This window comes from Chlorocebus sabaeus, chromosome 5 (assembly GCF_047675955.1).
Source record: "Chlorocebus sabaeus isolate Y175 chromosome 5, mChlSab1.0.hap1, whole genome shotgun sequence".
Classification (NCBI taxonomy): domain Eukaryota; kingdom Metazoa; phylum Chordata; class Mammalia; order Primates; family Cercopithecidae; genus Chlorocebus; species Chlorocebus sabaeus.
In genome coordinates this window covers 78,769,824-78,841,912 of record NC_132908.1, presented here as the reverse complement: position 1 = coordinate 78,841,912, position 72,089 = coordinate 78,769,824, and the positions used below count along the sequence as shown (strand labels likewise).

General features: G+C 40.4%; 1 protein-coding gene across 1 annotated transcript; it reads left to right on the top strand.

Annotated features, from left to right (window-relative positions):
- The first annotated feature begins 52,159 nt into the window (after nt 1-52,159).
- On the top strand, nt 52,160-71,022 carry MPHOSPH6 (M-phase phosphoprotein 6). Its single transcript, XM_007994190.3, has 5 exons — nt 52,160-52,266; nt 57,742-57,854; nt 67,684-67,774; nt 69,782-69,876; nt 70,321-71,022. The coding sequence occupies exons 1-5, from the start codon at nt 52,216-52,218 to the stop codon at nt 70,451-70,453; spliced, it is 483 nt and encodes a 160-aa protein (XP_007992381.2). The 5' UTR covers nt 52,160-52,215; the 3' UTR covers nt 70,454-71,022.
- Nucleotides 71,023-72,089: the final 1,067 nt, after the last annotated feature.

The following is a 72,089-nucleotide window of genomic DNA, read 5'->3' as shown; positions in this document are numbered from 1 at the left end:
TGCCTGATGATATTTTCCTCATCACTCTTTTCTGTAGTGTCATCCACACTCCACTGGAGTGTCTGTTCTATGAAAGTAGGGAGTTTGTATGTTTTGTTCACCCTGTATCTCTAATGCATGATACATAGTAGGTGCTCTGAAGAACGGAGTAATTAGTAGCTAATCCTTTTCATTATAGATTTTGGATCATCTGCATTTGGTTTAATCTAATTTTGCAAGAACTTTGCATTCCATCTTGTGCATATATGTAACAGCCGTGAGAGACTGTTCTTTAGACACAATTTAACTTACAAAAATGTAAGCCACACACAGAGTTGACATCTGTTACTGGCAGTATATTTTAGGTTGTGAACTTCACTAGTTGGCCTTCTACTTGAGGATAGAGATTCCATCCAATACCATGTTTAGAAAATAGCCTCTTCTTTTTAACAACATGAACTCAGTGGCATTCTCTTTCAATTGGGGGCAACATCCTCTTACACACAACACTGAAAGAGGAAAAGTAAACAGTTCGATATATTCATACAGTCATTATTTCATACTCTGCAGAGTAACATTTCTCATACATCAGAATTAAATACATCATCATAAGGTTTAACTGATCACTATGAATACATCTCAGTAACAACCAGGTTCCTGTATTGCTAATAAGATTATACTTCACCTATCGATCCATTTGAGCTTACCTCTAAGGAGCCTTAACAAGTCACATGTTCCTGAAATTACTGAAGAAACCAGTTCACTGTGCAGTGCCTCAGTCAGCCCTCCATTTGCAGACTTTGGAATAGCCACATGTCTGAGTCCACAGATAACTGTGTTTATCTGCTTCTCCTGCTACGTAAACCCTGTCGTAACCATTGCTACCTCTACCTCCTCCCCCTCCTAGGTAGTTCCCCCTGGTGGGCCTCCTGCCCACACCTGGCTCTCTGACCCCACCAGACTCTGAATCTCCTCTTCCCTGTGAGACAGATTTGTTTTCATCTCTTTAATGCTGAGACAGAAACTGTCCCTGCATAACAAGGGGCCAGAATCAAAGTCCAGGCTTGCAACCTACAAATCTAGCACTAAATTCACTCTAAAGTGGGCCACTGAGAGAAGCACCTGGGGAGGAAGGGGCATAGCCTTGCTAATTAAGCCAGATTCTAGGTGTCTGGAGTCTTGTGTAAGATGCTGTAGCTAAATGTCAAAGTCAAGGAGTCAGCTGGTAGAATGACAAACACTCCCTATCAGAATGCTGACAGGCAAAGGCAGCAGTGGCTGGGGAGATGCCAGCTCTCTGTGGCTCACCTGTATCACATCCATCCTTCCTGAACACTCATGACCAGTGACCACATTGAAGAAAGCAGATGGGCTTCCTCCGGCTACACTTGTAAGAGATCCTTAAAAATACTGACACAGATGACAGTGAGGGTCTCAAAGGAGCTCTCAACACAAACCAAGGGCTGAGACCTGAATCAAACACAATATCAATTCAATAAAGCCTATTTGAAGGCTTTGAAGATCCAGTTTTGCTGTGTACCTACATATCACAAAACACTGGCTCAATTCTGAACTGAAAGGCTTTACAATCAATGTTATTTTAAAACACACTGTTTCCATTTTCAACATAGAATAAAATATTTTGGTGCAGGAACTTACAAATGGCCATTAATTCTGGCTTTTGGCCCATAATTCCTTTCCTGTGTGGGACCCATTTGCTCATCTAAGAGAAGCATTTGACTATTTATCTTTGTCATTTTTTTTACAATGATAGTAATCCTATGACATAGAGCAGATTTCAATTATTTGTTCCCCCATTTTATGGTGAAAACCTCAGATTCAGAAAGATCAAGTGACTTGCATATATTCCAGCTATGAAGTGGTACAGCCAGGACCCCATTTATCAAGCAGTCCAGCTATTGGCCATCCGCAACATCTCAGACTGGTCTCTCCCGTTGGTTTCTTCAATCAGGCAGTGCTCTCTGACATCTTTACTCCTGGCCAGTGAGCCTGGGGTTGCTGCTTTCACACACAACTCACTGTCAGTGGCTACGACTCTTTTTGTTTACTTTCAGCTGCCAAAAAAGATTCTTCTTCCAACCTCAATGGTGTTGATAACTTCAGCTTCCACTAAAAATATTTTTTCTACTGAAAAAGCTGTGGTGGTTTGTGTAGGGGAAACAAAACCTTAGATCTTCATTGAATATCCTCTTTGCTGTATGTTCACTCATTTGTGATGAGATGAACTTTCTTTTTCTTCTCCCTAGCCCCATCCACCTTATCCTCCTTCTAGGGTATGGCACATACAAAGCTTGGGACCAGAAAGAGAATTTAGTAATAAAACTCAGAGTGGAAGAAAATGAGACTGAGACTCTATTAGCATCATAACAAACAGAAACTCTGCCATGGGATCAATGTCGGCAATATAAAAGGTCTAGTTGTCTGGATCTAAACCCACCACAACCACCACTCATTCTAGAGTGGAGCTAAATGAAACTGGATGGTTGAGAAGCTGCTGCAGAGGCCAAGAAGAACAAACAGGTCTGAAGCTAAAGACAAAAAAGGGCTACTCCAAAACCTTATTCTACCTACAGGCTCAGTTCAACTTGAGAATAAAGGATCATTTAGGGTATTCTCTTGAACTGCGTGTGCTTGATTCTCAAATGCTAATTGCTTAATAATGGACTGGATCACCATTGTCTCCTATAAACAGGGTCGTAGATTGGGTCATGCTACAAGTATTGGCTTATCATCAAGCAAGAACCAGGCAGTGACATGAATAATAATATATGGCCTTTCCTTAAGAAACTCACAGCCCCAGGGACTTTTTGAAGATAATGACTGTGATGGTTAAATTTATGTGTCAACATGACTGAGCTAATCCATGCCCAGAGAGTTAGTAAAATATTATTCCCGGGAGTGTCTAGGAGAGGTTAGCATTTGAATCAGTAGACGCAACAAAGAAGATCAATCCTCATCAATGTGGGAAGATACTATCCAATCCATTGAGGGCATGAATGAACAAAATGGTGGAGGAAGGGTGAATTCTCTTTCTCTTTTTTTGAACTGGAACATCCATCTTCTCCTGGCATTTGACAATGGAGGTCCTGGTTCTTGGGCCTTCAAACTCCAGGACTAACGTCAGCACCAACCACCCACTTCCCCGCCCTCCAGGTTCTCAGGCCTTTGGACTCGAACTGAATTACCCCACCAGCTACAAATGGCATATCAAGGGTCTTCTCTTGCCTCACCAAGTGAGCCACTTCCCATAATAAATCACTTCTCATATCTCTCTTTACATATTCTATTGGTTTTATTTCTCTGGAGAACTCTAACTAATACAATGACCATGGACATTTAAACTTTTAAATGAGCTTATTATTATTCTCTCATAAAATTTTCAATGAAGATATTAAGACTTCATCAAGACAATGGATACAGATGTCTGCTGCAGTCAAACCATAAATGAAAAGCAGAAATGAAACTTAGAGCAAAACCTTTGAGACCAATGACCTCTGTCCCCCGAGCACTGAATAATAACTAATATATACCATATCAATTTTTCATATGCCCAATTTCTCATTTTATGATAATATGAATACCTACAAGGTAAGTACTATTACTATTATGCCTATTTCAGAGAAAAAACTGAACATCAGAAAACTTAATAAACTTGAGCTCACACTGTTTTTGTTTTTTCCTAAACTACCAATCCCAGGCTAACACAACTCAGCAGGGGCCTGCCCTCTCTGGATAGAACAGCAGCAAACGCTAAGATACATTAAAGCCTATGTTTTCATTAGCTTAAGGATTCTTCTGATGTTCTGGCTTGGCATGTGGTTACTGAATCTGGTTACTGACTGTTTGGTAGTAGGCCATTTTGGTTGCCAATTCAAATTTATTCACACTGAATAGTTTTTATTTTAAAACAACAAAATCACAAACAAGGCACTAAAAATACACAGCCAAACTTTGCTAATTTAATGTCACAACCAAATTCAGATATTCCTTGAGGAAAAAATGTCTATTGAGAACAGGATGTATAAAGACTATTAAATGCTACATTTTCTAATACTGCTTTAAATTTCTTTGTGTTCAAGTAAATGAAGATCATTCTAACAAAAAATCATATTTTTAGAGTTGGAAGTATTTTTTTCTTTTTAAGAAATTTAATTGTTTTGATTCCTCATAATGATTCTTATGGACATATCTTACTAATTGTTCGATAGTGTTTCCTATCAGAGCTACTTGGGATATATTCCTTGAATGATTATGATTTGAAGCACTACAGAAAATTCATAAGTTTCTCTTCTGCAAAACATGTTTCCTAAAAACATAATGAAACACTGCTAAAAATCCTATAACCATGTATACAAAAAAGATAGGAGGGAAAATAAGAATAGTGAATGTGAAAAAGTGGGATAAATCCCCATCTTTCACCATATACAAAAGACAACTCCAAATGGATTAAGGACTTAAAGGTAAGACCTGATACTATGAAACTACCAGAGGGAAAAAAAACATTGATCTGGGCAAAGATTTTTGGGGGGTTAAACTTCAAAAGTATCAGTAACAAAAGCAAAAACAGACAAATGTGATTGTATTAAGCCAAAAAACTTCTGCACAGCAAAGAGAACAGTCAACAAAGTGAAAAGACCACCTACAGCACGGGAGAAAATATTTGCAAACTATCCATCTGTCTTAGTTTGTGTTGCTTTAAAGGAATACCTGAGACTAGGTAACTTACAAAGAAAAGAGGTTTATTTAGCTCACTGTTCTGCAGGCTGTACAAGAAGCCTGGCACCAGCTTCTGCTTCTGGTGAGGGCTTCAGGCTGCTTCCACTCATGGTGGAAGGTGAAGGGGAGCAGGTGTGTACAGAGACCACATAGTGTGGGGGCAGGGAAGAGAGAGGGGTGAAAGGTACCACTAGACTCTTTAAACAATCAGCTCTTGGGAACTAATAGAGGGAGAACTCACTCATTACCACAAGGATGGCACCAAGTCATTCATGAGGGATCTGTCCCCATGACCCAAACACCTCCCAGTAGGCCCCACCTCCATCATTGGGGATCAAATTTCAATAGAAGGTTTAGATCATCAAATATCCTAACTATAGCAGTGTCCAACAAGGAATTAACAACCAGAATATATAAAGAACTCAAACAACTCAAGAACAAAAAAACAAACAACAAATAATCTGATTTTAAAACGGACAGAGCCACGCACAGAAGCACAGGCCTATAGTCCCAGCTACTCAGGTGGCTGAGGCAAGAGGATTGAGCCCAGGAGTTTGAGGCTGGCCTGGGCAACACCCCAGCTGACCCCATTCCTAGAAAGACCCCATTCCTAATTTTGTTTATTGGGCAAAATACCTGAAGAGCCAGTTCTCAAAAGAAAACATACAAATGACCAAGAGTTATATATTAAAAAAAAAAAAACAACAACTCAACATCACTAATCTTCAGGGAAATGCAAATCAAAACCACAATGAGATATCATCTCACTCCAGGTAGATTGATTATTATCAAGAAGATACAAAATAACAAATCCCGGCGGGCACAGTGGCTCCTGCCTGTAATCCCAGAACTCTGGGAGGCCAAGGCGGGCCAATCACTTGAGGTCAGGAGTTCCAGACCAGCCTGCCCAATATGGCGAAACCCTATCTCTACTAAAAATACAAAAATTAGCTGGGTGTGATGGCGCACACCTGTAATCCCAGATACTCAGGAGGCTGAGGCATGAGAATCACTTGAACCTGGGAGGCAGAAGTTGTAGTGAGCCAAGACCATGCCATTGCACTCCAGCCTGGGCAACAGAATGAGACTCAAAAATTAAATAATAAAATCTCAAAAATAAAATAATATAAAATAAAATAAAATAAAACAAAACAAAACAAAATAAAATAAGTAAAATGAAATAAAACAAATCCTGGAAAGAATGCAGAGAAAGGGGAATTCTTGTATACTGTTGGTAGGAATGCAAAGTCATACAGCCATACGAAAAATATTATGGAGATCCTCAAAAAACTAAAAATAGAACTGCCATGTGATCCAAAAATACCACTGCTGGGTATACATCCAAAAGAAAGGAAATCAGTATATTGAAGATATACTGCACTCCCATGTTTATTAGAGCACTACTCACAATAGTCAAGATATGGACTCAACCTAAGTGTGCATCAATGGATAAAGAATATGTAGTATGTATACCCAATGGAATATTATTCAGCAATAAAAAGAGTGAAACCTTGTCATTTGCAGAAACATGGATGGAACTGGAGGTCATTATGTTAAGTGAAATAAGCCAGACTCACAAAAACAAACATCACATGTTCTCATGCCTATGTGGGAGCTAAAAACAAAAATAGATCTCATGGTGGTAGAGAGTAGAATAGTGCTTACCAGAGGCTGGGGAGGGAACGAGGAAAAGGGGAAAAGAGAAGTTGGTTAATGGGTACAAAAATACAGTTACATAGAATAAGTTTTAGTATTTGATAGTTCAGTAGGGAAATTATAGTTAACAATAATTTATTGTAGATTTAAAAATAGCTAGAGGAGAAAGAATTGTAATGTTTCCAACATAGGGAAAAGATAAATGTTTGAGGTGATGGGTAACCCAATTGCCATGATTTGATCATTACACATTGTATACAGGTATCAAAACATCATGTGTACGCCCCCCAACTGTGAACTATGATATATCAATTTTTTTAAGTTATGAAACATTTTTAAAGGGAGGTATAGAATAAAAGGGAGAATGAGGAAGAGAAGACTGAAGTAATCAGATGAGAGAAAAGAAAGGGGAAAAGGAAAGAAAAGAAAGGAAAGATGGAAAAAAAGGAGGTTCTCGCTTTGGCTTTTGGTGTAATCCTGCCCTTTGCCATGCTCATGTCACACATTCACACCACACACACACACATCATATACACACCACACACACTACACTGCACACTCACACACCACACACACCACACCACACACACATCATACACACACTGCACACACCACACCACACACACCACATACCACACACACCACATACCACACACACCACACAAACACACATCATACACACACACCACACACTCACACACCACACCACACACAATCACATACCCACACACAAACACTACGAACCATAGCACATACCACAAATCACACACACACTACACCATACACACAGCACACACACCACACCACACCACACACCCCACACACCACATCACACATACCACACACACACATCACACACACAAACCACACTCATACATCTCACACACCACACACTACTTCTTTACAGTTGTCTCAGCCGCACACATCTGGCACAAGTTGTAGAAGTTGGCAACATTTTGATGATCCAAGACACTCCTTTCAAGAACACAAATGAAGGCCATAAACACATCAATTATTTTCAATTGTTTTAAAATTAAAATGTAAAAGATTCTCAGAATCAAACCATTTACCGTCAAAAGTTTTATGAAAGATGAATACTTAAGTTGCTTTCTATATTTGGTAATCTGTTGTACTTCTTTCTGAGTTTTTCTTAACAAAGAAAATATACTTATTGTGTGGATGGATGGACGAATGGATGGTACACAGTTAGAATAGAAATTATAAATCGTTAAACAGCATAACCACAGCTAGAATTTGCTTTCCATCCCCCCTCCTGTATACCACCACCCTCTGGCCCCTTGGGAATGTGGCTTAGACATAAGAATTTTATCGCTGGGGAACATGTTGGTGGTAGACAAAGAAAACAGCATAAAATATTTTAAATTGGGACTGTCACATACGCACATCTGTACACATCTGAATGTGTGCATACACACACCAGTCCCAGGTACATGGAAACATTACCCATAACCCTCTCATCTACCAATATATAAAAGGAAATTCCGAGATTTGGATTATAGCTTCCACCCTCTCAGTGGAGCCTTATTATATTACTGGATGAGCTGTCAAACAGTCTGATAACGCTGTTTAAAATTCACAATTGGGCATATGTTTCCATTTAATCTGAGAAACAGCAAGGCCCACTCTAGCGGGTGATACGCTGTTTATCTGCTGCTTCCGCTGCGATTGTCAGTGTTTCTGAAATGCCAGTGCTATCGGCAAAGCACTCTGATTAGGACGTCAGTCTGCCTTTGAGCAAAGGCTGCCAACAGCCAGCCTGTGGGGCGAAACAGAAGGGCCCTCAGCTCTGGCGCAGGGTTGGGAAGCTGGTTAGAAAGTATCCCTCCCCCCCCCCCCCAAAAAATGGAAGAAATTGCTGCGGAGATTTGTGCTTCCAAAAGGTAGCTTGACCTATCTGGAAATGTGAGCCAGTATCGAGAGATGCCTTTTGTCAGGAGACATATTCAGGCGACCTCACACTAAATCCCCATTTTTCATTGTAAATACGTATTGTTCTATATTCTTAATAAAAGGGCAGTAACAGAAAATTGTTATTCCTTTTCTTGATTAAATTTGATTAGATAAATAGCATATAGATATATTCATGTTGTAAAAGATTCAAACATCCAAAATCACACAATATAAAACATGAGTAGGCCCTTTCCCTGTTCTTTGGTGGGTACCCTCCATTGCTGCATGGATTTATAGATGGATCTTTACATATATGAACACACTTTTTTAAAAAAAACACAAAAGGAATCTGGCTCTCCTATCAGTTCTATGACTTGCTTTCTCCACTTTACAGCGACACATCTCAGAGGTCATCCCACATCTGAACACACAGCTCTACCTCATTCTTTATAATGACTACATAGCATTGCACAGAAAAGGTATATGATAATGTATTCACTACACGCTCAATTATTGATGTGCATGCTGCCTCCAGTTTTTTGCTTTTATAACTAATGCTAACATGAACTTCCTTGTATGTAGATTTTTATAAAACAGGTGCTTGAGGGTTTTTGGTTTAAAAGTCTCCTAGAAATGGATTGTTAAGTCAAAAAGTATGTGAACCTTAAAATCTGATTTATATTAACCAAGTGCCTTCCCAACAGGCTTGAACAAGTCATGCTTCCACCAACAACATATGAAAATGTGTATTTTACTGCACTGTTGTAAAGATCTGGTATTATCAAGCTTTTTGATTTTTGACATTCTGAGGAATGATTATCTTATTTTTTATGTTACTAATTACAACTTCAGATGAGCTTATCTCCTTTAATATTTTGGACATCGTTTTTCCTTCCTTTGCGAATTACCCAATATTTCTTTTTCTGCACATTTTTATTTAGGTGTTTGCCATTTATAGCAACTAATTCATAGAAGTTTCATATTGGGTATTAATACGTTTTCTGTTACGTATATTGAAAATATTTATCCCAGTCTCTCCACTTAGAATGACCTTAATTTCAGCACAAACTTTGTTAATTGGTCTTCGATGTGCTTAATTTTTTTTTTTTTTTTACTTTAGGTCATCAAAATAACTTTGTCTTTTGGTTATGTAACATGTTAACATTAGGAGACCTGGGAGAAGGGTACACAAGAACTCTCTGCACTGTCTTTGCAACTTTAATGTAAATCAAAACTTATTCCAAAACGAAAATGATACACACATGTAAATATATGTGTGTGTTTATGTCTGCATTTGCTAAGCTGTCATTCCACAATTGCATTTTATGCCACTACTAGTTTTTCATCACTTTGTATGGAATACATATTTGTATGACAGTAACAGTGATTAAATAACTAAGTGGACCTTGTAGTAAATGAGTTATTTCTTTGCTGCCATTATGTCTAATTCTCCATAGGTTATTCCATCTGATGGCTTTTTAGAATCATAAGTAGCTAAGATCATTTTTCACCTCATCATCCCATTTTCCACAATAAGAAAATACTTCTAAATGTGAAGATTACTCTTTCCAAAGATCCCTAGCAAGCGCTCCTATAGGCATTAGTGAAATTTATTAACTGTACGTTTTTGAAGCTGCAGAAGCAGTAGAAAGAAAATACTAAAGGACACCCACACAGTCCTACTGGTGACTCCCCAGTATTAGGCTCCTTCCAGACTATACATGAGCCTGTCAAGATGATCTAACTGAACTGACCAACCTGCTACTCTTTATTCCCAAGATATTAATGGGCTTTGGATTCACACCCAAGGTTTTGGGGAAGAGAGAAAATCTTGATCTAGTGTGAAATTTCCCGGGGAATGTCAGTGGATCTAACCAGACTCAGTCTTATTGCATAGCTCTAATAACTTTTCCATGTGCGTTCTAGTTTACGAAGGCTTCCACACTCATTACCCCCATTTAATTCACTACAACCTGAATCGCAATCGTCTGCATTCTTCAGATGGGGGAAATGAGGTCCAGTGACAATCAGTGTGATTTACCCAAGATCACCAATACAGTGAACTTCAGAGCCAGAACCCATGCCCAATTCTTCTAAATTCAGATGCCAGCAGGAGAGAAGTTCAAGGAACAGCTTAGCAGAACAGACTCCAATCTCTGCTTGACCACTGACAATTTTGCAACTTGGAGTCACCATTCAAAATGTGTTGGACCAGATAATCACCGAGACTCTACACTACGTTAATACTCCAAATATAATTCCTAATCTATGTCTGTCAACCCTGGTCCTTGTCCTGGCTCTTTGACAGTGTTTCCAAAGTTTGGTAGTTTTCATAGGTTTCTGCCTGATTTTCTCCTAGTGTCCAACAGGACCAAAAAGTTCCATTCAGGTGAAAAAGTTCCAGTCTCACCTAAGAGTTCCTGAATCTTCATAGGAGGAAGTAGAGAAGCAGAGCATTTTCTCTGCTTGGGAATCCCAGATCTCTGTGGTTAAAAGGTAAAACCACATTCATCATCCCTCACTGTATAAGTTGTATTTGAAATAGATTAGAAGTTGTTTCAATAATAATCTTTATATTACTGATTTCATAAACTCCAAGTTTCCAAGAAAATATTTGCAGGGTGGGAAGTTCTTGACCTCTTTTCAAAAATAAGCTCAAGAATGTCACACTCTTAAGTCAGATGATACAGGAAGGGAACCTAAGTACATCCACTTGTGTTGAAAAATAAAAGCTCAAGTCAAGAGAGATGTCTATCCTTGGCCTATTTGAACATGACAAATTTATTTTTTATAGAGTTAAAAATGTATTTTTCTTGAATTGTTTCCACTATCTCTAACCAATAATTTATGGAATTTCTTCCATAAAGATTTCTTCCATGGAGATACTATGTCACCTTAGATACAAACTCATGAAAAATTTAGGTAGTAGACAAAAAACAGTTGCAATGTTCTCTCTCTCTCTCTCCTCTCTCTCTCCCTCTCTCTCTCTCTGTCTCTCAGAGCTGAAGAGAACTTTTAGTAGAAAGTTTTGAATGCAATATAAAAAAGAAACAAATTGCTTTGTAGTACTTATTTTCTATATCTGTTTGTTTTGTTGCTTTTTTTCTGTTGAACTGAAGAGGCAAGCAGAAATCCAAATGTGCTCAGGATTCTGAGTTGATTTTGGATACCACTCCAGGCACTACAATTAGCAATGGATAATTCTTTAATTGTATCCATAAGAAGAAATGTAATCCAGAACTTGAGGGGAAAATATTTTGAATAATCACTTGGTATGGTACGGTACAATATGGCATGGCATGGTATGGTATGGTATGGTATGGTATGGTATGGTATGGTATAATCACTCCAAGCAAAACTGAATTCAGAGAGGTTCATCTCTTCCTAAAAGAGGTGAGAGTGTCCCGTGTCCGTAGGGATGAAACATTGATATTATTGTGGCTTAATAATGCTAGGTCTGGAAAGTCAATAGGCTTATAAATGGATATAAAGCTTGCATTTATAAGACACAGATTCCAGGCCTGGGTACAACTTTACTTTCTGTATTGTCTTAGGAAAGTAATTCAGGCTGGGCGTGGTAGCTCACACCTGTAATCCTAGCACTTTGGGAGGCCGAGGTGGGCAGATCACTTGAGGCCAGGAGTTCGAGGCCAGCCTGGCCAACAAAATGACACCCCATCTCCATTAAAAATACAACAACAACAACAAAAAACTAGCTGGGCATGGTGGTGCATGCCTGTAATCCCAGATACTCAGAAGGCTGATGGAGGAGAATCACTTGAACCTGGGAGGCAGAGGGTGCAGGGAGCCAAGCTCAAGATCATGCCACTGCACTCCAGCCTGGGCAACAAAGTGAGATTCTGTCTCCAAAAAAAAAAAAAAGGGAAATAAAGAAAGAAAGGAATTTTAAGAAAGGAATTCAACCTCTCTGAGCCTCATTTTCTTCATCCATCAAAGAAAGCAAATGAACACATCCTAATGAATTAATAGGCATTGAACATCAATAGCTGATAACATCACACACAAAGAAATATCTACATCATGAATTATCAAAAAATGAACCTGATTCTGATAAAGTCTCAAGATCTAACTACCAATTTACAGGAAACACAGGGGACAGAGAACCATATTAAACCATACCACAGGGACACAGTCAGTAAAATTCAGACTGTGGTAAACTTTAAGATAGAAAATGCTGGTATCTCCAACAACAATACAGAAAAAAGAGGGTAGGGGACAAAAAGACAGAAAAAGAGGAAGAAACTGTCGATCAAAAGAGACTTAAAGGACATATCAACCGTTAGGTTGTATAAATCTAATTTGGATCTTATCTCAGACAAGCAATGGTGGAAAAAACAATTGCGGAGCCTCTATTTTCCACTTAGGGATATAAATACTTGGACAGAGCCTTGCCCTCTCCCTTAGAACAGCAACAAAACAACAAGGCAAGACAATTGCAAATTCATTACTTTTTTCAAACCCATTGGCGAACTGAGGTCTCAAGGCAATCAGTTGGTCCATAATAAAAGGACAGACAGATACCTTCAAGGAGAGAGGAGATGTAACTACTAGCTTACCTGGGGTAGATGGAACTGGATGGACACTGGGGAAAAGCAGTCATCTAGAATAGTCAACATAATACTAGCAAATCAAATCCGGTGCTATATAAAAAGAATCATATATCACTGTATTAGTCCCTTCTCACGCTGCTAATGAAGACATACTGAAGCCTGGGTAATTTATAAAGGAAAGAAGTTTAATTGACTCACAGCTCTGCATGGATGAGGAGGCCTCAAGAAACTTACAATCATAGCGGAAGTAGAAGCAATCATGTCCTTCTTCACATGGTGGCAGCAAGGAGAAATGCAGAGTGAAAGAAGGGGGAAAGTCCCTCAAAAAACCATCAGATCTCATGAGAATTCATTCACTGTCACAAGAACAGCGGTTTGGGGGTAACAACCCCCATGATTTAATTACCTCCCACCGGGTCCCTCCAAATGATGCATGGGGATTATGGGAAATACAATTCAAGATGAGATTTGGTTAGAGACACAGCCAAACCATACAAACCATATCAATCACAATCAAGTGGGATTTATCCCAGGGATGCTGATTCAGCATTTGAAAGTTAATCAATATAATTCACAACGTGAACATAAAAAAAAGCAGAAATATCATATGTAATGGCGAAAGACTGAATGCTATCCTATTAAGCTCAAGCCAAGGATGTCCTCTCTTATCAGTCCAGCTCAACATCATACTGGATGTACCATACTGGATGCATCCCAGTCAATGTAATAAACTGAAAAAAGGAAAGAAGAGCCTCACAGATTATTATTATATTATATGTATTAATAAAGAACTCCCCTATTTCCACCTATGTGAAGGGTACACATGAATTCTTTGTACTATTTTTACAACTTTTCTAAAAGTCTAAATTTATTCCAAAATAAAACGTTTTGGTTTTAATTAACAAAATAGAAGTAATGATAACATCTTGAGTCCCTGGCCTCCCCTATTACCACCTAGCTTCTGTCTATCCCAGAAGCTAACCTACTCCATGAGTCTATCATTTATTAGACCATCTTGGCCACTGTTTAGTTTCCTGTTGCTGCTGTACTGTGTTACCACAAACTTAGTGGCTTAAAACTACGTAAGTGTATTGTCTTGTGATTCTGAAGGTAAGAAGTCCAAAATGGGTCTTACTGGGCTAAAATCCAGGTGTCAGCAGAGCCGAGCCTCCCTTTCTGGGGGCACAAGGGGAGAACCTGCTTCCTTGCCTTTTCCACCTTCTAGGGGCTGCCTGCATTCTTTGGCTCATGGCCCTTTCCTCCATCTTCCAAGCCAGCAGTGTAGCATCTTCAAATCTTTCTCTGACTCTGACTTTCTCTTCTGCCTCCCTCTTCTACTTTAAAAAGCACTTATGATTAAATTAGCCCCACAAGGAAAATCCCCATCTAAGGTCAGCTGACAGGCAACCTTAATTCCATCTGCAACCTAATTCTTCTTTGTCATACAACCTAACATACTCACAGCTTCCCAGGATTAGGATGTGGACAACTTTGGGAACCATTATTCTCCCTATCACAGCTACCCTTTGCCAGGAATGCCTGGAATGTGTGCGTCTACCCAAGCTCTCTGTCAAATCAGGTCCCTAAGTCATAAATTCCAGAAACTTGTTCCTAGCTGGTTGGAAATGTTATGGTAATTGCCTCAGATGTGACTTCCTCAACTCACCCATTCCCAATAAGCTTATTGACTTTATTTATTTCTGTTTGTGTTTGTTTGCTTATTTACTGTATAACCTTTCTGTCTTTGACTGCTATTACCATTGCCTGTCTAAGCCTATAAATTAGAAGGCTGATACAGACAAGTAAAATAAATGTTGCTGATAAGAAAACTCCTCTTAATGTTTATCTTAAAAAAATCTTTGTTGAAACGTAGTCATATTTCTTCTTGTCTTCCTTTTGGCAGTAACAGAAAATAACTAGTCAATATTCACTGTATAGAAACCTTTTAAATTTACTCTATCTTTCTAATGCCAAAAATGCCCATCAATATTTCAGCCAACCAGCCAATCCAGGATAAACACAAATCCAGGATAAAACAGCAACTTCAAGATGGCTTTTTTGTTTGTTTGTTTTTGTTTTGTTTTCTTTTTGTTTTGAGACAGAGTCTGACGTGATCTCAGCTCACTGCAACCTCCGCCTCCCAGGTTCAAGTGATTCCCCTGCCTCAGCCTCCAGGTAGCTGGGATTACAGATGCCCACCACCATGCCCGGCTAATTTTTGTACTGTTAGTAGAGACGGGGTTTCGCCATGTTGGCCAGGCTGGTCTTGAACTCCTGACCTCAGGTGATCCACCCACTTCGGCCTCCCAAAGTGCTGGGATTATAGACATGAGCCACTGTGCCTGGTCTCAAGATGGCTTTTGAAATGATGGAGTGACATAGTCAAGCCCTAAGATAAACAGCCATCCACAAAGGTGACCTATGTGGTAACTCCAACTTTTCCCCCTTAGCCAACATTCATCCTGGCCTGTTTCCTAAAGTTCTCATAGATCTGACTCAAATCCTTCATGAGTCTCCTATATAAGTTCAACTTGGATCTGCAGCTTTTTCTTCTGCAACTGACAAAATTTCAGTCATCTTTCAAGACTTCCCACACGATGCTTTTCTCTCCCCCAGGAACAATTAGTCAGCCTCTTCTCTGTGCTCCTGTGGGATGCTCTGGGAGTTCATACCTCTAACACAACCTTAACTTATGATGTTATAATTGTTTATATTACTGTTTTTTTATTTCAAGTCTGCTTATTAGTCTATAAATTCCAAGAAGGCAGCTACTGTGTCTGTTAAATGAGTCCTCCTGGATTTCTTCCTACCTCTCTGGCTACCTGAAAATTCAAGTAATGGAGAATTCAATTTCAATTCAATATTGGAATTCCTCAACACTTTTTCCTTAGTTCTTTCATCTTCTCAGTGTATATTCCTCTCCCTAGTTGATTTCCTTCATTCCATCGGTTTCAACTACTACCTTTATGCAAATCACACCCAAAGTGTATTTCCAGCCCAGAACTCACCAGTGAGATTAAACACAAGTGTCCATCATCTTTTGAATATCTTAAAGGTACCTCAAATACATCATGTTCAAAACACAACTAAGGAACTTTCTTGCTAGTAATGAGAACTTGGGGTTACCTTCCGATAGGGTTTAGATCTGTGTCCCTGCCTAAATCCCATGTCAAGTTGTAATCCCCAATGTGGCAGGTGGGGCCAGGTGGGAGGTGATTGGATCATGGGGACAGATTTCTGTACTGGTGCTGTTTTCTTGATAGTAAATGAGTTGTCACAAGACCTGGTTGTTCAAAAGTGGGTGGAACCTCCCCTCACCTCTTGCTCCCGCTCTGGCTGTGTAAGACGTCCCTACTTCCCCTTCACCTTGCACCATGATTGTAAATTTCCTGAGGCCTCCGCCGAAGCAGAAAGTGTTCACTTCCTGTACAGCCTGCAGAACCATGAGCCAATTAAACCTATTTTCTTTAGAAAGTACCCAGTCTTAGGAATTTCTTCATAGCCATGTGAGAAAAGACTAATACACCTTCCCAGCATCAATTTCCCTGTTTCTTACAGCAGCAGTATCCTAATTTCCTTTAAGGACTTTATTCCTCCAACTCTTGGCCAAGCCGGTCCCTATGAGGTTCCTCCACTCTCATTTACTACTCTGGCCAGGGTGACTCTTTGACTGTAAGTATATAATCCAATCAAACCAAGCAAGTCACAGTGATGCCTTAGCTGGGGCTCCTAGAAAGAGAAGACCTTGCCCTTTCTCTGTACTTGGTGGACTGAGTAGAGTATATGATCATCTTGTTTCCGTAAGTGGCCAAAAGTACCCAAGGGAAGCAGAGCCAAGAGACTGATTCTTGCCATATTGTTCGACCCCACGCCATACCTAATGCCAATATAACCTTTTTTCCAGTTTAGTCAACTAATTTCCTTTCTGTGCAAGCTAATTCATGTTAGGTTTTCTATCACTTGGATCATAAAGAACTTTAACTGATACCCTCTGCTCTATACCTAATCTTCCAGAGTCTCCAATTCAGTAAACTATGTCATCATCCATCCTCTTAAGGATAGCAGACACTTAGGAGTCATTTCAAATTCCTCCTTCTCCTTTGCCTTCCATATCCAATCAGTCACCAGGTCCTGTCAATTAGATGCCCTAAATATGCTCAGATCTGTCTATTTCTTTCCACCTTTATTGTCCCCACTCCATCCCAACTACCTTAATGTTTGCCTGGACTAGTAAAGCCCAGTAATTACTCTACCCTCACCTACTCTTGTTTTCCTCCAATTAATTCTCCACACTACAACCAAAATGATCTGTTCGAAGCACTAAAGTATTAACTTCAGGCCGGGCATTGTGGCTTATGCCTGTAATCCCAGCACTTTGGGAAGTCAAAGTGAGCAGATCACCTAAGGTCAAAAGTTCGAGACCAGCCTGGCCAACACAGCAAAACCCCGTCTCTACTAAAAATACCAAGGAAAAACTAGCTGGGTGTGGAGGCACACATCTGTAGTCTCAGCTACTCTGGAGGCTGAGGCATGAGAATGGCTTGAACCAAGGAGGTACAGGTTGCAGGGAGCAGAGATCATGCCACTGCACTCCAGCATGAGTGACAGAGTGAGACTCTGTCAAGAAAGAAAGAAAGAAAGAAAGAAAGAAAGAAAGAAAGAAAGAAAGAAAGAAAGAAAGAAAGAAAGAAAGAAAGAAAGAAAGAAAGAAAGGAGAGAGAGAGAGGGAGGGAGGGAGGGAGGGAGGAAGGAAGGAAGGGAGGAAGGAGAGAGGGAGGGAGGGAAAGAAGGAAGAGAGAGAAAGAAAGAGAGAGGAAGGAAGGAAGGAAGGAAGGAAGGAAGGAAGGAAGGAAGGAAGGAAGGAAGGAAGGAAGGAAGGAACTTCACCTGTGGAAATATGCAATCATTTTCCATTGCTTTTAAGACAAACACAAAACTCTTTAACATTGTATCTCTGTCTGGCTTCCCCCAAAACAGCAGGTCACAAAAGTGTGCCTGCATAGTTTAATTTGGGACATGACTCCAGGGAGCAGGAGTTCATGGATCAGGGAAAGTCGGTAAAACAGAGAAGGAGGGAATGAATGAATGAGTAAGTTGATCACCCCTGTGAGGAACTATGACCAATTCTGTGAGGAATTTCTGAGGGACCATGGGGAATGTGTCTCCGAAACGTCCACCAGAGACAAAGGGTAGAAGCATTCACCCATTGCCTTTCATCCACCAATGGCTGAGAGTTGCTCCATGGACACCAACTCCCTGGTATGTGTGAGTTGCTCACATATGGCTGCCAGGTCTGCAAAGGCCTAGGCCTGGAACCAGAGAAGCTCCAGGCACACCTAGGACGAGGTCAGCACAGAGTTGATGGGAGCTGGTGAGGCTGTTCACTGTAGCCTTGGCTGGAATTAGAGTGGGAGTGATGTGGTGTAGCACAGGTGCCTGATGTCGTGCATGGTCTGGCTTCTGCCCAGTTCTCCAGCTTCCTCTCACCCTCTAACTTCATTCAAACCATGCTAGTCTTATAGCTCCTGGACTCCACACGTTCTCACCCACCACCAGGTCTTTGAAGGTGTTTCCTCTGTCTGGAACACTTTTTCCTTCCCTCTTCTTCTGGTTCCCCCTGCTTATTCATCAGAACTCAGCTTGAGCAACATTTCCTCTGGGAAGCCTTCCCTGATCGTGTCAAATCCACCCACCAGGGGTACTCACAGCTCTGTGTGCTTCTCCTGTGAGATGCATATGAAGGCTGCAATTGCCCACTTGTGTGATCAGGTGAGGGCATCCAACTTCTACTGGACTGTGCGCAACATGAGGAAAATCACAGCATCCCCAGCATTAACATGGTATATCAAAGTTTAAAGAATAAACAGATTTATCTTTTTACTCCTGTTAGTGTCTGGAACATCCAGGTGTGCAAATATTTTTAACATAATTCATCAATTAATAAGTGAAGCTAATACTTTAAGAAGCAGATATGTTACTTTCTGAAGAACTGTATTTAATTTTCACTGAATTTCATTCCATTTCTTAAAATTGTTACAATGAAGCTCTTCTCTTGGAAGCCCTAGGACAGACACTATATCAATTTCCCCTTTTTAAAATGTATAATAACTATAAACAGCAACTGTAGTCCCCAAGAAACAATAGTTGAGATAAAGAAAAAAAGAGAAATCATCAATGCAGCTAAGAAAGTTTCATTGTGAATTAAGACAGGGATGCTATCTAAAGCAAATTAATATAGGTTATTGACCACAGAAGTATAAAATTTATTGATATGTGAAAACAAACTCCCCAGAACCACTCTGAACTCTCCCTGTTAGCCAACACCATCAATTATTATTATTAAGTGCCTGCTCAGCTGCTGTGCGGTGGAAGAGGCAGGGAGGTTTGGTAGCTAGGCAACGGGCTGGAAACTCAAAGGGTAGGAGCTATGATTCTGGCTCCTCCATAAAAGTGATAAGTGGCCTTGAGTAAACTCCCCCTGTCTTGTTTTCTTCATCTGAAAAATAGCATCACCAGTCTGGCTTTCTGCACTGAGGGAAGAAAAACAGAGAATTCCACCCTTCAATTACAGAAAAGTGAGCTTATGGGGGCTGGGAAATAAAGAACACGTAAGGGAATCAACTTTTCACTCAAATCACCACTTTGTTACTAAAGGTTTGAGCTTGAGTCTTCTGTGCCTCAGTTTATCCATCTGGAATGATTCACAGATAATGGTCATGTCCTGGCTTAAAATACAAGGTAAAGGTATGACTTTATTTCTGTAGGATCTAGGAGAAAACTTGGGTAGAAAAACTTCTCCCCCAAAGTGCCCTTGGAATTTCTCAAATACCCCTAGCCCACCTGCTTTGTCCAAGCTCCAACAATACCTTGTTTGTATCCCTATTAAAAGTCTGTATTGTCTTGTGGCTTATTTGTTTAGACATCTGACTCACTTGTGAGCTCTGAAAGAGCCAGGCCATGCGTCCGTGTCTGAAGCTTTAGCACCAGTTTCTTATCTAGAGTGAGTGCTCAATAAATCTTCACTGGAAGAATAAATAAAACAATGAATGAATGAATAAACAGGAAAGAATGAACCAACTGACCTCCTTGCACATCAACAGCCCTCTCCTCACTTCCTCATGCTGTTCCCACCTTCCTCGAATGATGACACTGTGCTGACTTTGAAGAAAAGAAATAATGAAGAACAAGGGCATCTGGAAAGCCAGGAATGGGGGTGGCGTTTCCAGGTGTGGGTGACGGGAAGAGTAGTGAGAAGACAGGAAGCAAAAGCAGAGGTGTGGTGTTTCTTGCAGAGACCACAGAAATCCCACTGAGAGAACAGAAGAACTAGCATGGAGAATAGAAGTGCAGCAGGCAACAGGAGAGAACTGTGAGAGCCTGAGTGGAGTACGGCAGGACCCTGGAGCCTGTAGATGCACTTGAGTCAGGGTGATGGGGGTGGCGGTACTCAACTGAGGACAGAAGAATTCAATTCATCTTTTGTTTCCTCTCCTGTTGGTTTTTTACACATAACGTGAAAAAACCTACTTTTGGGAAAAAATAAGCTAGTGGATGCAAATGTTTACAACAGCACTGTTCACAACAGCCAAAAGGCAGAAACAGTACAAATGTCCATCAATGAATGAACGGATAAACAAAATATGGTCTATCTATACAATGGGATATTGTGCAGCCATAAAAAAGGATAAAATACCGATACGTGCTATAACACAGATGAACCACAAAAACATCATGCTGCATGAAAGAATCAAGTCACTAAGGGTTATATATTGCATAATTCCATTTACATGAAACCTCCAGAATATGTAAGTTCATGGACACAGAAAGCAGGCCAATGGGTTTCCAGGGGTTTGAAGGACAGGGAGTAGGAGTATGATGGAGCTTAATGGGTATGAGTTTTCCTTTCTGGGTGATGAAAATGTCTCGGAACTAGATAGATATGGTAGTTATACAATATCATGAATGCACTTAATACCACTGAATTGTACACTTTAAAGTGGTTAACAGTTAATATTATGTTGTGTGAATTTTACCTCAATTAAGAAAAATAAGCTGGACCAGGTGCAGTGGCTCACACCTGCAATCCCAGCACTTTGGGAGGCCAAGGTGATCGAATCACTTGAGGCCAGGAGTTCAAGAACAGCCTGGCCAACCTGGTGAAACCTTATCTCTCCAAAAATAAACAAAAGTGAACCAGGTGTAGTGGACATGCCTGTAATCCCAGCTACTCGGGAGGCTGAGGCAGGAGAATCGCTTGAACCTTGGAAAGTGTAAGTCGCAGTGAGCCAAGATTATGCCACTGCACTCCAGCCTGGGCGATGGAATAAGACTCTGTATCAAAAAAAGAAAAGGAAGCTGGTAGAAAATACCTCCGCCTTCCATTAACCCATTGTTAGAGGCTTCCTCCACTTTATGGAGAGAGACACTACAGTTAAAGCAGAACCAGGGCCTCTCCCAGCTTATAGCCAAAATGCCACTGACAGTCCCTGCCTGGCTCTGTCGTAGGAAAGCTATCCCTTGTGGCTCCTAGATTTGCCTTAGCTTTCTCCCTCCCTCCCAAAGAATGTAAACTCGGGGGGGTCAGGGACTGGGTCTATCCTGCTCAACTGCCATTTCCCAGCACCTAGCATGGTGTCTGACGTGGTGTATGACTACTGTGCCCTCTGATCCATTCTCCACACTGTAATAGGCGATCTGTTCAAAGTAAGAATTTTCATGGGTCCCCTTCCTTCCATTTTCAACCCTAATGGCTTCACTTGCTCTAGAATGAAGACCAATGTTTTGCCCTGAACCATAAGCTAAGCATAATCTGACTCCTGCCCAGCTCACCTTGAATCTGCCCACCTCTATGACCCAGGCCTGTGACCTACGTTCAGGAAGGTCACCACACTTTCTCCTGTCATGCGGACTTTCCATGTGCTATCCTCTGTCTCTCTTCACTTCAGCCTAATTAACTCTTACTTATCCTTCATTTCTGTGCCAAAGACTGTCCACTCCGCCTGCCAGCATCCATTCTCAACTTCCTTTTAAATAGAACTCCTATGCAACTAGCTAGCACCACTAACAACATCTTCTGGCCTACTTTATAGCTAGGTGTGGTCATGTGACTAAATGCTGGCCAAGCAACAATGATGTGTACAGCTGCCAAGTCACCTGTTGAAAGCCATTTCTTTCTCCCCTCCTTCTGGCTCAAAATGGTATCCACAGAGATAGGACTGGAAGCCAGAAGTTGAAGATAGCAGAGCTGCCCACCAACCTTGAACTGCTCACCTCTGTCATACAAAAGAGAAAGAAACTTACATCTTAGTGAAGCCATGACAATGTAGCATCTTTGTGAGAACAGTTTAGCTTGTATCATAACTAATCTATATCTTACCTCAACTGAATCATACCAAAGCCTTTCCCTGCCCAGGGTAATCACTCTGGTTAGTCTGACTCTTCCTATTATGTGTTCTCAAGTCACCATAGACCTCTTATTTCTATCACTGTGTGTGTGGGGTGCAGGCAGCGGGCAGTGGGGAGTGGCAGGGAGAAAGAGAGAGAGAGACAGAGAAATTTTTTAACTCCTGCCCCTCTCCTCTAGATTATAAATCCCCCAAAGACAGAGGTCACATCTACCTATTTGACCATGCAAATCCCAGCACACAAGTCCCAGGCCCTGTGTCTGGAACACAGTAGGTGTTCCATTATGCTTAATTCACTAATTATTTAAATAAGATCATCTCTGTAAATAAGAACAAGATGATATACATTCTTAAGTAAAGCATAACTAGTGCTGAAAGGAAAAAATTCCACTGAATAACTTTGGAGAAAGTGGCCTTCCTTCATCTGTGCTCTTGGGTGAAGACAAGTCCTTACTAGGTCATAAATACCCATCAAATGAGATTGCACTTTGACTGATTCCCATTTATTATTTTTACCATTATTTAGAACCATCCCAAATAATACAGTTAGAGCCCAGCAGCATTCTTCCCTTCAAATATAACTGTCATTCCTGTAGAGTAAGTTTCAGAAATGTTTATATATTATCAAAATTAAGTTTCAAAATGAGCTACAGTATCTGGGAAAGGGGGATAATAATATTTCACAGAAACTAATTGGAAACTTGTTTTGAAATAAAGTAGTTATTATTTCCATCATGGAGAGATGAAAGCAGAGAGATTTCCTTTTATCTTACCCAGGCTAGTATCTTACATTATTTATTCAAACTAAAATTAAAACCTGGACAAATCCTACTGCGGCGTTGCATATCAGTTAGAGATTATTCTTCTGGAAATGAACTTTTTTTTTCACAAATTTCATTATGCAGTTACAAATGACTATTATTAAAATGTAACATATAAAACTAAATTGTCTTTCCATTTTCTGGCCACGTGCAAGATTCACTTTCCTATGCAGTATGATTCTTTTCTTCTGAACTTGGCAGCATGTGGTCTACTGGCCATGGCCCAAGCATCCTGAGAATCGCACAAAACCTGCTCCACTGTCCTGCTGAACTCCCTGCCAACAAGCTTGCTGGGTTCTCCACCAAAGTCCTGGTGACCCCCTCAGTGCCGTTGTATTGCCCCACCCCTTGCATCCCAAGGAACAAATATCAAGAAATGTTCTCCACCTGGTGACCTTGTCAAGACTCAAATTTTTTTCTACAGACTCAAACTCATGCAAAGTCACTACCTGTAAAAAGTGCCTGGAGTGTGGTGTTAACCTACTTTCAGATTTCTGAATCCTTAACTCTGAAGCTCTTTCTCGCCTATCCCCCAGGCCTTCCCATATCCTACTCACTTGGCCTGGAATGTTCTTCCTTGTTCCTTGATTGCCTAACTCCAACTTGTCCTTCAGGTCTCAACTTAGACATAACTTCCTCCAGAAAGACTCCCCTAAACTCACTCCCAGCTACTGGGTCAGGTATGGCCTATGTGTTGCTATGACACCCTGTACCACTTAGCACTTGCAACTTTTTATTTATTTATTATTATTATTATTATTAATCTTAGAGATGGTCTCTCACTCTGTTGCCCAGACTGGAATTCAGTGATGTAATCATAGCTCACGGCAGCCTCAAATCCCTGGGCTTAAGCAATCTTCTGGCTTCAGCCTCCCAGGTGGCTGGGACTACAGGCCCTTGCTACCATACCCAGTTAAGTTTTTATTTTATGTATTTATTTTTTGTACAGATAATGTCTTGCTATGTTGCCTAGGCTGGTCTCAAATTCCTGGCCTCAGGTGACCTTCCTGCCTCGGCCTCCTAAGGCACTGAGATTACAAGCATGAGCCACTGCACCTGGCCTACAACTTTTTAATTTCCTCTTCCTCCTTCTGAATTGTAAGCCCCAGGAGGGCGGGAGTTAGGTTGTCTTGCCCCCCCGCCCCCATTCTATCTTCAATACCCAGCACAGTGATGGGCACATAGCAATTAACCAATACATGTTTCATTCATTTTTAATTTAGATTCAACTCTGATATCTGGCCCCTGGAAAAACCAATCCCTAATCTGCATCCCAAAGAATACTATCTTCAGGCTTTCCTGGCATTAACTTGGTGGCTCACCACCAGAACTCTCTCTGGTGCTTCATCTTGACAACTAATGTCTTCTCTGCTCATTTCCTTCTACCCTTGGAAGGTCCTGCCTAGTGCATCCAGGGTCTTCTCTTCTGGTCAATTTGTTTGAATTATGCTTATTAACTAGTTATTAAATCTGGCCCTATTTTTTGGGTTCTTTGCATCGCCATCCCATCTCCTGTACATCCAGGCCACCTTTTATCTTTCCACCATTCAGTCTACTCTAGTTCTCTCTGGCTCAACAAGGATTTAAGCTTGGTTTGTACTCATTAAGAGGAGACAAAGGATGTCTGTAGCTACTGGATAGTTGTCGAACAGACAAAACTTTAATAAATTTCCTACCTTCCTTTCTTTGCATCTCTATGACCTCTGCTCTTGATCCTGCTCAAACTTTCTCTTTTCCCCAAGACAATGAGATTCCTCCAATTTCCAACTAAAAAAAGCCTCACACTCCATCCCCAGAAAGAAAGTCACTTTCCAATCAGCTCTGTTTATTTTTGGCCTCTGCCTACATGTTGCCAACAACTCCTTTTTCATCACAACTTCCTAGATTTATGTTTTGTTTGTTTGTCTGTCTGTTTGCTTAACCATGATGAAAGGTGGAAAAAAGGGCAGGTTTTCCCAGAGGGAAGTCAATCAGATCATTTTCTCACAGGTAGCCTAAAGACTGTCAGATCAATTAAACAATTCATCTCTCAGATGTATTCAGCTGAAGAATTTGTCCCTGGGTATTTGTACTAGAACATATTAAAACCAAGTCAAAACATCATATTATTTAACAGGAAATGCTTCTGACATATATGGTAAAAGGGAATTGAAAGCACTGTTTCCAAATCAACCCCCAAGACATAAATTTGGCCAAAAGTTAGTCCAGCATATTGCAATGAACTCCTCTCATGATTTTACACTTTGCTTTACATTCTTTCCAGTAGAACTCTACGTGTTTTGGGTAAACACACCAAGAGCCAACATGAAACAGAAGTTGGGATCATTATGGTTAACCTGAGCATGTTGGAAACCAAGGATCGGCTGAATGTTATTATACATGACCCATAAATTGGAGTGAATGGTAGAACTAGAACAAGCACGAACTATGCATTGCAAAATAGGCAGCAAAGTCTGGACAAAGAACAGACACCAACAATTTCCAAATAACCAGTAGCTAACTGATGGTTAGTATCTATGATACTAAAAGTCCATATTTTCCACGCCAGAACATGGCCTCAGTGATATTCGATTTTGATTGACTCATAGGGATAAATTGTTCAACTGATCCAGACTGTCTTGGTTCACATCTTGGTTACATGTAAAGAAAGGAGCTAATGACTATTGCTTACCTTCACTCTTCTTTTTGGCATCATTTGAGGTATGAGGAGATCAATAAATAATAGCTCTCTCTTCCCTTCCCAAGTTAAGAACCTATCGAGAAATAAGACACAAAAACAGACACATAGAGCTCAAAATGTCAGCTTTATTATTATAACTGATAAGACTAAGAGAATTTCGCTGGAGAATTGAGAACAAATTGACTTGCTAATACTCCTTAATTAGTCAGATTTACCCACCAGTCCAAGGCATCCCTGCAATACTGTAGGACCCTCCCTACACAGGCTGTAGCTGCTTCTGTAAGTTTCTAACATATGTCAGTGTCCTGGAAATAGGAGAGCTCCAAGAAAGAGAGAAATTTCTGAGTTAAGTAGATTTACTTCCTTCTTCAATCAAAGAAGGCCAGGAGGGCCGGGCATGGTGACTCACGCCTGTAATCCCAACACTTTGGGAAGCCAAGGTGGGCAGATCACCTGAGGTCAAGAGTTCAAGACAAGCCTGGCCAACATGGCGAAACCCTGTCTCTACTAAAAATACAAAATTAGCCAGGCATGGTGGCCCGTGCCTGTAGTCCCATCTGGTGTGTGCCTGTAGACCCAGCTACTAGAGAAGCAGAGGCAGGAGAATGGCTTGAACCCAGGAGGCAGAGGTTGCATTGAGCTGAGATTGCGCCACTGCACTCCAGCTTGGGCGACAGAGCAAAATTCCGTCTCAAAAAAACAAACAAACAACACCAAAAAAAAAAAAAAAAAAAAAAAAAAAACCAAAGAAGGCCAGCAATGTGACGATGGCTGTTAAAACAAAGGCAATTCATTATGAAAACATAAGTACACAGGCACTCCATACAGTAACTGACTAAATTCTATCAAATGCCCCACCAAGAGCTTTCATATGGTCCAAAGGTCGATAAGCTGAGAATTCCCTTAGTGATTCCAAGTTTACCTCTTAATACACATATGAAACAATATTTTAGGATTCCCCTGAGGTTTTATAGATTTGTTTGGTCTTGTGTGGGATAAAGATAAGTTTTTCCTTCAGCATTTGAACTAAGCCAGAACGCTTGAAAGTGGGTACATTGCTTATTTGGGTTCTTTGATTAAGAAGACAATTCTTTCATCTATGCCTTCCAGAGCCCCTTCAGACAAGCTCAGAACTATCTATGGCTTCTACTAGTTAGAGTAAGAATATTATAAAGTCTCTGTTCCATTTCACACCAGACTCGGCTGAGAGCCTTTGTAAAATGCATCCATTCACTTTGCTCCTGCCATGAGTACATTAAATATAATTTCACATTTCTTTGATGATTTATGCTCTTTGAGAGCCTCACATCATCATCGCTTATTTCAATGCTCACTGTTTGGGCCTAAATACACAGAGACAGAATATACAAAGAATTGGATTAAATGTGTCCTAACCGTAAGACAAACTGTGGCTGACCAGGAAGATCTCTGAAACACAAATATGAAAGATGATGGAAATACATTTAAAAATGATGATGGTGGTGGTGAGTAGCACTTACTATGTTCCAGACACTCTTCTAAGCCCTTTATGTACATTCAATCATTTACTCTTAAATCTTTTTTTTTTTGGGGGGGGGAGTCAGAGTCTCCTTCTGTCACCCAGGCTGGAGTGCAGTGGCACGATCACAGCTCACTGCAACCTCTGCCTCCCAGGTTCAAGCGATTCTCATGTCTCAGCCTCCCGAGTAGCTGGGACTACAGGCATGCACCACTAAACCTGGCTAATTTTTGTATTTTTACTAGACACTGCATTTCGCCATGTTGGCCAGGCTGGCCTCCAACTACTGACCTCAGGTGATCCACCTGCCTCAGGCTCCCAAAGTGCTGGGATTATAGGTGTGAGCAATTGCACCTGGCCTTAAGTCCTTAAGGTCTTATTACCTCCATTTTATAGATAAGGCCAACTCAGGTTCATAGAAGTGAACTAAGTTGCCCATGGTCTCACTGCTATAGGAAGTGAAACCACCAGGATTTGACCCTGGGTGGTGTGATTCTAGAGCCTTCATGTAAAACCACACACTGAAGCAAGGAAAAATATGCATAGGAGTACTGAACTGAATGAACAAGATGAGAGAATTCATCCCTCAATAAGTTGAAGTGAAATATGCTTAAGCCTTCATCCACAAACATACGCATGCACACACACACATCCCTCTTATCAGCTACAATCAAAGTAAAAAGATAAACCTAAAAAACAGACTCACTGCTTGCGGCAGATGATATAACATTAACAAATAACAAAGAGAAAGTCATATATCTCCGCTCCTGTTGTAGTTCCATCTCCTTTATCAGGGATAATGATCTTTAAACTCAGGACAGTTAAATAAATGTAGTTTAGAAGGAACTGACGTATGAGATCGGTAAGGTGATAGCAGGAGACCATCTTGTTGTTTTAAATGAGTTTATGTCTCCAGGCCTAAACAAATTACATCCCGGAGTATGAAGAGATTTTGCAGATGAAATCTAAGAGTCACTGTCAGTAATCTTTACAGGGTCATAGAGAATTGAAAAAGTGCTGGGGCAAGGTACTAGAGACATGTACTAGAGACATGTAGAGCTAGGAAATTAGTATTCTAATTTTTCAAAATGAGGCGGAGGAAAGTGTATTCTGTGTCCTACAGATCTGCAGGCTTGATTTTGAAACAGGGTATGACTAGATGGTGTGTCAGCCCTTAAAAAGGAAGTGGTGATCACTAGAAACCAGGATGGATTCACCAAAGAGAAATAACAGATTCTACATGCCTTCTTGTGTGTGTAGCTCTAAGGACTGGTGACAGTGAGGATGTCATGTGTACAATAAGGGGTGGGAGAGCAACCTTGATGGGGCTCCTATCACCCCATAGGCCACAAGGGTTGATTCATTTGATCTGGCTGGGTGATGGGTCCCCTTCTTTGCTTTATGTTCCATAAAGTTGCACACTTGCTCAAGGAGAAATACCAGAGAGAGAAAGGCCTTCATATGGGCAAGGGAATACAAATCCTGTGCCTCCCCAGAATCCCCAGACAAGCTCAGATCCATGTGTGGTTTAGACTAGTTAGGGTAAGCATATTTACAAAGTCTCTTATTATTCTTGGAGATCTGATGGATAAGACAGTGCTTTTAAGAGAACAAATACCTGGTTGACCATTCATACCAAAAAAGCTTACATTTATGAATCAATGTCCTTCTTATTAGAACACTTTTCCTTCAGAGAGTTGCACAGCTCATGGCCTCCCTCCATTAGGAGTCTACCCGAGTTTCACCTCCGTAAAGAGGTCTTTAACCATATGATATAAGATAGCATTTGCCCTCTAAATACACTGAATACCTTGTTTTCTTTTTATGTATAGTTCATGTCATTATCTGACATCATATTATATATTCTAGCTCTTGTCAGTAGTTGACATTGTATTATATACAATATCATATACATTATGTATGTATGTACATATACACAAAATTTGTCTCTCTCCTCCTCTTGTAGAGCCAACAAATTCTATATGAATTATGTCCCTATGTTATGCAGTAGCTCTGGCCTTTTGAATGTCAACTCCATGAGGCCAGGGACTTTGCTGTCTTTTTTACCACTGAGTTCCTAGTCACTAGAAGAGTACTAAAACATAGATGTGTTCAATACACATTTATTGCTCAATAACATTTGTCAATTAGTGAATGTCAATCTGGAGAATGGTCTCTAGTGGCTACAGTGTTCAGTCCTTGGCCTTATCCAAAATATTAACTCTGACAGAAAAGAAGAAAGATAACAAGAAAATTGATTCTGATTCCCAGTCAAGAAAACATTTATCTTTATTATTGTTATTACTATCATCACCATTACCTACTATGTGATAGGCACTGTATTCTGCTCTTACACTATTAGAGATGCTCACAACAAAACTAAGAGGTAGAAATTATCATCTTCACTTTGAGATGAGCAAAACTGGGCTCAGGGAGTTTAAATAACTGGCTAACATCAGACAACAGTTACAGGATGAAGCTGGGATTAAAATCCGAGATCTGTCTCACTAAAAAGTGTGTCCTTTTTTACGAGATGATGATAACACTTATAAAAACATGGGAAACCTACTTTAAGTTGCAGCTGACTGAAAAAACTAGTACGTTCGATGAAAAAAAATCAAGATTTAATGAGAGTTTGAGATTTGAATGGCAGGTCAGAATTCAAATATATATATATGTTAGGTATGAAGATGAAGTTCCATATACCAATTATAAGCATCACATGCATGAATTGGGGGAAAGAGGGAGAAGAGGGTGGGGATAGTCATTTACTTGAAATAAACCAAGAGGCATCAACTGACCACAAGCTTAGTCTAAACCAATAGTAATATGTGGCTGTAAAATGAACTAAAACAATCTTAAACTGTATTATCAGGAATTTTTTTTAAGGGAAAGGGGTTCCAGTTTTATTCTGCAAAAGCCAGACCAGGAAAATGAAAGTTAAAGTAGAGTGTTAAGACCCCTGGAATGGTGAAAATCTCATTATGAATGAAATGATTAAAGGGCTTGGTAAACCTTGGCCTGGGAGAGAGAAGACTCAGAGATATGAAGATATCTATCTTCCTATCTGAAAAACTGTCAAAAAAAAAAAAAAAAAAAAGAAAAAAGAAAACATTCTCTGTTGTTCCTGATGAGTGAGACTATAGGAAAGAGGTTTGATTAAAAATACAAAGCTTACTAACAATTAGATGCCTTCCCCACTATGAGCGAGTTTCCAATCTATTAGAGGAGATATTTAAGCAGAGGCTGTGTCACAACCTGGCCTGGAAACTCTAGTATCTACCCAAAAGGCTAGAAGATTAGGTTGATTTTAGGGTTTGTTTGTTTGTTTTCAGATCTATCTCCTTCTACATGTGGTGACCTTATTTTCTGAACCCCAATCCAAGACCTATGATCCCATAAAAGACTTTTGTGTTGGTTCCAGATTTGAAAGACAGTCTAGCAGATACAACCACCAAAATATCATCATTTCTAGGAGATATCAGTGATGAAGTAATGGGGAAAATATATGAAATTGGAACTTTCCTGGAAAAAGGAAGAAGTTAAATCACTGTACGGCAGGTATCTACTTCTCTCTGAATACTCATGTTTCAACCAAGAAGGCGGAAACTCTGGGTAAAAGTTCTTTTTTTTTTTTTTTCTTGCACAGCAAGTTTTCTGGAACCAAGACCTCTTCCTCCAAAGGCTGAGTGCCAAAATATAATTACAAATATAATTATAATCTAGTTCATCTGCATTAAGAAAGTCAAGAAGTCATTGGAAAAGCTTCTTGGAGCATCATCAAGATTTCCAGGCCCTACCACAAGAGCCATGCCAGACCTTCCTTCATGACATTGCTTCCACCTTTGTGCACACGGCAGATGTTCTAGTCTGCAGCTCATCAAGATGCCAAACTATCCTTGTTCCTCCACCCTGGACCAGAGTGACTCCCCACCAACTCCTCATTTTGGGTTCTTGTACTAAGAGGTGAGAGGCCAAAGATTCCCCCTTGGCCAAATCTGGACTCTACCAGTAAGGAACTATTCAGACTGATGAAGATATTGTAATTCTGGATATCATGCATTGGACTGGTATCAGCTGTTCCCTACTAGACACAATGTTCTTTTCAATAAACTACTTTGTTTCACACTGACAGTCATTTTTCACCCTGCAGAATTTCAAAGCCAAGAATCCTGTATTACAATGTAAACAAACAAAATTAGACTCAAAATTGCCTTTTCTCATTTTGATATATTAATCAACTCTTCAGGAAAGCTTCTAAACACTTTCAATTACATCAAAACAGGCTGGCAACATTTTCCAACTTCAAAAAAAAAAATCAGGCTTAGTTAAAGGTTTGTTTTCTATTCCATTAGTACTCTATATTACATATTCGCAACTGTTTCTGTTTTAGTACAGATTGATTAATAGCATCAGTTCTAAAATCCCAGCATGTTCACACACACGCAAAAAAGTATTTCCATCTGTAATCTTCATTAACCAAGGGAAATCTATCAATTTTGGCGTGCTTGCTGCTCTTTCAGCTGCAGTCTTGAGTCTTTGCAAATGTCTGAGGCCATGAGCCTCACAGTTGCCATTAAACGCTAATTGTAGGGCAGGTGTGCACTCTAGAAATGGAGGCCAAAAAGAATGGATCAAATGAGCCAAAGAGAAAGAGAAGTTTTGACACCCAAAAGACGCGGCCCCCTCTATGCTTTACACCTTATTTGACTGGGCAGGAAAACTGGCATTTGAACTAACAACGAAAATATGCTGAACAACAAAACAAGAAGCAGGTATGATCCACAAGGGATGTGAAAAAAGAAAGTGTATACTGGACAATTATGTGCTTAATAGATTAGATGACAACAGCAGCTAAAGTGCTTCAATTACATCTATTGTTACCTTCTTTAAGAAGTGGAAATCGTAGGAATAATGCTACCAAGACAACTGAAATGTTTTCATATCCTTCCCTAAATGTATTCCTTAAAAGCTTACGACTGCTCCTGCTGCTACTTGCTAAAGTTTTTCGTAACCTTTAAAGAACTGTCTTATCTACTAGTTAAAACCGGCTAGTTATCAGGATTTACTGAATCCCTGCAGTTTGCAGCATGTGTTAAGTGCAAGAATACAAAAAGAATTAGAATACAAATCTGTTTCCTCAAAAGGGGTTACAATCTGTAGTAGAAACTGGATTTGGAAAAATGCTTGCAAAACATGTAAAAATACTCAAGTGTGAAAAATAATGTGATCTATTGTATAATTAGATGGGGTTGTATGTGCCACTACATTGGGAATTTCACCTCCTTTATTAAAATAAAATGCGGAATTTTCAGCACTTGAAGGAGTTTCTCCAAGAGGATACAGGGGCTGGCCATTTTAGCACAGCTCCACTCTGTGGAATTTCTCTCTCTCTCTTTCTCTCTCTTTCACTCTTAGACATACACACACACACACACACACACCACTTTTCTTGGCACTCCTTAACATAAATGAGATAGACTAAAATTTTCAAAATTATTTTATTATTTCACTTTGTGCCAGATGCGTAAAAGCAGTCAAGCTTACAGAGTCTAGCACAATAGCTACATAAACCCCCTGACTCCCAAGATTCTTATACAATAAGAATATTCCCATTCTTATTTCCCCAAAGGAGTTAGTGATTTAAGACTAATCTGAGACTGCTGGCACTAGGGCCTGTTCTACGATATTCCAGAATTAGGAATATACCTCTCATCTTCAACAGAAACTGTACTTTAATTCTTAATATCATGATGGGGAAGAAATTTCAGGTTGTCAGAAGACAGAGACTCATAAAAGGACCTCACATGTTTCTTATTTCCTGTCAAATGCAATGCAAAACAAACTCTCAGTATTATTCTACTGCTTCCAGTATTTTTGCCTAAATATGAGAATTTCCAATAATGTAAACCTGGTATTGCTCAGTTAGGGAGTGAAGCAGAGATTGGAAAAAAGTTTCAACCCTACTATTAGCTTCTATGAGGACTGAGTTGGAAGGGGGTTTCCCAGCATGTAAACCAAGAGTCCCGAGAAAGTTTTACATTTCTATCAGCAGAAATTGAAAACCCACAGTGACATTGACACCCAGTCACACCTTTGTTCTGCCTTATATTGGACGAGAAGGAATGAGTTTCTCACCAATCTCTCTTCAGACATACCTACTAAAAAGTGCTAGCAGGCAGAGGTATTCTAAATAAACAGGCTTTAAGCATAAGCAGATGCATCTTAAGCTTTATTAGATATTTCCTATTTTCTTCATCAGTGTAGATATACAGCAGGCTGTCTATCAGAAAAAGGCTTAGGCGTTTGGTTCTTTGATTAAGAAAAATAATCATGGTCTATTAGTCTATTTATTACCAAGAGAAGAAGAATTTGCTATGTAGCAAAGTCAAGGATTGAGGCCCCACCTGGAGACCTTCCTAAGGGTTTCTCTTAACAGGCCCCATCTGTTCAATTCACTTCCAATTTGCTTGGCCTAAAGTGTTGATAGAAGGACTGACAGAAGTACCTGACTTCACAGTGCCACCTTTAAATGAAACCCCATTCCCTACATTCATGGTTTGGTCCTTAGTGGGTCGGAAGATAAATCTCTTGATGAAATCACATTTAAAGAAGAGTTACTCACATGGTAAAAGGAGATACTATTCTGTCAGTAACTGTATTAGTCCTTTCTCATATTGCTGTTATGAAATACCTGAAACTAAATAATTTACAAAGAGAAGAAGTTTCATTGGCTCACAGTGAAACAGGCTATACAAGAAGCACGGCTGGGGAGGCCTCAGGAAACTTACAATCATGGCAAAGATGAAGGGGAAGCAAATACGTCTTACATGGCTGGAGCAGAAGGAAGAGAGAGAGGAGCGAGGTGCTACACACTTTTAAATGATCAGATCTCATGATAACTCACTCACTATCATGAGAACACCACCAAAGGGGAAATCTGCCAACACTGGGAATTACAATTTGACATAAGATTTGGGCAGGGACACAGACCCAAACCATATCGGTAACTACACATAGAACGGACATGTAAAAGAATGGTAGCCAAAATGCAGTGACTTATTCAGGAATGAAAGGGAGGATGATTTTCTAAAGGTGGTAAGACCTTCCTACAGACTTCATCATTATCAAATTGCCCTTATTTTTAAAAGGCTCCCATAAACTGTAACTCTGGTGATTTACATGAATCAATTAACATCTATGTGTAGTAATTATCCAGCAGAAAAATACGTTAGGTATATGTCAATTTTTTGTTTGTTTGTTTCATTTAACACAACACCAATCTCAATTCACATATGTTAACTCTTCTTCTTTTTTTTTTTTTTTTTTCCTGAGACGGAGTCCCCTCTGTTGCCCAGGCTGGAGTGCAGTGGTACAAACTCCACTCGCTGCAAGCTCCGCCTCTCAGGTTCACGCCATTCTCCTGCCTCAGCCTCCCAAGTAGCTGAGACTACAGGCGCCCACCACCACGCCTGGCTAATTTTTTGTATTTTTAGTAGAGACGGGGTTTCACCATGTTAGCCAGCATGGTCTCAATCTCCTGACCTCGTGATCCGTCCGCCTCGGCCTCCCAAAGTGCTGGGATTACAGGCATGAGCCGCCGAATCCAGCCCTGTTCACTCTTCTTAATCCACAGTTGCTATTGCATGATTCTGCGCTCATCAACTTAAAAAAAAGAAACAATTCAATTTTAAGAAATCTAAATTAAGCATTTATGTTAGAAAACCAGTATGTCAGCTCAAAGGAGATGGTTGTGCTAATGTAACAAAAGGTTTACCTCATTCCTTCTGCTCACTGAGGTAATCCCCATTCAAGTTGATATCCTTAAGTGAGCTGTGCTAAAAAATGATTGTATCCAAGGAGCTTAGTAGGAGCAAAGGAAACTGCAACACAAAGGGAATCTTATGAGATTAATTTTATTATTTAATAGTTATAAGATTGTACCTAAAATGCTAACTCAAGAATAAAGAAATGTCACCGGTTAACATAAGTTTAAATACTTACAAATATTGAAATAGTGGGAATTGTCAAGTGCAAACACAAGAGACAAGGACGATGCTATGCCTGATCCTATGAGCAATTTTCAGACATTAGCTCATTCCGACAGCTATGATCAAAGAACACAAAGAAACCAGAATTGTAATGAAGTGATTTTACATGGTTTTGGTTAGTGTGTTTTCTGTTGGAAATAAAAGAAGGCAAACCAGAATTGGCTTAAATAATGACTTTTATCATATCACAAAGCAGGAAGTCCAGAGCTAGAGTGGCTCCATGGTGAGTTCACTTGGTAACTCACTGATGTCAAAAGGAAACTTCTTTACAACTTTCTACTCTTCCAACCTAAGCATGTTGGCTTGCCCTCTGAGCCTGGTTCTCTTCAAGATCCTTAAGGTGACTTCTGCAGTTCCAGGTATTATATAAGGGTGGCAATCATCAGAGGCAGAAACGTTTGCTTCTAAGTGTAAATTTTACACAGAAGCACCCTACACCTAAGCCAAAGACTCGCCCTCAATACTTATTGGACAAATATATATCACAAACCCAAGTCTAAATCAATCACTAGAAGGGTAATAATTAGAATTAGAATGTCTGATTTAGACTATTCAAGATTCATCTCCTCTCAAGGCTGATGGAAATCCCCTAAAACACACGACTGCCCAATATTTGAGAAAATTTAGAGTTCTACAGTAACAAATAAGGCTAGTAAGAATGACAATGGGGTTGGCAGCCTGAAGTATCAACCACATATACCTAACAGAAATAGAATAGAGCTTAACTCACTATGCCATGGCTCAATTCATAGAGTTGACACAGTTTAACAGGTGGACAGTATCATATATCTAAGATTAGCCATTGTTGTTATAGCAATATATCTTCGCAGAGAGCTAGAAAGACAAGAATCTCTCTTTAAAAGGCAGTAAGTGATTATAATTGAAGCACAAATCATTGCTAAATCCATATCATCTACATGGACCCACAATAGATATTTCCTCTTTTATTGAAAAATCAAGGGTTCCTTTTACTGGAAATTTGAGTTCCAGTGAGTTTCCAGTAACAGTTTCACATTACAGACGTGCATTTGTAATAAGTTTAAATTGGTTAATTGGGCTCAATTTATCTAATGAGCTACTAAAGTGGTCAATTGTTATGCAAATTAGGGAACATGGCTGTATTAAAAAGTAATGTATTGTATAACATATTACCTGAATATATTCAGATATACATTGTTTCATTTTTCATTTCATTCTAAATTTTCATTTATCACATCACCATCTCCCACATAGAAAAAATGGCTACAATGATACTTGTTAACTGTGCGCACTGTTCTAAAATACTTACTCAATTCTCATGAGAAATAATACTATTGAAATATTTTACTCTGTTTAAGGGATGTCGGAAAACACAAAGTGGTGTAACAATAAAGCAATCAACTGAGAGGCAGGAAACAGAATTCTTAGTCTGATAGCATTTATTGAGCACTCACTGTGTACCAGGCACTGTGCTAAGTGTCTAACCTGGACTTGTTTCTTTAATTCTCCCGATAACTCTGTCAACCAGGTACTATGATTATCCCGTTTTCACACTGAAGCACAAAACTGGTGCACAGAGTCACTTGCGCAGGCTTACACAGTTAGTAAGTGGTAGGGGCAAGCTTCAAACCCAACCACATGACTTCAGAGCCCAAGCACTTAATCGTGGTGCAATACCACCTCTCTAGTTCCGGAATTGGCACTAGCTGCTTAAACTGGTAGGGGGTGGGGGGCTGGTTACAGTTTTCTAATGAATTAAGAATTTGAAAAAAAAAAAAAAAAAAAAAGCCGGGCACGGTGGCTCAAGCCTGTGATCCCAGCACTTTGGGAGGCCGAGGTGGGTGGATCACGAGGTCAGGAGATCGAGACCATCCTGGCTAACACGGTGAAACCCCATCTCTACTAAAAATACATAAAAATTAGCCGGGCGTGGTGGCAGGCGCCTGTAGTCCCAGCTACTCGGGAGGCTGAGGCAGGAGAATGGCGTGAACCCAGGAGGCGGAGCTTGCAGTGAGCCGAGATAGTGCCACTGCACTCCAGCCTGGGCGACAGAGCAAGACTCCGCCTCAAAAAAAAAAAAAAAAAAAAAAAGAATTTGAGATATTGAAGAACATTTCCAGCCCTAATACTAAAAATGTCATGAAAGCCATGACCTTATAGACATTCTCTTCAGCCATATGGTTGATATTAAGATTATATTTATCACACAACTGAACACCCATCTCTGGACTTTCTAAGTAACAACAACTGCAAGGTAATTCGGAAGAAGGAAGAACTAAAAAGCCAACCATGACATATAAGTCACAGAAAAATTACATCCCCTTGGAGGAATAATGTTGCAGTTTATGAGACCTAAATTCATAAGGTATCCCAGACACTCGCGTGAGACCTACCTAGAAGGTAGGCTACAGAACTGAATTTCCTACACTACCGCTCCTGAATTAACCAAATATTTTTCAAAGTACACTACAATGATTCATGACAATAAACAATGGAAAATTCTTGTCTCTCAGAGCAAAAATTCTTTTTTTTTTTTTTTTTTTTTTTGAGACAGAGTCTTGCTCTGTCACCCAGGTTGGAGTGCAGTGGCCGGATCTCAGCTCACTGCAAGCTCCGCCTCCCGGGTTCATGCCATTCTCCTGCCTCAGCCTCCCGAGTAGCTGGGACTACAGGCGCCCACCACCCCACCCAGCTAGTTTTTTGTATTTTTTTATTAGAGACGGGGTTTCACCGCGTTAGCCAGGATGGTCTCGATCTCCTGACCTCAGGATCCGCCCATCTTGGCCTCCCAAAGTGCTAGGATTACAGGCTTGAGCCACCGCGCCCGGCCTCAGAGCAAAAATTCTTTCATCTCTCTGAGTCTCCTAAAGAGTTAGAATTAAGGTATTTTTAAAAATCTCACCAAACACAATTATAAGTATTCATAGGATTTCTCAAAATATCCTCTTTGGATATACCCAAACAGAGGCATAGAGATCAATACATTTGCAGAAGAATATTAATTTTTTTTCTCCCAACACTGTGAACTAACTACTCACTAGAAGGTACTACCATTCAGCTTATCTGAAGAGTTAAATTTGTAATCTAAATGACTAAAGTCTCTAATCTTACCTTAAGGATACAAGCAGGATTGCGCAGCATCTTCCTGCAGTCTGTGAAGAAGTTCATCCTTGATGTACTTTCTCACTATGTGTAAAGAGGGTCATTGAGTGGTCTAAGTTCTGGAAATTGTCCTGGTCAGAGGTGTTTTCTCAACCCAGTCCCTGTGGCCCCTGGTGGAATGGCCATGGCACAGAAGTGCAAAAGATAGAAACATTTTCTTCCGAAACAATCCCTGGAATATAAAAATCAGCAAACTTTTTGTTAAGGATCAACTTTCTTTTGGGTGTACAGTAATATCTCAATTATCTCCAATAGATAAGGGAAATAATAGTGTGACTGTACAAATAACTCATGTCTCATAGTATGTGTGTGTATGTGGGCATATCATTTTATGGATTTTGTTTTGCAATCCCATTCTTCTTTTATTACACAGCAAAGTTAATTTGTTATTCCTGAACAAAGGATGACCAAAAAGTTCCAAAGCATTGTGGATGCTAAGGTCAAGTTGTGCTACAGTATGCAAGGGCTAATCCATAACAACTTGCTTAAAAAGATAGTAGCAGCTTGTTTACATCTGTAATGTGAAATGTATTCCAAATAAAAGTGCTGTGCACTTCTATTCCCACATCCTTGCTATATCTTTGTCCTAGGTTTATGGAATACATAAATTAAAAAGAACTTTATGACATTTTCCACCAAGGAAAAACTTCAGGCAGCTGAAGAACAATACAAAAAGCCATTGATGACAAGAACCATCTGCTTGTCATGTAAATGTTTCCTAAATCAGAAAAGGCATGAAGTTCCTTTTGTTTTGTTTCTCCCTTTCACCTTTGAGGCCAATCAGATTCCATGGACAAGGGATAAAATGAGAGGAATTACTACTCTGTCTTGTCTGAGCCATTGAGTTCATAATAAAATAAGGATCATATGTCAATTCAGCAACAAAAGAGGCAAACAAGTAGGAACCGAAATAACAAAATTCATTTGGTAATATTGAGACTTCAGAACCAAGGGAAGTAGAATGATCAATGAAGTGAGTGGAGCAATGGCAACAGAGTCCCACCAGCTCAGGACCAAGCCTGCGTCAGACTCTTCCAAACCTCTGGCAAGTAATTTCACTGCTCTAGATTATGTTTCTTTTCTTTTCTTTTTTTGTTTTAGATACAAGGTCTTATTCTGTCACCTCAGAATGTAGTGCAGTGACTCAATCATAGCTCACTGCAGCCTCAAACTCCTGGGCTCAAATAATCCTCCCACTTCAACCTCCAAGCAGCTGGGACTACAGGCATGCACCACCACACCAGCTATTTTTATATATTTATCTTTTGTAGTGATGAGTTCTCACTGTGTTTCCAGGGCTGGTCTTGAATTCCTAGCCTCAAGCAATCCTCCCATCTTAGCCTTCCAAGCCAAGCACTGGGATTTCAGTAGATCATGTTTCTTAATCTGTGAAATGGGAATAATACCAATACCTACTTCAAAGGATTGTGGTGAGAAATAAATCATCAGCTTGAAAGCACTTATCCCAGTGCCTGGCACATGGCCAGTAATCTATACATGCCAGCTGCTACTCCTATTAACCCAGGAGTATGATCATCCAACTGAGGGACAGTATTTGGATAGCACACCCTGCCTTGAGAATGTCTCTCATTTCATATTTTAACAAAATATATGCAAGTTCTTCCTTTCATAAACTCTCCTTTGAAAATTTAATCCACAAAGTAATATACATTTTCAGCCAGGCACAGTGGCTCATGCCCGTAATCCCGGAGGCTGAGGTCAGCGGACCACTTGAGGCCAGGACTTCGAGACCAGCCTGGCCAATATGGCAAAACCCCATCTCTACTAAAAATACGCCAGGTATGATGGTGCGGGCCTATAATCCCAGCTACTTAGAGGCTGAGGCACAAGAATTGCTTAAACCTGGGAGGCAGAGGTTGCAGTGAGTGAAATACAATAACCAGCTTTTGTGGTTTCATTATTGCATTTGAATTTTTATAGCTATGAGCCAAGATTGCGCCATTGCACTCCAGCCTGGGCAACAGAGTGAGACTCTGTCTCAAAAAAAAAAAAAAAAAAAAAAAAAAGTAATACATATTTCAAAAAAGATTTTGTTAATGTAGGTTTTATAGTGAGAGTCTCTTCCCCACTCACAATATCAATTGTAATCATGACTTTAAATACCACTGTTCTAGATTTGGGATATATGCTCCCAGCCTTTCACATGTTTAAACAAACATAGATATCATTTTTATAATTTTTTTTTTTTTTTTTTTTTTTTTTGAGATGGAGTCTCACTCTGTCGCCCAGGCTGGAGTGCAGTGGCGCCATCTCCACTCACTGCAAACTCCACCTCCCGGGTTCATGCCATTCTCCTGCCTTAGCCTCCCAAGTAGCTGGGACTACAGGCACCCGCCACCACGCCCGGCTAATTTTTTGTATTTTTAGTAGAGACGGGGTTTCACCGTGTTAGCCAGGATGGTCTCAATCTCCTGACCTGGTGATCTACCCGCCTCTGCCTCCCAAAGTGCTGTGTTTACAGGCGTGAGCCACCACACCTGGCCTCATTTTTATATTTTTTTAAATAGAAATTAAACCATGTTATAGAAGTTATTGTTACTTCCTCTTTCACTTATGTATCCTGCGTATCTTTCATAATATGTTAGTAGGTGCAGATTTGTGCTGTTGACATAAATCTAATACTAAATTGTAAATGATAAGGAGATAAATGATAAGATAAATCATGAAAATAAAAAGATCATTAAAAAGTGTTCTTTCATTGTTGCTTAGCTTTTAAGTGTGATGATGGCATTGGGATTAAGTTTTGTTTCAAGTCCTTACCTTTTAGAGATATCTACTGGAATATTTACAGAAAAATTATCTAATGCCTAGGATTAGCTTCAAACTGAAAGAGGGATGGAAAGAGGAAAACTGGGAAACATAAATAAAACAAGATTGGTCATAAATTGATAATTAAGCTAGCTGATGACCATATAGGGATGAAAGTATTCTCCTCTTTGTACTTTTGAATATTTTTGAAATTTTTTATAGCAAAAAATTTTAACATTTTCCCTCCTTAAAACTGATCTAATAAATGCCAAATAGCCATATCTTTAAATCACAGCAATTAATTCCTCCTGACTGGTTAGATAATAACTTAATCAACAAGACTAATCATTCCTAACACACATCCCCTAAGCAGCACAAACCAAATACAACTTAGCTTTCTTATATTTTGAATGATGCTATAAAAATTCAAATGCAGTAACGAAACCACAGAAGCTGGTTATTGAATGTCACCAACGTTAAGGGAGCTATTTATCGACAAGTGCAAATTATAAACTATTATAATTATTATTTTTTTAGAGTTAATGAAGTGTTTTCCTTTTGCTCTTACATTGAAATTATTGCAGCTGGATGAAAAAACAAAAACAGTTGTTTAAACTAGCTACACTCAAGAAATCAAAAAGATCACGTGGAGTGTTCTATTCACCCAACTAGGAGGACACATACAACCTGGAGTGTGCTCACCAAAATTTTGCCATGCTGAAGCTAAAAGAAGTTCTTTATTATGCCACTGGAGCAGAATAATAATTTTGAGTTTCGTGTTTTACTCTATGCACACCTCAACACTTCCAGGAAGGTGGCCAGGCCCTTAGTATGTCTTGTCTCTGGGGCAGGAGAGGAGGTTTATAGGACAGAGAGGGGGAACTGCCTGAATCCTATAGTTCCTCTTGGCTTTTGTAAAAGTCTACACACACTAAAGAGGTATGTCCCTGAAGCCCAGAGGCAGACAGGAGAGACAGTACTTTCTAGGGCAGCAAAAGGGAAGAATTAGTTTTTTCAATATTGGGAAGAGGTCAGAGTTCAGAAGATCCAGTGAGACAAAGAATCTTACAAGGCAAAGAGTGTCTGTATTGTGCACCCAGTGATGTTGGATGCTAGACTTCCAGTCCTCTCAAAGATTTCTGACACTGAACGTGGACTGGAAGCAAGGGAGAAGCAGAATCTAAAAAGATCAAGATGAATGGAAAATGAATATCTCTGCATTATCAGTGAGATAATGACATGATAATGCATGATCAATGACAAGGAGATCATCACCTATGATTCGGCATCATTTAAGATCCTGAACTCTTGGACTATTGTTTGGGGCAGGACATCACTAATAAATATTTCAACTTAATTTCTGCCAGCCCATAAATAATGAGATGTTAGATTTAAGTTTAAGTGGATTTAAGAAAATAAAAATGTCCAATAGCACAGCTCTTAGTTTGTGGTAGTTACTTCATACAGGCTACTCCATTAAAAATCCACCATGCCAATAAAAGAGACTATAGAAGCCACCTACCTCCATTCTGGAATAGCCATCCTTTACATCTGCACAGCTTTGTATTGGTAAGGTGTTTTCACACATGTTGTCTCCTCTGATCCTCACAGAGTTCCGAGGGTTCAGCGGCTCTTGAGCTGTTGAGAGTAGATGGGCAGGAGTGAAATGGCTCAATGGAAGACAGGACTTTCTCAACGGGTCACTAGTCATTTCTCTTGCTTGCTCGCTCTCTCACTCTCATTCTTGCTAGAAACAAGAGGAACCATTTATTCAACATTTCATTTAAAAACATCTGTGCAAAATTATCACTTGTAAGATGGATTTTATGGAGCCTATTGTCAAGGATGAATTCACTTCCTCAGGGGTCGCAATTTAGGCTGCCATCCAATGGTGGTAGTTAAGTCTTGGCCAAATGTTACCCAGCAGAGAAATATTAATACAACAAAACAATTGTTTGCAGGTGTATTTACAAAGGAAAAACAATTATAGCACTTTGCAATGCCTTCTTACTGTAAGAAACAGGTATCTTTCTTAAAACAATTCAATAGAAAAAAAAAAAGTTCATTTAAAGAGCATTCTTTTAGGGCAAATTTTTGAAGCCAGAAGATTTAATGGAAGTTGCCTCCATTAAAGGAATGGGAGTTGGGGAAATGAAGTAGGTGAGACTTTCATTTTTCTAATTTGTACATTTCTTTTTGTATATATATATCATAGTTTGGAAACTAATCTTTTTTAATCAAATGAATCTAATTGGATCTTCTCCTCTTTATCACATCATTGCTAACAAAATATCTGCAAACATAAGCATTCTTTAATAACTTACAGGGCTTTAAAAAGAGAACTTTGATTCCCAACTATTCACTTCTGTCACTAAAAGCCCTGTCCTTGTTTGTCCGTGCTCTTTAGGCCAGGAATTTCTAACTACGATAAGAACACCAGTGGGATAAAGGAATCTTCAAAATCAGCATCAGGATTAAGAATTCACTTTCCATCAGCCTACGCCATCTGGTGAGTATGCAAGGTTTAAGGCACCTGCCTTTGATTTTTCAGGCATATTCTCAGCATACAAGTAGTAATCTAGGAGAGCAGTTTTTTGTTTTTATTTTAAAGTTGTAACAGGAAAAAAATTCTCTGAAAGACAAAATGCATTTTTATGTCTGCAAAACTTACCACAGGCTTTCGTGGCTAGAAATCCTAGAACCAAGAATCAAATTCAAGTCTTTCTATTTCTAAAGATCATGTTCTTTCCACTCCACTGTGCAACTTCCCGTAGAGATCATATTTTCATAAATTTAGTTTTCTTTAAAACAGTAAATTGGATTTGCAGAGTTTCTTTCAGCCCCTGCTGCTGTGTGAAACAGAGAAGATATCTCACTGTTATGGTCAGCAGTGCCTGGGTACCACCGGAAATGTGCCGGGATGATTTGTGTCTAGGTATATGTGATGGCATCCTTCTCCAAAAGCTGTGAGCACCTGCATAGCTTGAATTCAGCTTATGTGGAGCTTTCCAGCAGCCACAGAACAAACATGCCTTCCCAGCACAACTAATATAAGAAGAATTAAAAAAAAAAAAACTTACTACAAATAATAAAATAACAAAACTTAAAGACAAACAACTGTCCTTATAGAAAGATACTGGCTTTCTGTTTTTTAATGGTGGGAGGCATATTCTTAGAGTAGTAGAGGGATATAGGAAGGTGAGAGCGAGAGCCCTTGACTCAGTCCACAGGCTCAGCAGCCTTCTTTTTGGCTGGCATCGGCTTCATAACCTGCTCTCTCCTTTTCTAGGAGTAAGGATCCCTTGCAGGTAAAGAGAAGACTGTTTGGCCTCTCCAGTCCTGTGATTTAAGACCTTTCTTTTGTTCCGTCTCACTAGTAAACGCAACAATTACCCCTTTCCTTGGGAAAGTAACAACCCTATGTCTCCTGTGGCCTGATTTCCAGTTTCTAACATGTTCCCCTTACACTTCATTTCCATGTGTTTCCTCTTTCTGAGAACCTCCTCCATCCCTCCCAAATGTCTTCCAGGTTTAGACCTTGTGGCTTCATTTGCATGAATTGATTATGTTTTTTAAATTGTTTCTCTTCATAATCCCCATAGCAACTGGCTTCTTTAGAAATTTCCTCACGGTCCAAAGATATCCTATCTTTTAACTGAAAATAACATTTTGACTAGAATTAGTAGAGGAAAATAAGCTGTTTTATTACCCTGTCCTTGAATTTTCATTTCTTTAATTTTCTTTTGTAAAATTAAAAATAAAAAAAAAAACCTGTCAACTGAGCTGGATGGAATTTGTTGGGTATTGTGGGGCTTATAAGTTATTAAAGGATGTATATAAATTTTTAAACGCTGTCTCACCCATTTTACAGAGCAGGCAGCTTTTCACTTATTCATTCAATAAGTGTTTTTTTAGTATCTTAAGAACTGTGTTTAAAGCTGTGAAACATTTAAGGTGAGTATAAAACCCAGAATTGTCCTCCTGCACCTGAAATCATTTTAGATAACAATAAAATGTAGTGTGTAATTAAACACTGAAACTATAAAACAGCCCTATCATCATTTTCAGTTGATGTAAGAAGAAGGTGAAATTTGAATTGGGCCCTGAGGAGTAGGATTTGAAAAGCTGAAAGAACACCAAAAACATTATTCTAGGCATCATTCCAGAAGAGAAGGCAGTGTGAAATTTATATAAAGGATAAATATGGAATGTTTGGAGGGACAGTGAGTAGATCAACTTGGCCAGAGGAGAGTACATTGAGACATATAAGACGGATAAAAAGCTAGAAGATAAGGCTAGAAGGCAGGTGTAGAAGGTCTTACCCATCAAGTCTCGACCTGGGTTTGGATTTTATCTCAAAGGTGATAGGATTAACTAGATAAAATGGAAGATTAATCTACAGGAAATTATGAAGTATAATCTAAAAGAATCTTTAAAATGGTTTGAGGGTCAGGCTTTCTCCCTGTCTTCTGTTTTGTTTCTCCTTTCTCCATTTCCCTACTCCACTTTCAACCAGTGATCTTAAGAATCACACAATTCTATTGTGCAATTTTTAAATGGTGTCATTCTCCTGCTTAAAACAGTTCAATAGCCTTGCAGAGACTTTCAGATAAAATCCTACCAATTTAACACATGGCCTTTAAGATCTGGCCCTAACTTGCCTCTCCAGACTTGTCACCTATATAACAGGCATCACTTTAACCCTTTTCTGTTGGACTGAAATACCCTTCACTCCTCCATGCCCCTTTCCATTTTTTTGTCTGACAAACATGTAACTCATCTTGAGGTTTTGGCTTAGATGTCACTTTCCCAAGGATGGATCTCAGAGCACTTTAAATCTAGATTATGCTGCCTGCCACATAGTCCATCTCTATGACAGTACTTAGGATCCCTGTGATTGCCTTGGGCATACCCATAGGGGTGGGGTGATTTCCCCAGTACCTAATAAAGCACCAGAAACATAAGAGATGCCTTAAAATTTTTGTTAAATTAAATAATAGAAAATGAAGAGGGCAGAAAAAATAGGAGTCTATGGCAATCAGACAGTCATAAAATATTCAGATTTAGGCATAAATTCTGGGATAGGCTTGCAGCAACGGAAAAGAAGGGATGGATGGAGGCACAGTAAAAAAAAGAAAGCTAGGTGAAATGCTAACAAACCTCAATTCTGACTGAGCTGACACAATTTGGTATACATAATTAAAAGGTCCATCCAACCCTATAGTTTCCAAACTCTGGCTGATCATCAGAATCATCCAGAGAATCAGGAATGTTTTTTGATTTTGATGTGTTTTGATTTTTCATGATCATTCTCATAACAACTTACTGATGTTTAGGAGTTACCTAGATGTCATATAAGGCCATTTCTAGCACTAATGTTCTGATTTAACCAAGACATCCATGAAAAGGTAATAAGCAACTGAATGTAAGAGCAGAAAGAATGCCTTATACTACTACATTTTTAGGCTGGTTAACCTGGAGTCACAATTTGCATGTACCAGGCAGCCAAAAAAAAAAAAATTTTATATATGTATGTGTGTGTGTGTGTATGTATGTGTGTGTATATATATATGTGTGTGTGTATATATATATATAAATTGATAAATAAATCAGGGAAGCAGAAAGAGGGAGCACATTTTACAAGATGGATTTGATGTTGGACAAGAGTTTCCCAACTGACACTCTACCATTTTTGTGTCCTTCCAGCTGTCTCAACAGAACTCTCATCCTGCTTTAAGTCCTTGGCATTGCTGTTTTGGCTACTATAGTGACTATCTCTGAGGAACAGCACCCAATTTCTCTTTAAAGAATTAGCTTCCCTCATTGTGTATAGTCTTCTTGAAATTGTAAATTGTCATATGTGACTAGTGAGCACTTGAAATCTGGCAAGTGCAACTGAAGAACTGAGTATTTTAGTTAAATTAAATTACATTTAATAATTATTATAATTTTTTTGAGACAGAGTCTTGCTCTATAGCATAGGCTGGAGTGTCGTGGTGCAATCCTGGCTCACTGCAACCTCTGCCTCCCGGCTTCAAGAAAGAAGGTCCTGCCCTCCCTTAGCTGAGATATAACAAAAACTCTCTCCTTGATTTTAAAAACTTGAGTCAAGTGTCCAAAGAGCAGAGAAATCAATTGGTGCTCACCATTCTTGCTGTGTCATTAAGTTCCTTGGAATGCCCTGGTTTCTGTTCTTTTAACTTAGCCTTGTTATCAAGCCTTCTCATCATCTATGAACTACCCAGTATCCTTCCAAATCACCATTTTGTTTAACAAGTCATTTCAATATCTGGTACCTACAAACAAACAAATGAACAAAAACTAATACTTAATATACCACCTTCATGGTCTCATTGTATAAAACAGTTCCTTCCTGTGCTCACCCCAGATTCTTCTCTAGTTTCTGCACTAGGAAAGTATGCATAGCCATTGCAGTATTTAAAAAAAAAAAAAAGAAAGAAAGAAAAAGAAAAAAATGCAAGCCACACATGTAATTTTATATTTTCTAGCAGCCACATTTTAAAAAGTACACAGAAACGGATGACATTAGTTTTAAGGCTATATTTTATTTAAACAAATATATCTTTATTATTATTTAACATGTAATATGAAAAAATATTGAGTTTTTTTTTTTTTTTTTTTTTTTTTTTGAGGCGGAGTCTCGCTCTGTCGCCCAGGCTGGAGTGCAGTGGCCGGATCTCAGCTCACTGCAAGCTCCGCCTCCCGGGTTCCCGCCATTCTCCTGCCTCAGCCTCCCGAGTAGCTGGGACTACAGGCGCCCGCCACCTCGCCCAGCTAGATTTTTGTATTTTTTAGTAGAGACGGGGTTTCACCGTGTTAGCCAGGATGGTCTTGATCTCCTGACCTCGTGATCCACCCGTCTCGGCCTCCCAAAGTGCTGGGATTACAGGCTTGAGCCACCGCGCCCGGCGAGTTTTTTTTTTTTTTAGGGTAAGTCTTTTGACGTGTGGTATGTATTTTACACTTACAGCACATCTCACTGCAGATGCTAAATTTTGAAAGGTTCAAGTGACATATGTTCCTTCCGAAACAATATAGCCGCATAGACAGAAAAATAGCTCACACTGTTACTTTTAACATTTAAATTGCTGGGCATGGTGGCTCATACCTATAATCTCAGCACGTTGGGAGCCCAAGGCAGGCAGATTGCTTGAGGCCAGGTGTTCAAGACCAGCCTGGCCAACACAGCGAAACTCCGTCTCTGCTAAAAATTCAAAAATTAGCCAGGTGTGGTTGTGGGCGCCTGTAATCCCAGCTACTCAGTAGGCTGAGGCATGAGAATTGCTTGAACCCAGCAGGCAGAGGTTGCAGTGAGCCAAGATCGTACCACTACACTCCAGCCTGGGCAACAGAGCAAGACTCTGTCTCAAAAAAAAATAATAATATTATTAAATAAAAATTTAATTTAACTAAAATATTCAGTTCCTCAGTTGCACTAGCCACATTTCAAGTGCTCACTAGTCACATACGACAAGCATCTATGTACTAGGCACCACACCCTTAGATCTGCTACAGGAGTGAACAGTCACAGGGAACCTTTTCTTGATGGATCCAGTAGTTGGCAGGAATTGGAGGCTTTCATCCTTCCAACAAATTCCATTATGACAGGACTCAAAACTGTGTGAAGACCTATTTGAAATATTTCTTCCCCAAAAATGATGTATCTTTGCCTGGGTAACTACAACAGGTTAACACACTATTGATTGTGAGATCTATCCTCTGTGCTCTGCAATTCAGGTACATAGAAAGATCAAGGAATTATCTTGTCAGGTAGTTTTCAAAATTAAAAATACATAATTACTCTTAAATCACTTATCATTTATAACATGTTGAGGGGTGGGGAGAGACTTGGAGGATTCATTTTAATTATAAGGATTTTCACTATCAAATAGAAAATAGAATTTTGAGTGGCAGGTTGAAGATGTTGAACTTTATCTCTCAGACAATAACAGATATTGTAAATTTTAGAGTGAAAGAATAACATAATAATGTCAATGTTTCAGGAAAACAAATCAGAATCCAGACTGGTACAACAGGGGTCCATAGAGAAGGTGTGGGGCTTCTAGCATCCTTAGATGATAGATATATGCTATTATTTCTGCCGGGAATGCTGTTTTCCTCTTCTGAAGCTGATAAGACATGTGTTCATCCTAGTTCGGTTGCCCCTTAGTTTTCCAAGTGCAGATGGCAGACTGAGTCACTTCTCCCTTCACCTCTACTCTCACAGCAGTTCTTTGAAAATCCTGCACAAAAGTCAAATTTATAGAGACAAAAAGTAGTCGCGAGGGGCTGAGGAATTATTGTTTAATGGGAACAGAGTTTTCATTTTGCAATATGAAGAGTCCTATGGATGGATGGTGGTAAAAGCAGCACAACAGTGTGAATGATTGGTGGGCCTTTCCCCTGATTAGCTCCTCTCCACGTTTAGGAGCGTCCTCTTTTCCAGGCCAGAATGGTTTAGGTACCCTTGCTGTACCCTTTCATGACCCTCATACTTTCCTTACCGGGCTCTCATCACAACTGTCATCTACAGCTAATTGTGTGGTATATTAGTCTGCCAGGGTTACTGTAAGAAAACACTACGGATTGGGTGCCTTATACAGACTGGGTGTGATTTTCTCACAGTGCTGGAGACTAGAAGTCTAAGATCAAGGTGTTGGCAGGTTTGGTTTCTCCTGAGGCATTTATTTATTTATTTATTTATTTATTTATTTATTTATTGGCTTTCAGATAGTCTTTCCTTTAGGCAAACACAATCTTAGTGTCTGTGTCCAAATTTCCTCTTCTTATGAAGACATCAGTCAGACTGGATTAGGGCTCACCCTAAGGGTCTTGTTTTTGGTTTTTGTTTTGTTTTGTTTTTGAGACGGAGTCTCACTCTGTCGCCCAGGCTGGAGTGCAGTGGCGCGATTTCCGCTCACTGCAAGCTCCACCGCCTCCCGGGTTATCGCCATTCTCCTGCCTCAGCCACCCTAGAAGCTGGGACTACAGGCGCCCGCCACCACGCCTGGCTAATTTTTTTGTATTTTCAGTAGAGACGGGGTTTCACCGTGTTCGCCAGGATGGTCTCGATCTCCTGACCTCGTGATTCGTCTGCCTCGGCCTCCCAAAGTGCTGGGATTACAGGCTGAGCCACCGCGCCCAGCCAGGGTCTTGTTTTAATCACCTCTTTAAAGGTTCTGTCTCCAAATACACTCACATTCTGAGGCACTGGGAGTTGGAACTTCAACATATGAATTTTGGGGGATGCAATGAGGCTTGTGATTAACCTCTACTGTTTCCACTTGTTAAACTTTATAACACCAGGGACTTTGTCTTGTTCATATTTCAGGACCTTTACTGTTGCTGCTGTCTTCGGAGCACACTACCTCCAACTCTTCATACAACAGGTTTTTCTCAACTTTCAAGCCTTAGCACCACCATCTGACAAGGGCCATTCCAGACCACCTTGTCTAAAGTAACCCTAAACGTTACTCTAGGGGTCACAACACTGTTTCCTCTGTTTCACGGCAGTCACTACTTACTTATGTCCAGAATATCAGCTTCAGGAAAGATGAGGATAGGTGTTTTTACACGCTATTATACCCCGGCATCTCACACACAAGTGAATAAGATTCTGTAGCCACTTAGTACATTACAATGATTTTATTTACTCCTGGGAAAACCTCAAGGGCTTTTAACATCCAAATCGGTGTTTGAATTTCAGCTCTAACATGGATTAGCTGTGTGAATTCCACCAAGTCCCTTACCCGCCCTGTGTCTCAGAATCCCTAACAACACGATGACAATACCTTCTTTCCGGTTCTTATGGAGATTCAGCGAACTAATTACCCATAAGGTGACCAGGTCAAGAATCTGACATAGAATCTATGCTATCAGCTGAAATGCTATTAGCTTGAGGGTGTTCCAAAGCGTCGGACCTGGGAATGATTTTTGAAAACGTGTTTAGTTGGTACCCAGAGCATTAAACACCAGGGTATGAATGCCACTCTATTTTCAGTGGTTTTTAAAATTCTTTTTTGTTTTGTTTTTGAAACAAAGGCTTGCTCTATAGCCCAAGGTGGTGTCCAGTAGCGGGATCTCAGCTCACTGCAGCCTCGACCTCCCGGGTTCCAGTGATTCTCCAGCCTCAGCCTCCCAAGTAGTGGAGACCACAGGTCCGTGCCACCACACTCACCTATTTTTTTTTTTTTTTTTTGGTAGAGATAGGGTCTCACTATGTTGCCCAGGCTGGTCTTTTCAATTCTTTAGATCAAAACCAGGCCTTCTTCTCATTCAGGTGTCTTTGGCACCCATCCCTGCCTCCAACCCTTGCAGTTTCTTGAGATTCTTCTGTTTAGCAGGGATCACTTGGCCAGACACGCACCGGCAGCAGCCCGGGGATGAAGCCAGCCCGCCTGGGGTGGCCCCCGCCAGGCTCCCCGGGACTCAGGGCTGCTGTAAGGAAAGCAGCAACTCGTAGGGTCCTGGTGAAGAGCAAACGACCTGGCCCCTGCACAGGGACCCAGAACACAGGAAGCCCGCCATCCACGTTAGGAAAACAATACACGTGGGTAACCAGACCCAGGCGGGTGGCACGCGTGACGCAAACCTCTGAGGCTGGCGAGGACTACTGAGTCTGAAGGGAGTCTCTGAGGAAGGGAGTCCCTGAGGGAGGATGGGCCCCCGAGGGGGCCAGACCGATGTCCCGGGAAGGCGGCCCCCGGCTCGGGGAAGCCATGCTCTGGGTCCTCCTCTGACTTTGGCCTTTTTGGGATCTGCCGCGCTCATCCCCGCGCCACCGCCCCGCGCGCTTACCCAGCCTCTCAGTCAGTAGAGCGCCCGCCGAGAGGCCGCGCCCGCGCGCTACACGCAGGGGCGGGGCCGCGGGGCGCAGCGGGGCGGCGCGCGTTACAAGAGCGACGCAGCTGCGCACGCGGCTCCGCGCATGTGCAGTGAGGCTCGCGGCCGGAGTGCGGCGCTGGGCGGAAGCCACCATGGCGGCCGAGCGAAAGACAAAGTTGTCCAAGAATCTGCTGCGCATGAAGGTGCGGGGACACTGAGAGAGCCATGCCGGGCGGTAGGGGCACCCGATCGTTCCGACCTGGCCAGGGCCGAGGCGGCGGGCGAACGAGGGACACCAGAGGGGCCTCAGAGGGCTTCCAGCTCTCGTGCTCATTCATTCACTTAGCGCCTGCTCTGCACTGTTTACTGGGAACCGGGTTACGAATTAGGCCGACTATCAGGAGGCCCACGGGCGGATGGGAGCTCGCATACACAGAAGCAAGCAGTCAGGGTACAGCTTACCAAGTGCAGTGAGGGTAGAAGCGCCGGAGCCCTGGGAACTCACCGAGCTTCTCGCGGGGTAGTGGTCCCTTTAGGTTCCTGGGAGGGTGGGAGGCACAGCGTCCTAAACTAGGAGAAACCTGAGTTCAGAAGTCCACGAGGCAAGAAAGAAAAAGAAAACCATGGAGATTTCCAATAATTAGAGGTAATTCAGTATGTCTGGAAAGCAAGTACTAAGAAATGGGGTTGCAGAGTAGGCAGTGGTCACAACGTTCAGGGAATTTGAGGCCAGATTAAGGATATTTTCCTTTATTTTGTGAGTAATGGAAAGCTATTGACACGGGGAACAGTATTAAAAAAATAGCAACTATTTGTAGTACTAAACAATGTTTTAAGGGGTTTGCGTATATTAACCTGTGCAATTCACATAATGACACTTTGAGGTGACTACAGGCAATAACTCTCTTTTTACAGTTAAGGCAACTGAAACAGAAATAAGTAACTTACTCAAAGTCGCACAGCTAATAAGTAGTGTAGACAGGACGGGAACTCAGGCAGTCTTGCTCCAGAACCCTGGCTCTGTGTTACTTACTCTGTGATGCCTGTCACTGAGCACTACTTATAGAGGGTAGCAAACTGTTACATGTCATGTTTAAAGAGGTCGAATTTCCGAAAGAAGAAAGGAAGCGTTCATAATGTTTTGAAAGATTGGAGAGAGAGGCCATTCGCAGTGGTTCATGCCTGTAATCCCAGCACTCTGAGAGGCTGAGATAGACAAATCGCTTAAGCCCAGGTGTTTTAAGACCTGCCTGGGCAACATGGTGAAACCTCATCTCTACAAAAGATACAAAATATTCGTTGGGCCTTGTGGCACACACCTGTAGTCCCAGCTATTTGGGAGGCTGAAGTGGGAGGATCACTTGAGCCTGGGAGATCGAGGCTGCAGAGAGCTGAGATGGTGCCACTGCACTCCAGCCTGGGTGACAGAGGGAGACCCTGTCTCAAAAAAAAAAAGAGAGTAAACATTACATGGGCAAGATTTGAATGGAGTTGACCTAGGATGGAATTAGGAATGAATGGGTGAATGAGGATGCAGGACAAATTACATCATAACTTAGAGTTTGTCAAGCACTTTCATGCATATTAGGAAAATTTGAATCTTTACTGAACAGAGTTTGCTTTTGATTTTATGATTTGTAATAACATTAATTTCAGAGAAGTGGAGTGAACTGGCCAAGCAGATATTGAAAAGATTTTAGATTTTAGCAGTTGTTTTAGCTCTTGGAATAAGCCAGATGATGTACTGGGTGACTCAGGCTCAAACTAAATATCTGAGTTGCAACTAAGAAGGAAGAAATTAACTTAAAACAAGTGTCCACCCCCACCAAATGGGGAGACGCAACTGGACATTGGAAGCAAAGGAGAAGGAAAAAGATCACCCAGATTCTGTATTTGGTTTAGCAGTTTTGGTCATTGATGAGAAAAAACTTACTGGCAAGATAGCAGGAGACACTATCTATACTGATAGAAAAGAGTATACTGTGAGAAGGCAGGGAACAGCTGCACTTAGGTTGCCTTAACCAGAGCTAAGTCCTATATAACATGGGTCCCCAACCACTAGGCCACGGACCAGCACCAGTCCATGACCTATTAGGAACGGGCTGCTCGACAGGAGGCGAGCAGCAGGCAGCAAGCGAGTGAAGCTTCATCTATATTTACAGCTGCTCCCCATAGCTTGCATTACCACCTGAGCTCCGCCTCCTGCCAGATCAGTGGCAGAATCCTAGATTCTCCTAGGATCAAAAACCCTACTGTGAACTGCACATATGAAGGATCTACCTTGAGCTCTACTTATGAGAATCTAATACCTGATGATCTGTCATTGTCTCCCATCACACACAGATGGGACTGTCTAGTTTCAGGAAAACAAGCTCAGGGCTTCCACTGATTCTACATTATGGTGAGTTGTATAATTATTTTGTTACATATTATAATAGTAGAAACAAAGTGCACAATAAATGTAATGCACTTGAATCATCCCTAAATCATATACCCCTCCCCTCTCCACCACCCATGGAAAAATTGTCTTCCAGGAAACCCATCCCTGGGGACCACTTTTTAGGGCAAGTATGAGAGGGTTGAGGATTTAATCCTGACTCACTTGAAGGCCTCTGACTTGGTCAGCCATTGCAGGATGATCCCGATGGGAAGCAGAAAAAGAAAGATGTGGATGGAAGGTCTTCCAGTATGGAATGGTTGTAGAAAGGGTGCTTATTTGTGGTTTTAGTACTGTTAGACTTTTAGAACAGGGCTTGGCAAACTTTCTGTAAAAGACCATATAATAAATATTTTGGGCTTATGAGCCAGACAGTCTCTGTTACAACTACTCAGCTCTGCCAGTGTTGTTCGGGACAGGATGACCATAGCTGTATCAACAACAACAGACATCTAGCCTGAGGACCATATTGTGCTGTTGCCTGCTGTGAGTCCTCACTGGTTTTGGAGTGTGTTCTGAAATGCCCTAGAGTAGGAGAATCGAACTTCTACCTAAGTCTGGAGGTGTTTGATTCATATTCACAGGGAGTTCTATCCTTTCTGTGTGTACAGAACATATGTATATGGCTATTTTGTATACCAAAGGAATAGGTACATGACTAAATAGGAGAAATAAGGGCAGTTGGGTAGTATTGATGAGTTTTACCACGAGGCATATTAGTGATGAAATGAGGTATATGCATTTAAAAAAAACCATCCCAGAAAGAGAGTCTGGAAAAATAAGACAAGTCTAGGTTCATTTACATTCAGAGAACCTTCATTGAATGAGCTCTTGTGTACCAAGGGTGCCGCCTAAGTACCAATGATACAAGATGAACAAGAGTCATGGTCTATTCAGAATCATAGTCTTGGGAGACACCAAAGCAGCACAATGGTGAACAATAATCCAGTGTTTATCAGGCTATCTTGGGAAGGTGCTTCTTTATAGGAGCAGGCCTGGGAAGAGCCAAGCCAAATGCCAGCCAGGGAAGTCTTACCAAAGAACACATGCTGTGGGCCTAAAAGAGTAAATATTTTGCCAGACAGAAAATGGAAACATGTTGTTAAGTCGCAAAGGCAAAAGGACCGGGAAGTATAGTGTGCACGTTCCAGAAACTGCAGTTCTTCCCTGGGATGAGGATATAGGCACAGGTAAAATGGATGAGGACTGCGAAACACTAGTCTGCAAACTTGTTTTCTTTTACTTTTTATTTAAAATAGTGATAGATTCACAGGAAGTTGCAAAAAGTATACAGGGATATCCCGTGCATCCTTCATGCCACCTCCCCCAGTGGCAACATTTTATAACACTAGAATACAGTAAAGAGCCAGGACATTGACAGCGAGCTTACTCAGATTTCACCATTTTACATGCACTCACTTTGCGTGGACAGTTGCTGGGTCATATGGTAAGTGTATGTTTAGTTTGCTAAGAAACTGCCACGCTGTTTTCCACAGTGGCTGTACCATTTACTTCCCTACCAACAATGTTTGAGTGCAGTTTCTTCACACTCTCATCAGTGCTTGATGTTATCACAGTCATGTGTTACTTAACAACAGGGATACATTCTGAAACATGCATTGTTAGGTGATTTCATCATTGTGAGAGCATCATAGAGTTCACCTACACAAACCTGGATGGGGTAGCCTACCACACACCTAGGCTGTATGGTACAGCCTGATGTTCGTAGGCTACAAACCTGTACGGCATGCTACTGTACTAAATACTGTAGGCAGTTGTAACAGTGGTATCTGTGTATCTAAACATACCTAGATATACAAAAGTTACAGTAAAAGTGCAGTATTGTAATCTTATGGGACCACCATCATATATGGGTTCCATCGTTGACCAAACATCATTTTGCAGCACATGACTATTTTATTCATGAACATTCTTAAGGTTTTTTTCATTTAACTTAGTAGTCATTGTTAAAGCCCTTATGCCTAAAGAGGCTTATGTTTGGAAGAGCTGGAATAGAAGGAGAAGAAATATGGGACCTGGGCCGGGTGCAGTGGCTCACGCCTGTAATCCCAGCACTTTGGGAGGCCGAGGCAGGTGGATCACAAGGTCAGGAGTTCGAGACCAGCCTGGCCAATATGGTGAAACCCCCGTCTCTACTAAAAATATAAAAATTAGCTGGGCATTGTGGCAGGCGCGTAATCCCCGCTACTCGGGAAGCTGAGGCAGGAGAATCACTTGAACCTAGGAGGTGGAGGTTGCAGTGAGCCGAGATCATGCCACTACACTCCAGCCTGGGCGACAGAGCAAGACTGTCTCGAAAAAAAAGAAATATGGGAACTGAATAAGGGAAGAAATGGGGATACATAGAAACCAGTGGAACCTGAAACCTAACTGCTAGGAGGCTCCTGGGTGTTTTCACATTTTATTTTCTCCAGTGTTGATATTTTATCATTTTGCTGTGTTTAGCCTCTTAAGTTTGTTCACTTATTCCCTGAAGAAATACAGGTATTCATGCTAGTGAGAGACTGGCAGCAGCACTGTTATTTACTGCCATATTTTGAGTCAAGTTTCTGCAGATTTGATAATAAGAGCAGCTGAAGAGTTTAGCAGCATTTCAGAGGAAAAATAAAAATGAAGAGCAGACTTATAGACGTACCTTTGCTTCTGTCTACATTTATCGGGCTCTTACTGTGCTTCAGTCATCATATTGGGATAGATGAAGGAGATGACCCTGACACCCAGTCCTTAAGGTCTCCGGAAGAGATAGATGCTCAAAAGTTAAGATGTGGTGAGTCTATTGGAGGAGCCATGGAAGCATTTAGGAGAGAGGCACTGATTTTACTGGCACTCACAGAAGTGTGGTAGCTTTACCTATGTCAGACGGGCGAGGAGTTGGCCAGGTGAAAGAGGATAAGAAGAGCATTTCAACCCCAGATCAGCAGGTGCCAAAGCCAGTGGGCTCTGTGGGTGAGCGCAAGACCTTCGAATGTGATGTCTTAGCCCTTAAGTTTTTTGGAGGAAACATACATTGTGCATTTTCTCATGCCCTGACACAATCCCTCATCATTTAGTGTAAAGTTGGAAGGGTAGAGCTAAAACATTTGATCACTTGCCCCAACCCTCAATCTTGAGATGGGTTCTATAGATAAATGAGGGAGAGCACGTAGAAGAAAATTATTTCGGGTTTCCTCAGTTCTAAAATGGGAAAAGTTTCAGACATTGATTTTGTTTGTTTTCACAGTTTATGCAAAGGGGACTGGACTCGGAAACCAAGAAACAACTAGAAGAAGAAGAAAAGAAAATCATTAGTGAAGAACACTGGTACTTGGATTTGCCAGAGCTTAAAGAAAAAGAGTAGGTTTATTCAAATTTATACTGATGATGGTTGGGGCGTTCAGAAGGAAACTCCTGGTAAATTTAACTCATCATTCCAGTGACATAAAGCCCATGAAATAGTTTCTGTTCAGTTTATTGAGTTAGCGGCACAACTAAAAAATATTAAACCTATAAAAGTTGTACATGGATTTATACATTTTTACTACTCCCCCTCCCAGCCACTGTTTATCACCTTGTCCTTTTTTACGTTGAATAAAGGAACCTAGCCCACGTATCTCTAATAGTAACAGCAGACCTTTTAGGGAAGCTGTAATGTTCTCTCTATCACCTTAAGTTCTAAAGATTAGGTGTGTACTTCAGACCTCTCCAGTTTTGTTTCAATTACAGAGTTCATTAGGTTGAGCATTTTAAGGCAGGTCAGGAGTTTTTGTTTCTTTTTTTAAAATTGTTATTACTTGTAATACCACCCATTTTAACTAACATTTACTGAATCTATAGTGTGTACCAGGAACTGGGCTAAACACTTTACATCCTTAGTTATTGAATCTTCATAGCAAACTTAGGAGCTGCCTCCTATCATTCTGTCCACTTTGGAGTTGAGGAACTGAGCTTAAGGGAGGGTAACTTGCCCAGGTTCACCCAGCTAGTCAGTGCTGAAGCTAGGGTAGACGGTTTCTGGCCCCAAGCTTGGCTGGTGCCTGATCAACAATTTTGAGCGAAGGAGTGATGGATTTATTTCATCCATTAATTTAGCTGAATCCTTCTGGAAGCTGTTTTTCATTTTTCCCTGATATTTTCCTCACCATTAGTAAGCTCTGTGGTGTGGTAGTTTTACTTAAACTTTGTTCAAATGACTGAAGATGCTGCTCATTATCTTGAGGCACATTTATGTCTTTCCATCCTGTACCTGATGTTTGGGCTTTGATTTGGAATGTTATATTCCCTTGTTCATATGGCTGAGCTCTGGACCTTGTTTGAAGGTTAGGTACCCTTCTCTAAAGGTAGAAAGTATGTCCCACCAGGAGGGATGAGGGGAAGGTACTTTTTTTCTCTACTTCTTGGAGGAAGCATGATGTTGGTGAGGAGGGAGAAGATAATGCCAGACACAGGGTCACGGGGAGGAAGGGACCTTTGCTGCTGAGGAGCTATAATTTAATTTTATGTGTTAACTCAACTTGCCAAAATGTTCCTTCCAGTTGTTTATTGAAAGAGCAGGACTGTTTCTGTCTTGTTTCCAGATTTTTCCCCCGAATACAGCATATTGTTCCCAGAAAATGACCTTTACATTTCTTCCTGGGACGGTAAATAATAATAGTTTGCCATTACTCAGCATCCTGTTTATGTATAGGTGTGTATATCAGCTCAGGATGTTGGCAGAAAAAGATAACACTCTCAGACTGAGGAGAGACTATCAAGGTGTGGGTGGGGCAGAGGGGAGCCCCTCGGGACAGTGCAGTACCTCCTAGCATATGTAGTGGGAGTGATTACCACCTGAGCTTGCAGAGTCAAGGGGTGGGTGGGGAATGGCTGCTACTGAATCTGGAGATAAGCTGTGTAGAGAGAGCACCTTACAGGAGCTGCTACCTCTATTCACGGGTACAGCCAGCCCAAGGTCATCCTAGCAAGGGAGCCAGGTACCTGGCAGCAAAGGAGCCCTTCCGTGCATTACATTCAAGTCAGCCCCCTAGGTCAGAGAACAGGGCTGAAGATGGGAAATAAGTCTGGAGGGGTAAATGGATGACATATCCTTGGTATATGTGTTGTATTGTAGTTGTTGTTGTTTTTAACACTCTAAATAGGGAGATCATGGAATGGATTGGTTGATTAAGCACATGGGCTCTGAAGTCAGGCAGACCTGGGTTTGATGCCCAGCTCCGGCACTTGTTTACTTATCACCTTGGGTGAGTTACTTAACCTGTTTTGTGTCATTTGTATATTGGGTATGATGATAGATAGTACCTGTCCAGTGCATTCCGAGAAGTAGATGAGGTAATATATGTAAAACAGTCACTATAGCGCCAGGCGTAAAGCACAGTGATTGTCGCCGTTGTGTACTTTTCCTTATACCTCAGTATATGAAGTACACCCATTCCTTTCTACTGTCTTATGTTTGTGCATCCTTTTTTGCTAGTGTTAATCTGAACTATTCTGTGAAGTTGGAGATTGCATGTGTCTATGCTCTGAAAGTCTCGAGTTTCCCATTTTTAATGCCAGCCGTATCAGTTTGTAATTCAGTGAAGATAATTAGGACTATTCAGTGTTAACACTGCCTCACAGAGGACACCTTTAACCGGTGGCTAGACTGTGTAGGGGAATGATGATCTAGCTGCCGTGCCTTAACTTGGAACAACCGAAGGACTTTCCTGACTCCAGAGCTCTCCTATGTGGCTGAGGCCTTAGTGTAGCCACATTGCATATCATCGTCTCCCTCTGCTCAATCCTCCTGTCTGTTTTCCTAGAAGGGCATCTGCTGAACAACACTACCTGCTAAGTTTTCTGCATATAACTCTGTCTCAGAGTCTGTTTCCAGGGAACTCGATATAGTGTGAATTCCTAGGAGTGAAATTTACCAGATCAAAGATTTTGCTATGTATTGCCATATTGTTTTTCCCCCAAGGATATGGTCCAGTAAGAGTGTACAAGTATAGGCTGTTTAATTACTCCTTTGTCGTAGCAAGTTGTTTAAGAAGTATTTTTGACTATTGTGTGTCTTATGCTTGTATTTTGTGGTGTATTTGAATTCAGAAGCTATAGGGACCTGAAACTAACAAGTTAGCCTGCCACACTTCCACTGATGCTGGTGGAAGATAGGAGCCTTCTGGGTCTGAGATGTAGGGGAGGGACAATATCCTTTCCTTCCAACCATTTGAAATTCATTAGTTGGGGTCCCTGTAATAAAAGACAGATTAACAAGAGAAAGGTGTACACTTTTATTTCACAAAAGTTTTAGGTGACACAGGAGCCTTCATAAGAAAATGAAGACTGAAGAATTGGTTGAACCTGAGTGTTTTTATGTTAGGTTTAATGAAGAGTGGAAAGTTGTGAAGAAATATAATAAGACCAAGGGGTATGAGCGAAGAGTAATAAACCAGGAGAAACTTAGGAAGTCTTTTGTTCACATTCCCCTCTGTGTCCCTTCTTCTGAGATAAAGATGTTGCTTTCCTCTGAGTGTAGGGAGGGCACCTCTCATGTGAGTTTTATGACCTGCTTCAGGGGACGGTCAGAAAATCCTACCTGCACGTCATTTTTCAGATTCCTTCAGCATAAAATTTTCAGTATGCCAAGATGCCATATTTTGGGGGTAGTGTGTCCTGAACACCATCAGAGACAAAGGACTTACTGCACAGCAAGCAGCACAAGCATCAAGTTTGCATCATTTCTCTTTTGTCCCAAGTCCTATGAGGGATGGCATGAAGTGGCCCAGGTGGATGCTGTGCACCCAGTGGACGTGCATCATAGCTGAGATCTCCTGAGCCTAGAAAACTGGAACCTTGGGTAATGGACCACAAGCAGACTTGCCTTCAGCCCCAAGAGAGGCATCTGCATTATGCTGGACAGTGAGCACATCTGCCCTTTGCTTTAGAGGAAGACTGTTTTTCAAGGCTGCTTGCTATGCAGATATCGTTGCAAAGATAGTCCAGAACAAACAGGCAGGCAGTGCCTCACTCAAAAAATGTGCAGGAATGTGAGACCCACTGAGAAGGAGGGTTTTCTAACTGGAGTTTTGCCATGCTATTTGTGGCCTTAGGCAAGTGCAGCTTTTTCTAAGCAGTAGTTTCTCATCTGCAAAATTTATGAAATAGATCATTTTGTGTGTTTTAGCCCTAAAATTATAGAACCTCATTAATGAAAATTGGATAATTAAAATATAAAAACGGTTAAGTTTTGAAGTATTTCACTTGCTTGCCAACTCTATAATTAATTTTTCTAATTCTTAAAACCATGCATGTAGATACAAAACACCTGTGCTCCTTTGTATATTAAAATTACGGTGTCAGTGCAAAGCCGTGGGAAAGACCTCTGAGGGGCCAGCAGTCCTGCTCTGAATCCAGTCCTGGCCTCTGGAGGTTGCCTTTCTCTGGGTCCCTCATTTATCTTAAGTGAAAGCTTTGATGTGTGGTGTTTTCCCTAGAGAAGTGATTTACTTTGGAATCGAGGAGGTCTCATCAGCTGCTCACTCTATAAGGAATAAGATTGGGCAATTGAGAAGGTATCCCAAGTTCGTAGAAAAAGCTGAACAGCAAGTTCTGTGCCCAAATTTAGATTCCCTCTGGGAGAGGTGTTTCTGAAGTAAGTGAGGTGCTGGCTAGACTAGAGGGCCAGTGAGAGAGGAACCAAAATCACAGTGGTTCTCAAAGTTTTGGAACTCAGAAGCTATTTGCATTTATAAAAATTATTTAGAACTCCTAGGCCGGGCACGGTGGCTCACACCTGTATTCCCAGCACTTTGGGAGGCCGAGGCAGGCAGAACACGAAGTCAGGAGATTGAGACCTGGCTAACGTGGTGAAACCCCGTCTCTACTAAAAATACAAAAAAAAAATTAGCCAGGCTTGATGGCACGTGCCTGTAGTCCCAGCTTCTCAGGAGGCTAAGGCAGGAGAATCCCTTGCATCCGGGAGGCAGAGGTTGCAGTGAGCCGAGATCGTGCCACTGCACTCCAGCCTGGGCAACAGAACGAGATTCCATCTCAAAAAAAAGTTACTTAGAACTCCTAGAGAGTGTTTTGTGTGGTTTATATTTGTCAATATTTACTATGTAAGAAATTTTTTAAATTATTTAAATATTCATTTAAAAAACAAACTCATTACCTAACACATTTTTAATGAAAAATAACGTTTTTAAGACAAAATATTTAACGAGAAGAGTGGCACTGTTTTCTGTTTTTGCAAATCTCTTTAACATTCTGGCATAATAGAAGACAGCTGGACTCTGAACGCCTGCAGTCAGCCTGTTAAAGCATGTTGTTTTGGTTGAAGTATATAAAGAAAAGCCACCCTCACACAGGTGATACGGTTGAAGAGAGAGGAGTATTTCAATGGCCTTTTCATATGATTTTTTGGTACAACTCCAAAACTCAATCAGTAGTAGTTTCTTCAGAGTAAATTGCAATGTGGAATCTGAAAACACCAGTGAACTTTTCATGTCTTGGTCTGTCTTGTATTCTAAATCTTTTACCCATATATGATTTCTTAACATCATGCATCTGTCATTTGGAAAATGCGTTGTATAGATTTTCCCAATGTTAACTCATCTTGTTATACAATATCAAAAATCACATTCATTAGTATCACTGTCGATTTCATCAGAAAAGTCTTTTAAGTGTTGGGAAACTATCAAGCCCAAGATGACAGATAAAAGCTATTCGGAATTCTGACTTTTGCTTGAAAGCTTGAATTTTGTTATTGGCAATAAATAGTGTCAGTTGTTCCCCTTGAAGTGTCAGGTTCACTTTATTTTCAAGAAAATGTCTGCCAAAGAACCCAAACCCACAAAACCATAGTTACGGTGTCACATTGAAAAAAGGTGTCTAATTCATCTCTCAGTTCAATCACACAAGTGCTGTTAGATTATTTGACTATGAAGAAGTATCTTATATATATAGTTTCAATTTTGTATGCCAAATATTTTTTAAAGTAATTGAGGGCTAAGATTAATAAAAATAAATTTGTGCTGTATCATCAAGAACATCCTAATGTGAAACTGGCATTTTTCTTTGAACTGTGAGGACCTGCCTGTGAAGAATGTAACTACCAGGATATTCTGGTATCACTGCTGCTTTCACTCATGGTAAGATTTCGTTTCACCCAGAGTTGCTTTTGCACAGTCTGCAAATGTCAACACAGTAAAAGACGACATCTTAGTGTTATCATGCAAGTAATTCTGACGTCCTGCTACTCTGCATTCTCTCCATTCCGGCTGCAGGGGCTTTATGTTTCTCAGGCTGGTTAGAGTCCCTTCTCAGGGTCCCCACTTATGATGGGGCCCTCAGGTGTTCTTCACCTGGGCATCCTCATATCTTGCTTCCTCACTGCCTCCTGGCCCTTGCTCAGATGTCACCCCACCCAAGAGGCCTACCCAGACCACTCTTTTCAAAGACAACGCCTCTCCTCTAGTCTGCCCTCACTGTCTCCCCTTAAACTGCTGTGTGCGGGGGTGGGGGTGGGGGTGGTTGTTGCATTCAGTGGAACGTACTTAAGTCTACAGCTGTATGTGTTTTGATAGTACATGCATCTTTGTAAACCATACTGCTATCAAGGAAACATCGCCATCACCACATGAAGATCTTCATCCCTCTTTGTAATCAGTCTCACCCCTGCTCTGACGCAAGCACCGTTCTGATTTCTTAAACCTTAGATTAATTTTGTCTATTCTTGAGCTTCATAAAAAAGGAATCATGCAGTATGTGCTTAACTGTGTCAGCGAAGTGTTTTGGATGTTCATCCTTGTTTTGGAACATCAGTAGTCTGTGTCTGTTGCTAAGTGGTATTTCATTTTACAGATACACCACGGTGTATCTATTCATTGTTTTATTGACTGTCATTAATAGAGAAGTGTTACAACACTTTCACTAAGGAAGTATGAGAGTTCAACATTTGGAGTTAGATATCTTTTTCATTTTATTCTGGTGGCATCTCATTGTGGTTTTTAGTTAGCATTTTCCTGATGACTAATAATGTTAAAGAACTCATGGTTGGATTGTTTGCAGTTTTCTGGGTTTTTTTTCTTTCTTTTTTTTTTTTTTTTTTGAGATAGAGTCTTGCTACAGTGCACTGGCGCAACCTCAGCTCACTGCAACCTGCCTCCCGGGTTCAAGCGGTTCTCCTGCCTCAGCCTCCCGAGTAGCTGGGATTACAGGCACGCACCACCATGCCCAGCTAATTTTATTTTTAATAGAGACCATGTTGGCCAGGCTGGTCTTGAACTCCTGATTTCAGGTTCAGGCCACCCAAAGTGCCAGGATTACAGGTATGAGCCACCACACCCAGCCTGGTTTTTTACGCTTATGTATAAAGCTGGTATGAACACTCATATTCTAGGTTTTTTTTTTGTTATGTTTTCATTTCTTTTGTAACTGTCGAATTGTACTTTAACAGAAATTTTCCGACCAGTTTCCAAAGTGTTCTATGACTTTACACTTTCACTAAGGAAGTATGAGAGTTTGGAGTTGTGTATCTTTTTACTTTTAACTATTTTAGTGGCATCTTATTATGGTTTTTAATTTGCATTTTCCTGATGACTGACAATGTTAAAGAACTTCTTTTTGGGCCATTTTCATATGTGAAGTGCCTTTTCAAATATTTTGGCCATTTTAAAAATTGAGAAAGTTTTGTTGTTTTGTTTTTAAAATATTTTATATCACATATTTGTTCATCCCACTATCCATCCATCAGTTTATTGTATTTTTGATGCAGTAAGTTGCAGACATCAGTACATTTGTTTCCGAAATATTACAGCATGCACATCATTAACTCAAGCTCAGTGTTTCTAGGGTTTTTTTTTAGACCAAACATACATACATCTGTGCATGTAGGAGTTATTTATGTTCTGAATACAAGTTCTTTGCCACCTATATATATATATATAGTGAATATTTTCTTCTAGCCTGTTAATGTTGTCTTTTGATGAGTTTTTATTTTGTTTTATTAATGTTTTTCTTTTATGGTTTATTCCTTATGAGTCTTGTCTAATGAATCCTTGGCTATGCCAAGGTGGTAAGATATTTTCTGTTTTCTTCTAGAAATTTTGTAGTTTTAGTGCTGACATTTTTATCCATGGTTTGCCTCTAACTCCTTTTGTACAGCATGAGGTAGAAATCAAAGGACATGTTTTTCATAGATAACCTGTGGTCCTATTAACTTTTTTTTTTTTTGAGACAGAGTCTCAGTGTGAGTTCCCACTCCCTGCTCCACAATCTGGAAATTGCCTCCAGGCAGAAAGCTCTGCATTCAGGGGGCTCACTTCATTTGATTTTCTTCACCCAGGCATCACAGTTGTATGCTTGGACTTGTTGATTATCTAAACATAGTCATTTTATATTTTGTCCTGTTTTATATAGTTATGGTGCGGGAAAGCTAGTTCCATACCAATTACTCCTCTACAGCTCGGGATGGAATAACCTGCTTTATTTTCATCCATTTTGTGATATAAATGTTTCATTCGTTATTTGGCCCCTCTTTCTATAGACTGTAACCTCCATGAGAGCAGAGGCCTTTTTTTTTTTTTTTTTGGAGACAAGTGTCTCACACTGTCACCCAGGCTGGAGTGCAGCGGCACAGTCTCGGCTCACTGCAACCTCCACTTCCGGGATGCAAGCAGTTCTCCTGCCTCAGTCACCTGAGTAACTGGGACTCCAGCCATCCGCCACTATGCGCAGCTGAGGCTCTTTTATTGGTGGCTGTTTCCGCAGTTTGATTTAATACACACAGTTTGGTTTAATAAGTGTTTGTTGGATGAGGGAATCTTTATGAGAATCAGAGCCTACTCCAGCAAACAAGCCTTAAGAGCCACATGTTTGCTTTCCTGCCATGCTTTACGGTTTATGGCCAGGCTAGAGATAGATATGTCACCTTGGATTTAGGGTCATGAAGTGCTGACTCAGCAGAGAAATTCTGCAGGAGACAGTAATGTCCTGGTCCAGTAATGTCCTGCAGCCTGCCCCAATGCCGTCAGTGGTGTCGTGCTCAGCCCTGTCAGCAGCAGCAACGGTTTTCCTAGGGTCATTCTCTAGCATGATTTTGGTTTCGGTGCAACCACCTAGCGACCGTTATTTCTGCCCATCTTCCAGTTCTGCCCCTCCAGCCTTCCCGGTGATTTTGAGATGCCCAGTACAGCTGGCCCTTTGTATCGCAGATTTTGGTATCCACAAGGGGTCCTGGAACCAGTCCCCCTTGGAAACGAAGAGCCTACAGTGTGTGTTCTTACAGTAAATTCCTTCTCTGTTGAAGTCATCCAGGGTCAGCCTTTGGTGTTTATAGCTAAGAGCTCTGACTGGTAACACTGTTAAAGCTGCCCAAGCCTCTGATTTCCCACTACTTATCCTGGATTTGTAATAAGAATTTGGTGGGGGCCAAAATCTCAGAAGTCACCACTAAAGAACTTATCCGTGTAATCAAAAAACCACCTGTTCCCCAAAAACTATTGAAATTTTTTGAAAAAAATCTGTGTATAAGTGTACCACACAGCTCAGACCTGTGTTCAAGAATCAATGTAAATGCAAGTATAAAAAAGACTGGAAGGAAATACTCAAATATACTAACAGTCCTTTTTAACCTCTTGGTAAGGAATTTCCAGGCAGTTTATAAACTCATACTTTATTCTGCTTTCCAAATTATGTTCCTTAAAATGTGCTACTTTGATAATTAGAAAATGGAATTTTTGAAATCCCTGAGAAGAAAATACAAAATATGCCAGAAACTTCAGTAAAATGATTTGGAGTAGTGTGTCACTGTATATTGTATGTGTATTTTTACATACATATTATTTCCTTTCTGAAAAAGAGTTGAAAAAAATTTTTGGTGAGGGGAAGTAAACACAAAAGAAACTTTGCTTCAACTTTGGCAAATTCAAGTTTATTGTAGATACTTTAGATCTTTATATTATGTAGGTATTTATGCAAATTAAATGTATTGTTTAAGAGAGGTTTTGCCTCCAGCCTACTGCTCTTGTCTCCTAATGCCTTTGCTGACCAAATTAATCAGATTTTATTTTTAACCCTAAGTTAGAAATCTTACTGTATTTTTACTTCATTCTACTGAGAACCATAGGTTGATTTTTTTCATTGAGTTTTGGCTTTTGTTTTCTGTGCTTTATATATGGAGAAATGCTATTTCTATGTTCCCATTTAGGAGTTTCATAATAGAAGAGCAGAGTTTCTTACTATGTGAAGATCTTCTCTATGGAAGAATGTCATTCAGAGGATTTAATCCTGAGGTTGAGGTATTAAATATAATTGCTTCAAATTTAAAATTTTTCCAATTGAATTTTTTTCTGCTAATAATTGGGCTTAGATGTTTCTCTACCAAGTACCATTTCTACTCATTATGTAGAAAATAACAAGTCTTGAAATATCACCATGGCTATTTAAAGAATTGCAGGCATTGCAGTCTAGTTTTGTGGTAGAGGTGAGTAGATAATTTCATAGAGGGGTATACAGCCCTTGACAGTGCCACTGTAAATTTCAAGTTGAGTCATTTATAGGAACGTCAAGATTTTATTCATATGATGCTATTATGAAAAGTTATTTTCTGGCACCTATAAATGTATTTTTTCTAATGGAAAAATGTTACTTTAGAATTGTATAGTTTGACTTTTTAATGGACAGTTTTAATCCAAGCTTGTATGTAGATTTTTAAATGAATCCTTTGGACAGTTTGTTTGAAAAACGAATATTTGCCTTATAACTGAGCTATTCATTTGAATTTCTGCTCCAGGATAGAGAAGCAGACCTTTATTTAACAAATATTCATTAGAACTGTGGCTCATATGTTAAAAGCCATCCTGTCAGGTACTTGATGAACCAAATGGACACTTGAGATATAAATCTTCAGTTTTGTAAATATTACACGAAGTCAGGGTTTCTCGCCCTTGGCAGTGTTGACATTTGGGGCCAGATAATTCTTTGTGGTGGTGGCTTTCCTAAGAGGATGATGAACCACATCCCTGTCCTCTGTTCTCTACCAACTAAATATCAGCGCACACACACCCCACCCTCCAACCCAGTTGTGACAACCAAAAATGTTTCCAGGCATTGCCACAGGTTCCCTGGTGGGAAGAATCGTCCCCAGTTAAGAACCACTTCTCCAGGAGCCACAGTTAACTAAGCCAGTTGCCAGAGTTTATTGAAAGATTCTAGATTAGTTTTCCTTTTCTGCTTTTTTGGCAGAGTGGAAGGAGGCATGTGTGATAATTAAGGTGTTATATTAGAAGTGTTTGTTTTTCATATATACTGGTCTCACTTTGACCTGCTTTAATTAAGCTTCAGATTGAGAAGGAGAGAGGCTGCAGAGTGGGGTAAAAAGGGAAGAAAAAGGCAGGGATTATGAAGATGTGGTATTCAAAGAGCACGGTTTGGATAGGCGAGCATTCCACAGTACGTCTGCTGCACTGGGACAGGAGAGGTGCCACTGCCCGCAGAAATTGATGGGGGGCAGGGATGGGTGTTAGCAAATGGCCGTAATTACTGGATTCTGTAACACCGAATACACTCCCCCTAGAAAAAGGTTTTAAACTATTGTCACTCTTTTAAGCCTTAGAAAAACTAGTTGAGACTGATTTCTCATCTTGTATTCCTTCTCCTCTTGCTATAAAGAAGAGATTACACATTTAAAAAAAAAAAAAAGGAAAGGTCAGAGGATAATTATCACAGAAAGGTTTATGTGAAAGAGTTGAAGGAGAGACCTGTGGTGCATGGATGTTACATGGGATGCATTATCCACCCTAAAGTTTAGGAGGGTGGGGCTGAGGTGCAGATTCCCTCCATCATACAGGGCCAGCCTTCCACTTCTGCCGCCGCCTCCACCCACCACCACCACCAAGAGATGCATTTAAAATTACTGACTACTAGTACTTCTTCCATTTGGCTTAAAGATGGAGTGGGGGAAGTTCAGAGAAAATCTGAAAGTTTATTATTTCTTCCCCCACTCACTGGAATGTGTCAGCAGTATGCCAGCTTTAAATATCAGTAACTAGTACTAAGATTTATGATCTTAAATACACTTTTAATTCACACTAAATATAAAGCAGTGGGGCTTTGCCTATTTTTTTGACTCAGAGCTGACTTCTGTTAGACCATTGTGATATCAAGTATTACAGAGAGTCCCTTATCAATTTTAACTAGTTCTCTAGATTATTTGACTTCAGTTTCTCTGCCTTCAAAGAAGTTTGACATCAGTTCCTTTCACAAGCGTTTTCTAGCCTGAAGGTCAGCACTGGTGTATTTTTCAGAAATTGATGCTTCAGATGAATGCTAAGCACAAAGCAGAAGAAGTCGAAGATGAAACAGTGGAGCTTGATGTGTCAGATGAAGAGATGGCTAGAAGGTAACCGTCCTGCGCAGCAGCTTTCTAATCTGGACCAAGCATTCATTGGCTTTCCCAGGAATGCTTCTCTTACCCCACAGTCCACGGCAGCTTTCAAGGGAGTCCCCCTAGTAGGAAGATGACTGTGATCAGCCTTCTCTTAATGGCCTGCAGGGGCCGCAGACCTGTCTCAGGCTGCCAGTTGAGAGCCCATTTCCAGAGCTGCTGGAAATGTGTATTTTTAAATGTACATCTCAATTTATTTAGGGTAATGCAAACACCAAAATGGCAAGGAATTTAATCACTCTTGGAGAAGTTCATAAATTGTTAAATCAGATGGTTTCTTTTAATCATAGTTTTCTTTTTCTTAATCTTTTTTATTGCATATTTGGTCTGATATTCTTGACAAGGTTTGATTCCTACCTTTTTATTTGAAATTAAACGTGCTGTCTATCCTCTTGACAGATATGAGACCTTGGTGGGGACAATTGGGAAAAAGTTTGCCAGAAAGAGAGACCATGCCAATTACGAAGAAGATGAAAATGGAGACATAAAACCGATTAAAGCAAAGAAGATGTTCTTAAAGCCCCAGGATTAAGATGGATGCCTTAAGCAATGGACCACGGGTGCTTGATGGAAGTCAGCAGCGCATCTGGAGCTCATCCCGATAGCATCTCTATAGTTATTAATACTGTAAGGTTTACTTTGTAAAGAGATGTACCATTTTGGAACCATGCTGTTTAAAAAAACAGATGTGTGATGGATGTTGTACATCCTTTGCTTCATGGTATTCATTCATAAATTTTTAGCCCCTGATCTACAAATGTATATGTTTTTACAGGGCTGCTTCCTAAAGTTTTTTTGACCTCAGGTTTATCGTAATATAGTTCTCCAGTCACTGACCTTGAATTGACTCATAAATTACTGCCAATGTTTAAATTGCCCTTATGTTTATATTTAAATTATTATGTCAAGCCAATTCATACATACAGTTTGGAATCAAATATTCTAAGAATTTATTCTGTAAATTTATCAAGAATAAACATGCCTCTCCAGCCTTAAGTGTTTACGTGCTCCCAGGTCATTGTCAGTTTATGGTATTGTGTTATTTAAAGCATTGAATTGATAGAAAAAAATTGCTCTGTAATAAAAACCTGCTTTCACATACTTTTTATATTTTCTTGTACTTTCAAATAACAATTTTAGTCTAATTCAGTAATATAACTTTTTTCCAAATAGTAACTTTAAAAAACAGCCATTGGTCAGAATATAGTGATGTATGAGGTTGAACCATAAGACATTGCCTTTTACAGGTCAAAAACAACCATTAGTTTCTTATGGTAAAGCCCAATAGAATTTACCACTGACCAATGGCACCATCTCCTAGTCTGAACTCTATTCTAAATGCTAAGTATAGAAAGAAGCACATAGAATTAAGTGTGTGTATGTGTGTCTGTCTGTCTGGAGATAAGTACCTAGGACTTCTGAGAACTACTGATTTAATTTTGCTCCCAGGAAATGAATGAGGTACATGTCTCTGTCCTCAAATCTCTGTAAGGTTTTATTGCTCTGTGACCTCAGTTCTCTGGTGAGTTATGAGAAAAGATAGGAATTTGAAGTTAATCTGGCTTTTTTTTTTTTTTTCATTGTGAATATGAGAATGATGCACCTCCCAACTCTGGGAGGTAACAAGAAGTTCTTCTCCGTGCCTTATACCACCACAATCCATGGACTTACTACATGTCTTAGGTACCTGTCTGCACAGTACAACTTCTAACTGACAAACTCATTTCACCATAAAAGAAGTCGGGTAATGGGGGCTTATGCCTCGAATGCACTGGTCTTAGCATATCCCCCATCACCCAGGAACAGGGGGCATAATAGGACGATGGAATGGGCTGCTGAAGACTCGGTTATGGCCCTGGGTAGAATACAACCCCATCTGACAAATGTAACATACGCTTTGAGTGACCACTCCATGGGACTGTTCATGGTCAGAATGCACAGTCTGGAATCAAGCAGAGGTAGATGGAGTGGTCCCACTCATGGGTGATTTGTTTCCTGCTTCTAGCAACTCCTCGGAGACATCACCAGCACCAACCACCCTGTACTCATTCAGACATGTGTCCACGCCTTGGCCACAGGGCTCCCCCACCCAACCCAGAGACACTGATATTAACAGGATAACAACTTACTGTCAGGGGTCCGAGTTTTGGCTCTTTGGGGTCCCTCCA

Coding starts and splice junctions, on each gene's coding strand:
- MPHOSPH6 (XM_007994190.3), top strand. CDS start 52,216: ATGGCGGCCGAGCGAAAGACAAAGTTGTCCAAGAATCTGCTGCGCATG. Junction 57,855..67,683: donor CCAGAGCTTAAAGAAAAAGA/GTAGGTTTATTC, acceptor GTTCCCATTTAG/GAGTTTCATAATAGAAGAGC. Junction 67,775..69,781: donor GATTTAATCCTGAGGTTGAG/GTATTAAATATA, acceptor TGTATTTTTCAG/AAATTGATGCTTCAGATGAA.